General features: G+C 50.7%; 1 protein-coding gene across 1 annotated transcript; it reads right to left on the reverse strand.

Moving 5' to 3' along the window:
• Positions 1 to 12963: 12963 nt before the first annotated feature.
• On the reverse strand, positions 12964 to 41807 carry KIAA1755 (KIAA1755 ortholog). Its single transcript, XM_028118822.1, has 14 exons — positions 41652 to 41807; positions 41180 to 41377; positions 36286 to 37609; positions 35531 to 35719; positions 30077 to 30200; positions 27531 to 27624; positions 26588 to 26674; positions 25184 to 25300; positions 23343 to 23441; positions 22269 to 22417; positions 20076 to 20214; positions 18522 to 18644; positions 17649 to 17858; positions 12964 to 13650 (listed from the first exon to the last, which is right to left on the reverse strand). The coding sequence occupies exons 1-14, from the start codon at positions 41805 to 41807 to the stop codon at positions 12964 to 12966; spliced, it is 3696 nt and encodes a 1231-aa protein (XP_027974623.1).
• Between the last annotated feature and the right edge of the window lie 29268 nt (positions 41808 to 71075).

Raw genomic sequence — 71075 nt, forward strand, 5'->3', positions numbered from 1 at the left:
CACGACAGTGCGGGAGGGTTGGGGGCTGTTACCGACACTCCCATCTTCCAGAGGAGGCAATGGGACTGCCAGGAAAGAGATGGTTGAGAGAGGTGAGCCCCTGAGCCCGGCACCCATGCCCTCAGAGAGAGGAAGTGGCCCACTCGGACCGTGCTGGGCACACTGGCAGTTTCCAGCCCTTGCTCAAGTGTTTGGCGTTTCCTGCCCCAGGGTCATTGGCAACTTGAACTGCCTGCAACCCCAGCCAGATGTGGCTATGTTAACAGGAGTTCCGGGGGGGGGTGGAAGCAGGTGGCCCCTCTAGGCATCCCACTCCCAGCCATCATATCCCGGCTTCCCGGCAATCCGAGCCAGGATAATTGTCCCCATTTTAACAGACAGGCAAACTGAGGCCCAGCGAGACAATCAGGTCACCCCTCTTCTGGATAGTTGGGGGGAGGGGCAAGGAGCTGCAGCTGGATCCTCGCTGACATCCTGCCCACGTGGCTCCTTCCCCAGGGTGAGTAGGATGCCTAGGAATGATGGAAGAGCAGAGGAGTCAGGAGCTCCTTCCCTGCAGACTTCAACGATCAGATGGTCCCCATGACTCATCCCCATATCCCCATGGCCCTGAGGCTGCCCTGGCTTCAGCCTTCCTACCACAGCCTTGTTCCTCAGCAGTGAGGACCAGGCCTGCTCCTCCCCTCCCCGGCTCCTGGAGAAGCATTGTCTTCCAACGAAAGGCACCAGATGGGTAGGGTAACCATGTAATTTACTGTTCAAACCGGAACACTTTGGGGAGCTATTAATAATTATGTGGGGACAGGAAGCATTAACCTAGACTGTCTAAGGCAAACAGGGAGGTCTGATCACTCTGTGGCTGGGCTATTGTTTAGCTCAAAGTATTAAGAGCACAAATGTCCGACACAGAGCACTGGCCACAAACTGGGGCAAAAGAGTTCCTAGGAAGATATATTTTTGAGAATGCCTCAAGTCATATGGCATGCCTGGGCGGGCGGAGCCGGGGCGGGGTGGGGGGGCTCAAATCTATATGCAGAGCTTCAGGGCACACCCTCTGAAAGGAGACTGTCTGGGTTCACAACTTGGTTCTACTTCTTGAGGGCTGTCTGAGCTCAGGTCTGTTACTTAACCTCTCTGACCCTCAGTTTTCTCATCCATAAGACCAACCTACCCCCAGAGGACCATTGTGAAGATGAACTCAGATAACACAGGTAAATCACAACAATTTTGGCACAGATTGAATGCTCAGAAAATAAGAGGCCATTGTTATTTTGTATTAATTTGATTATTATTAATTAATGATGCCAGGCACTGAAAGGGGCAGACCTCAAGGTCTCAGATAGGGCACTGCCCTCAAGTATACACAGTCCTGTGGGAATGAAGGCTTGAAGGACAGACCCAGGGCTATGGAATTCAGAGACGTAGGAGGGGTCAGAGAGTCAGAGACTTTCTGACTTGGATGGGGGCATTGGGGTGGGCTTCCTGGAGTAGGTGGCCCCTGGGCAGGGTCATAGTCCACACTCTTTGGAAGATTAAGGCCATAGTTCCTGTTTCTAAAGAGCGTCTGATGTCCCTTTTTCTCCATATGAGTACCCAAAAAGAAAGTTCACTGAAGGTCTGTTTTTTATCTTCATGACAACTTCCATGCGGTATTTGAGATGTCAAATATCAAACTCTTTTCCCTCAAATTTCCTTTTGGGGTCCTTGGGCTCACATTTCATCTGCCTAATATTTTGCCCCGGTTGCAAGGAGCCCACAAGGCCCTCGAGCTAGCTGGACTGAAGCCCGATAGGAGGAGCTGGGGTGTGCAGGGTGGTGAACAGGGGAAGCAGGTGAGCGGGCACCTGGCCTCAGAGCAGGGCTGGCGTCTGACCCTGGAATCAGGGCCCTCACCGCCTCTGGGCCTCTCGAGTCTGGCTCTGCGCCCGTCAGTTTTAGTCCACCCCCACGGAGGACTACTTTCCTGCGTTCTAGGGACGCGTTGCAACTCAGTGGCCCTCTGCCCTTGACTTAACTTAACATGCTCAGTTCGGAAGCTGCCCAGCATCACCGATTCCCAAATTCAAATCCTGGGGAAAGACTCTTACTGGCGATCTTGGGTCACATGTCTGCTCCTTCTCCAACCAGCATCAGCGGCCCAGGACCCAGGGTCAGCAGGTTGCAAGTCCACTCTCAGAAGAGGAGGAGGCTTTTGCAGGAGGGGGACACAGCTTGGGCTTTGCGTAGAGGACACCGAGTGGCTGAGTTTGTGTCAGCCCCCCTGTGGCTGCTTGAGGGGTGGCTGCTGTAGCCACATCCCTGCGTCTGGGCCCAGTGGCCCAGACGCAGCCCAGACAGGGAAGTAGCCAGTGAATCAGCAACAGAACCAGAGCTCAAAGCTATTTCCTTCTCTCAGTCCAGGCTTGAGGGTCTGGGGTGAAGGCGGGGGGATAGGGGTAGAGGAGCAGGGAGAATGAAATCAAGAAATAACAGGCTTCGCAGGAGCGATAATGACATTTTAACTTGAAAATTGCAAGGAGACAGGGCTCCGGAGGCGGAGGCAAATTTCCATGCAGATGAGATGCAAATGAGCCTGCCTGTCACACCTGGATGTGGCTCGGCGACAAATCCTAACGGGCACTGCGTGGCTATGTGATTGATTATCAAGGCCAGCTGGGATGACAACTGCACTCCCCTCTTGGGAGCTGGGGGAGAGATGAGACTGTTTCTAGAGCGCCCTCTGACGGGGGGACCCTGAGGCATGGCCCTATCTAGTTCAGAGATGGCAAATTTGGGGCACATCTATTACTTTTATCGATGCTGGCATCCGTGGCAGACATCATTAATCAATCATAGAATTTTTCTTACTGAGCCGGCCATGTGCTCTAGGCAGTCCCTACTAATAGATCAAAGTTGGCATTCATTCATTCATTCATTCATCCAACAAATCTTGTCGAGTTTCTTCCCTGTGCCAAGGATATATTGAACAAAGACTTTCTGTTCCTGCTCTTGTGAAACTCACAGTTTAGAAAGGGATATGAGCATTGATAAAATATTACAAAATGGCAATTGGGATAGTGTCTTGATACCTGGTTTCAGTACCGGGGGGTATTGACTTGTCCTCAGTGGCCAGGAAAGGCCCACACTGTTGCTGATATCTGAAGCATATGAAGGGCTTAACTAATTGAAAAAGTAAGGGAAGAACATTCCACGCCCTGAGACAAGAGCTTTTAAGCAGACATTGTCAACACTACACCTACATTCCCTATGATCGCGTTTTGTTTCTTTGCATCCATCCTGTGGCTTTAAAAAAAAAAAAAAAAAGCTTTATTGAGGTATAATTCACATACCATACAATTCACCCAAAGTGTACAATTCAAAAATTTTAGTGTATTCACAGGTGTATATTACCACCTCAGTCAATTTTGGAACATCTTCATGACCTCCAAAAGAAATCCTTAACCCTTTAAGGATTCATACCCTCCCACCCCACACCCCCGGCCCTAAGCAACCACTAAGTTACTTTTTGTCTCTAGAGATTTGCCTGTTCTGGACATTTCATATAAATGGAGTCATGTAACATATAATCTCTCATGACTGGCTTCTTTTACTTAACCTGAAGTTTACGAGGTTCATCCATGTTATAGCATGCATCAGTAGTTTTTCCTTTAAAAATTTTTTATTGTGATAAAATATATATAACATAAAATTTGCCATTTTAACTATTTTTAAGTGTACAGTTCAGTGGCATTTACATTCACAATGTGCAATCATCACCACTATTTCTGTTTGCATCACCCCAAACAGGAACTCTGTACCCATTAAACAATAATTCCCTATTCCCTCCTCCTCCCAGGCCCTGGGAACTTTTTTTTTTTTTTAAGTAGACTCCATGCCCAGCACAGAGCCCAGTGCAGGGCTTGAACTCAGGACCCTGAGATCAAGAACTGAGCTGTTATCAAGAGTCAGATGCTCAACCGACTGAACCACCTGCCCCAGGCCCTGGTAACTTCTAGCTTACCTTATGTTTCTATGAATTTGCTTATGCTAGATATTTCATATAACAGAATCATACAATATTGGTCCTTTTTGTCTGCCTTATTTCACTTAGCGTATTGTTTTCAAGAATCATCCATTTGTAGCAGGCGTCAGAACTTCATTCCTTTTATGGATGGATAATTTTCCATTTTATGTACATACCACATTTTGTTTATCCATTTATCTGTTGGTGGACACTTTGGTTATTTCCACCTTTTAGCTACTGTGAATGGTGCTGCCATGAGCATTGGCACGCGAGTATCTGTTTAAGTCCCTGTTTTAAATTCTTCGGGGTGTACACCTAGGGATGGAATTGCTGGGTCATTTTATGTTGACCTTTTAGAGGAACCCTCAAACTTTTCCACAGTAGCTGCATCATTTTACATTCCCATCAGCAATATAAGGGTTTCAATTTCACTATGCCTTTATCAACATTTGTCATTTTCTGCTTTTTTGATGATAGCCATCCTAGTAGGTATGAGGTGGTATTTTACTATTTTGATTTGCATTTTCCTAATGACTAATTATGTTGAGCATCTTTCCATATGCTTGCTGGCCATTTGTATATCTTTGGAGAAATGTCTGTTCAATTTCTTTACCTATTTTTAAATTGGGTTGTGTGTCTTTTTGTTGTTGACTTGTTTTTTATATATTTTATTATTATTTTTTTTATTTTATTTTTTTTAAAGATTTTATTTATTTATTTGAGAGAGAGAATGGGAGATAGAAAGCACGAGAAGGAAGAGGGTCAGAGGGAGAAGCAGACTCCCCGCCGAGCAGGGAGCCCGATGCGGGACTCGATCCCGGGACTCCAGGATCATGACCTGAGCCGAAGGCAGTCGCTTAACCAACTGAGCCACCCAGGCGCCCTATTATTATTATTTTGAGAGAGAGAGTGTGTGCATAAGCCGGTGGGGTGTGCAGAGGGAGAGGGAGAGAGAGAATCTCAAGCAGGTTCCATGCCCGGCACGAAGCCCGATAAGGGGCTTGATCTCACAACCCTGAGATCATGACCAGAGCTGAAATCAAGAGTTGGTCGCTAACCAGCTGAGCCACCCAGGCGCCCCTGTAGTCTTTTACATATGTTAGATACTAAACCCTTTATATATATATGATTTGCAAATATTTTCTCCCATTCTGTAGGTTGTCTTTTTCACGTTCCTAATAATGTCCTTTGATGCACAAAAGTTTTCATTTTGATAAAGTCAAATTTAGCAATTTTTACTTTTGTTGTTCATGTTTTTGGTATCATATCTAAGAATCCATGGCCAAATCCGAGCTCATAAAGATTTACTCCTAAGTTTTCTTCTAAGAGTTCTATAGTTTTGACTCTTACATCTAGGTTGTTGATCCACTTCAAGTTAATTTTTATATGGCGTGAAGTAGAGGTCCAACTTCCTTCTTTGACATGTGGAAATCTAGCTGTCCCAACACTGTTTGTTGATTGGACTTGTTGAAAAGCAATTGGCTGTAGATATGGGACTATTTCTGGACTCTCAGTTTTATTCCATTTGTCTGGATGTCTGTCTTTATGGCAGTGTCACACTGTTTTGATTACTGTAGGTTTGTAGTAAGTTTTGAAATTGGGAACTGTGAGTCTTCCATCTTTGTCCCTTTTTTTCATGGTGTTTTGGCTGTTTGAGGCCTCTTGAATTCTATGTGAATTTGAGGATTGGTTTTTCCATTTCTGCAAAAAAAGGCTGTTGGAATTTTGATACAGATTACATTGAATCTGTAGATTGCTTTGGGTAGTATTTACATTTTAACAATGTTAAGTCTTCCTAACGATTACCTGAGATGTCTTTCCATGTTTTTAGATCTTCTTTAATTTTTTCAGCAATGTTTTAAAGTTTGCAGTGTATAAGTCTTTCACCTCCTTGGTTAAATTTATTCCTAGGTTTTATCCTTTCAGATCCTATTGTAAATGGAATTGATTTCTTTTTTTTTTTAATATTTATTTACTTATTTGAGAGAGAGAGAGTGGGGGAGGGGCAGAGGGGAGGGAGAGAGAATCCTCAAGTAGACTTCCCAATGAGTGCAGAGTCTGATATGGGGCTCAATCCCAGGACCCTGAGATCATGACCTGAGCCAAAATCAAGAGTCAGCTGCTTAACTGACTAAGTCACCCAAGTGCCCTGTAAATAGAATTGATTTCTTAATTTTCTTTTCAGATTATCCATTGCTAATGTATAAAAACACAACTGATTTTTGTGTGTTGATCTTATATCCTGCAACTGTTAGCTCTAGTAGCTTTCTTGTGGATTACTTGGGATTTTCTATATACAGGATTATGTCATCTGTGAATAGAGACCATTTTACTTTCTTTCCAATATGGATGCCTTTCTTTTTCTTATCTAATTGCTCTGGCAACAACTTCCATTACAATGTTGAATAGCAATGGTGAAAGCAGGCATCCTTGTCTTTTTCCTGATCTTAGGGGGAAAGCTTTCAGTTTCACACCATTGAGTTTGATGTTAGTTGTGGGTTTTTCATAAATGCCATTTAGCGTGTTGAGTAAGTTCTTCTCTCTGCCTAGTTTTATGACTATCTTTTATCATGAAAAAGTGTTGGATTTTGTCAAATGTCTTTCTGCATCAAGATGGTGTCATGTGGGTTTTTAACTTTTCATTCTATTAATATGATATTACATTGATTTATTTTCTTATGCTTAACTACCCTTGCATTCCTCAGATAAATCTCAATTGGTCATACTGTATAATCTTTTTAATATGTTGTTTGGTTTGCTAGTATTTTGTTGAGGATTTTTGTATGTATATTCATAAGGTATATTGGTCTGTAATTTTCTTTTCTTGGGATGTCTTTATCTGGCTCTGGTATTAGGACAATGTTGACTTCATAAGATAAGTTAGGAAGTGACTTCATTCCTTTTTATGGCTAACTAATATCCCATTGTTTGAATATAACACATTTTGTTTACCCATTCATTAGTTGATCAATATATATTTGGGTTGCTTCTACCTTTTGGTTATTATTAATAACTATGCTATAAATATTCATGTGCCAATTTTTGCATGGACACATGTTTTCATTTCTCTTGGGCATATTCCTCACAATGGAATTCCTGGGTCATATGGTATCTTGATGTTTAGCCATTTGAGGACCTGGCAAACTGTTTTCCAAAGTAACTGCGCCATTTTACATTCCCACCAGCAGTGTATGAGGCTTCTAATTTCTCTACATCCTCGCCAACATTTGCTCTTATTTGAATTTTGATTCCACCCCTCCTAGTGAATGTGAAGTGGTACCTCACTGTTGTTTGGATTTGCATTTCCCTGATGGCTAATGATGTTGAGCATCTTTTCATCTGTTTATTGGCATTTTTGTGTATCTTCTTTGGAAAAATGCTTATTCAGATCCATTGCCCATTTTTAAATTGTTTATTATTATTATTATTATTTAGTTGTGAGAGCTCCCTACGTATTCTTTATACTGAATATTATCCTCTATGGGTCTGCACCTGCAAAGATTTCCAAAGACTGCCCTCGGGCTCCTGGATCCTGCTTAGAGCAGCACGCTTTTGCAGAGAGCCCCATGTGCCTTGGAGGTGTAAAATGCCCTGCAGGGTCCCCATGTCACCGAGGCAGAGGCTGACACTTGGTCTGCAATTGTACCTTGGCTTCCTTCCCTTTCTGTCCTGATCGCCTTTTCAACAATTCACCTGCACCTGAGCCTCATCTCCAGGTCTGCTTTTAGGGGAACTTGAGCTCAGACAGAGCTTGGAATGGCTGAGGAACTAAAGGGAAGTCGGTGTTGCCAGAACTCAGAGAGAATATGGAGACTGGGGGATATGGTGAGGCTAGAGCAATAGGCAGAGGCCTGACCACACAGAGCTCTGTGCATCACAGTGAGGCCTGGGTCTTTATCTGGAGAGCTATGGGGTGCCACTGGGCGGTGTTAAGTGGAGCCCAACTTCATTTGACATTTTGTAAAGGTCCCTCTAGGTTCTGTGTGCAAGAGACATGAAAGGGCCCCAAGTGGCTGCAGGGAGCCCATGAAGGAGACACTGTGACAGTGTCCAGGGAAGAGAGCATGGAAGCTGCGATGAGGATGGAGAGTGTGGAGGGAGAGAGAAATGGCAGGTTAGAGATGGGCAGGTGGATTTCAGGGCTATGGGGAAGTTCAAGGACTCCTGGCGGGTTTCCAGCCGGAGCACCTGGAGAGATGCTCAGTGCACAGAGAGGGCGGCGGGATTGGGAGGGCAGAGCGGGGATTCCACATGCAAGACGACACCAGCTTACCATCAGCTGCTGGCCCCATCCCATTTCACAGATGGAGCAAGTGAGGCCTGAGGAGTGCAGGGGTTTACCTGGGGTCCCCCATCATGCTCCAAACAGAAGGGGATGGGACTTCAGGAGTCCTGTTGCCCAGCCAGAGAATTTACTCTCCAGGGGGCCCACTGGCTCCAGCCTCAGAAAGCCAGGTTTTTAGCTGGGAGAGGGTGGGGTTTTGAGGCCGACGGGTTCGTCCCGGGCTGGAGGCCAGTTCACAGCCCCCAGAGAACAAAATATCTCTGTTTTATGAGGGCGGCCTGTGCCCTGACTCTGACCAGCCGCGCTGTCCGGGTCTGGCGGGGGTAACTTGAGGGCGGGAGGGTGTGGGGCACCCATGTCAGAGTGGCCGACAAATTGGACACTTATCTGCACTCCCAGATTTGCCATTGATCAGACCAGGCTCCAGATTCTGACCTTTCCCCTCTTTGCCCTGTGACCCCTTTCTTTGCCACTTGACCTTGGGCAGGGCACCTCCCGCTCTCCAGTCTTCATTCAGTCTTCTCATCTGTAACATGGGGACACCCCAGAGTATGACTTTTGTGCCCTCAGGGTTGTAGTGACTATCAGATGAGAAAAAGAATGGATAAAAATATACTTTGTGAACTGGAAAGTGCCTCAACATCTATTTGGGCTCAGTCTTACCTCTGCCCCAAGCCACTGCCCAGTGGATTTCTAAGGCTTTGCTCCCTGACAAGACAGTCACCCCTCTGGAGAGGAAAAAGGCCTGGTATGGAGCTCAGGGATCCAGAGATCTTATCACCCTGGCCCGGGAGGCTTGATAAACCCACTGGACAGGTGGAGAAAACTGAGAGGCTGTCATCTGCTCAGAGTCGTCAGGCCATTAAGCATAGATTCAAAGGCAGGGTTCTCTGATTCTAAAGATGAGAAAAATCCTTATCTGTTTCATGACCCGACTGGACAGACAGGCCAGAGGGGAAACAACCTGCCTGGGGTCATGCGGGCAGTCAGCACCAGCGTGTAAATGCCACCTGCGGTCCCCGCCTCCCAGGCCATGCCCCTCCTACCACCCCTTGCCCACCAACACCTCAAGCAAGAGAAAAGGGCCCCCACCGCGGTGAGCTAGACATAGTTATGTCACTGGCAGACTTGGGGAAGGAACTTGGGGTTCCTTGACAGCCCATCCTCCACCAGCGCAGAGGGATGCTGCACCTCCGCCTCCTCAGAGCGAGCGGCCTCTTAGGGGCTGAGGCTTTGCTGAAACAAAGCTCTGTCATCACTCATGGGACATCTCCCTGGGGAGACCACACACCACGCCCCACCATGGGCAGGTTAGGGCAGAAGTCAGTTAATCAGAAAACTAAGAAATCCACATGATTCAAAGAGCAAAAAATTCTTTTGGAATCTCTTGGTGGCCTTGGAGAAATTCCTTCCTTGATCTGCTGGATAATGACAGCGGAGGCTGGCTGGGCTGGAGCCAGAGTATGATACCAGATACCATTTCACGAGCACTTACTATGCTCCAGGCACCTTTCTAAGGGCTTTCCACGTAGGAATTCATTTAATACTGACAGCAAGGCTTTGAGATCTGATTATCCTCATTTTATGGATAAGGAAACCAAGGCACAGAAAGGTAGTGCAACTTGGTCAAGGATGCACAGCTTGCGAGCCATAGAGCCCGGGCGGAAATCTGGTCTGCCCAGCTCCGGAGCCACGTGACTGGCCACACTCCCACACTGGCTTGTGGGCTACGGGGGACAGGAGGTACCATGCCCAGAGGACCAAGACCGGCCCAGCCAAGTCCCCTGTGGGGACATAGCAGTGGTCAGGCCCAGCAGGATTTCTGAGAGGACAGAGCCTGTGGCCAACGCAGAAGCAGCAATCAGCCCAGACTGTCCCGAGATGAGTCCAAAGTGTCAGCGTCATACCAAGTCCTGACTCTGCCCCTCGCTGCATGGCACTCCGAGTCTCGGTTTCCTCCTCAGTAAGATGGAGTGAACTTGGTATTGGCCTCATAGGATTGTTGTGAAAGATCCAGTGAGCCCCAGAAAGCTTCTAAAGTGCTTAGCACCAGAGCGCCTGGGTGGCTCCGTTGGTTAAGCAACTGCCTTCGGCTCAGGTCATGATCCCGGAGTCCCGGGATCGAGTCCCACGTCGGGCTCCCGGCTCGGCGGGGAGCCTGCTTCTCCCTCTGACCCTTTCCCCTCTCATGCTGTTTCTCTCTCTCTCTCAAATAAATAAATAAAATCTTTAAAAAAAAAAAATAAAGTGCTTAGCACCGAGCTAGGCACAAAGAAAATGCAGACTAAATGTTAGCTATTGATATTATGTATTATTTTTTTATATTATTCTTCGTCATTAGATTTCATTTATGCATCCCCTTCTCCCAGGGGTTGCTGTGAGTAGACAGTGTTGGGGTTTGGCTCTTTTTAGAGACAGAAGGATGCCCAAGATGGCTTTGGGGAGCCCTCCCTTCCAAGGATTCCGGGACCATCCGCCCCCCTCTGCAGGCCCCCCCTCCTCCCTCGCAGTGTCTGTACTCTCTCTCTCAAGTTAGTTTCCATCCTGGCACCCCAGGTGCCCTGGCTCTCTGCCTGTGGTCCCCACTGGTTGGATGCTGTTGCTATGACAACAGCATTTTAAGAGCCTTCGGCCCCCCTCTGAGGCGACAGGCATGGATGGAGGTGGGCTTATCAACCGCCTCCTGCATCCGCAGGCCAGTCTGGCCCGGGAGGCTGGAACGCAAGAAATGAGAGCTGGCCTGGGCTGGGGGGCTCATGACGACAGCCCACCTCACCGTGTCACAGGAGAAACACCTGAGTAGTTGATTACAAAGGCAGATTCCAGCCATGTCCTAGCTCCCAGGGCCTGATTTTAATTGTCTGGGTGGGAACCCCTAAGAAGCTGCCTTTGATCAGCTCTGCTCATGGCTCTGAGGCAGGCAGGCAGGCCACAGACCACACTTAAAGAAATCTTGAGTCCCAGAAGATTCCTGAAGCCATCTTGGGCATTGAGGTTTGTGTCGCTTTCTCTACTGAGCTGTCTCCCAAAAACCTAGCCTCGTACTCCTAGGCACTCTCCAGTCCCACCTCCCTCTCTTTCCAGAGTTAAGCTGAGTGCCCCACCCTCTGCCTGGAGCCAGGAAAAATTCCAGGGCCAGGCTGCCAGAGGCTACCTGGTTAATGCATCCTAGGCAGAGACAGGGACTCACACTTTCCCAGCATAATGACCATCAGGGGAGGCGCTAGCCAGCGTCACTCTGGGTGATGGGAAAGGCTGGCTATCTTGTAGATACTCTAGAAGGAACAGGTACAGAGAGATAGGCAGGGAGCTACGTGATCAGGCTCACAGAAATCCCAGAAATGCTAAGGCCTAACAAAACCAGAAATAAGGGGAAAAAACCAGACTACCCTGCCCCGGGCGTCAGAAGTGGGGAATCTTTTTATGACAGTCACATTGTGACCAACAAAGAATAACCAGACCCCAAAGAAGCCATTGAAGATGTTATCACCAGTCCTTACGCAAATCAAGACATCACAAGAATGATAAGGCCGCAGGCTTTATCTAGGCCGCTGGCTAAAACACTGTCAGTGGAGGCCCACGTTGGCAACCCTGTCGGCACCCCTTTCGCTCCTGAGAGCTTTTTCTGTATCCTTGCTTCATAAAACTCTATCGTTTTCCTCACTCGCACTTGTCCACAAGATTCATTCTTCGGCTCTGTGAGACAAGAACCTCGCTCTCCTGCTTCACTCTGAGATCAGAGGTGTCAAGGCCGTCCCAGCCCGTCCGCCCGCTGGATGGGGATGTGGCTCCCCACTCCCACCCAACCCTAACCACCAGCAGAACCCTAAGACGCTGGGCACCAGAAGCTATGCCTAAAGAGAGGTGGGGACCTGGGGTGGAGGGAGGAAGTTCACAGAGTCTGAGATGTGCAGGGAGAGAAGAAGACAGAATAGCAGAGGGGCAGAGCGTTCTCTCTGGAGTGCCCGGAGGGGACGGGACCCCATGGGGTTCCTGGAGTATGAGACTGATTGCCTTGTCCGTGGGAGGAGCCATTGAGAGAGAGTGTATTGCCTGCCCTTACTCCTTCAGGGTGCTCCAACTGCCTTCCAGCAGATGACTCTCTTTGCCCGAGGCAGGCCCAGAGAATAAACAGCATGCGTTGATTTACTTGACCACACACCCTTTATTCCCTTCCCACACTCACCTCCCTGCTCCTCCGCGAGTGGTTCCTGAAATCATGGCCAAATAAACAGGAACCGGAATCCTTGTCACAGGTAAGAAGCCACTCCCGAATCCCCCCACTCATGGCAACTATGCCCCGTGGGCCCCAAGGGGAAGCTTAGGCACCCCTGGACTCCAGGTGGGAGTCTGGCTTGTCTAAGACTGAGCCCTCTGGAAGGGTCTGTCCCAACAACTCTCTCCACGATGGGACACAGGGGCTGTGGAGTCAGTCCCAGGCTCCACCGTATCCTGCCTTGCCCTCCGCACTCACTCTTCTGATTGTGAGTCAGGTCTTCCTAGAGTTTTCGGGAGCTGGGAGCAGGTTCAGGTTCTTGCTTTCTCCTACATGGGCCAAACATACAGTGAGTGCTCAGGAGCCAAGTCCAGATGAGATTAGCCAGGGCTCCCCAGCTCCCTCCTGTTGCTGGGCCCCTCCCCAGCCAACCCCTGGAGCCCGGTGCCATTGGTGGGGCTAGAGGGATGCAGGGGGACTTATCTGGGGTGAGTCCTCCAGAGACGTCTGTGAGTCTGAGGAGAAGCTGCCCCCAGTGGGATGGGGGGTCTGACTCGGGAGTCCCTGCCAGGAGAAGAGGGGGTCAAGGAAGCACTCAGGGGCTGGAAAGGGAAATGGCTCATGGGGGCCTTTGCCTTCATCAGCCTCTATGGCCTGGCCAGCTTCCGGGGGCAGAAGGCCTGCCTGCAAATTTCTGTTCTGCCCCTCTCTGGGGGCACGAGGCCAACAGGGATTTGGCGAACGATCCAGGCCCCGTGAGTCCTGGAGGGGCAGGCCCCGCCTTTCTTTGGAAGTGACATCTCCATTCAGACCCTGGCCCCTGGCAGCTACCCTTTTTAGCTCCGGGGCTGCTGAGCGGGCTGTGGGCCCCGCTGGGCATGGGCAGTGGGCCAGGGCCTTCTTTAGGAAGGTCTGGATCTCCTTGTGTCTCAGCTGGGCCTCCTCCCACAGGTCCTGGCCCAGGCCTTCCTGGCTCAGCGAGGCCACCTGTAGCCCCATGGCAGTGAGCTTCTCTGCAGGGAACTCAGACGCCAGTCGCTGCAGGTAGCGGTGGAGGCGACGCTGGTCCCCAGGGCTGGCCCTCTGGGCCTTGCCCAGCCTGAGCTGCCTCATCAGGTCCTGACAGTCCATGTGAAACCAGGTCATCTGGGGGCGACAAGACAGGGAGGTGGGGCTCAGGCTAGGAGCGGGACCGTGGCGCTCTGTGAGGACAGGGATGCGCCTCTCCAAGCAGAGAGTGAGCATTGCTGGGTTGAATTCATAAGAAGCGCCCAGTCGATGTCCTGGCCTCCTCCAGTGAAGGACAGTGGTCCCCTCTCTTCCCTCAGGTAAACACACCTGCCATCAGCAACGGTCCCCAGCACCCTTCGGATCCTCAGGCTTGGTCCCCTAGACCTGGGGGCCAGCAAAGACTTAACCCTTCGCTGGGGCTCAGTTTTTCCTTCTCAAAAAGGTGAGGATGTACTAGATGATCATTCGGGTTCTTGGATTGTGGTGACAATTGTCTTCACCCCTTATGAGTGGCATGGAGGGAGGCGTCTAAGAGACGTTTATTGAGCACCGACTGTTTGCCAGGCTCTGTGCATCTCATGTATGATCACACTGAACAGTACCAGCAGCCCATTTTACAGAGGAGGAAACCAAGGCTGAGACACATGAAATCACTTGCCCCAGGTCACGCGGCAAGTGGCGGGGGGGGGGTGGGGGGAGCTGGGATTTGAACTCAGGTGTGTCTAGCCTTTGAGCGAGAATCTTCTAAGCACCTCCTCGCACAGGAGAAACTGGTCCAGCCGGGGCGGTGCACACACAGTCCCCAGGGAGACCACCAGCTGACCCAGGCCTGGGGGCCCCCTCACTCAGCTGGGCCTCTGCCCCATTTTGGGATTCTGCCTGTCTTCTTCACCCACAAAATGTCTGCAGGCTGCAAAGGAGCCAACTCGTTCCCAGCAGCTCGTGAAAAACATAATCTTTCTCTCCATTAATTTAGAAGCCGATGGTGAGCTGTTAGCTGTGGGGATTGGAGAACCGTTTTCTCCAAGGAAACCATCTTTCCGCGGATTAAGGGAACTTGTCTTTAGATAAATGGCTTCATATTCGCGGAAGCACACAGAGCTCATGGCTGAGAAAGGGCTCCATAAATCTCGGTTAGTGGCACAATTGTTTTATTATTATTTAGTGCCCAAGCTGCCAGACGCACGCTCTCGGGCCTGGGGCTGAGCCCAGCCCAGGGCTGTCCTGTCTGTCTGTCCGTCTGTCTGGGACTCCATCTTCTAGGCTGAGCTGGATAGGGATGGGTAGCACCTCAACCATCATCCTACCCAACCCTAGGTTGTGTGGATTAAGATTCAGGGCTTGGAGAGGGGTGGGGGCCTGCCCAGGTCAAATAGCGAGATGACCCTAGTGGGATTCCAGGTGAGGCTCCCACCTCCTCCCACCTCCCCCTGTAGGATCTCCAGGCCTGCGGGACGGCGGGAGCTCTATCTTCCCACATGCCGCCCCCCCCGCCCCCGCCCCCCGCCCAGGCTTCCTTCCTCCGCCTCACACCCCACTGTCCCTCCAGCTACTTGGCTGCTATGGGGGCCGACTCTGCACCCGGCACCGGGGAGGGATGAGGACACAGTCCCGGGGCTCGCCTCCCGGGTGACTGACAGCAGGTGATGAAGCCACAGGATAATTTCAGATCACAATGAGCACCATGAAGTGAGACAAACAGGGTGACCAGAGGGGTGGGGGGCCAGGCGGCCAGGCGGGGACACGTGAGCTGAGCACGGAAGACAAGAAACCAGCCGGTCTCGAGGAAGGGCCTTCCCAACTGAGGGACCAGCAAGTGCGAAGGCGCAGAGCCGCAGTGAGTTTGCTTTACAGGGCCGAAATGGGCTAAAATTAGTAAGCAAGGGAGAGAAGCTGCCAGATGCCCTTAACCCATGAGGCACTACCACCGCTCCTGCCGCTCCTAATGATGATCACATTGGTGTCGATAATAATAACACCAACTTTGAGTAAAGCCCCGGGGTGGGGGTGGGGGGTTACTTACATTTCAGTTCCTACTCTCACTACCCAGCAAGGCTGGCACCAAAGCAAGAGGGACCTGGGTTTGAATCTCAGCTCCTGGATGAGTTCCTTGACCTCTCTGTGTTTCCTCGTACATAAAATGGGCATAATAATAGCACCTGCCTCAGAGGGCTGGTGTGTCAATAAAATGACATGTGAATGATGAACGGGGCTTGCCACATAATAAGAACTACAGAAGCACTGGTTATGATTACTATTATGATCGCTATTACTGACGAGGAGCTGAGGCCCGGAGCAGTGAAGACCGTCACTGAGGGCACACGGCCTGAGCAGACAGGAGCTACCCCTGGCTCTAAGCCTCAGATTCTGCCATTGCCCGGCTCTCTACTGTCAGCTGGGAGTGGGGGCCCCTCCGCTGCCACTGTCCACATCCCTTGCCAGCTGCCCCGCAGAGACAGAGAGTGGCCTGTCCTCCCGGCGCCCCAGGCAGGCCTTGACCAGAGTCCCTCTTGCTGCCCTCCAAAGCATCCTGTGTTCTCCCTCTCCTGTGTGCTGAGGCAGCCTGACAGCTGGGAGGCTGGGGTCAGGTCCTTCCCACACTCTGGCCTTGGCGGCGAGTGCGAGGGGGTGAGTCAGGGCACTGGGCCTGGGCCACAGCTGGGGTTCTTGTCCCATCTGGGGTACAGCTTGTCCGCGCGGCTCCTTGTCCTCCTAAGCCTCATTCCCTATCAGAAAAATGAGAGATTTGACTAAATGGATTTGGGGGAGGGGGGTCTTAAGTCAAATCCTGCTTGGCCACCGGCCCTCTGGGGAACCATGAGCGAGACCGTTCCCTCTTTGGGCCTCCGTTTACTCATCCACAGAATGGAAACAGTGTTGGCACCCCTCCCTCATAAAGATGTGGTGAAATTAGGGGCACCTCGCTGGCTCAGTCAGTAGAGCGCGTGACCTGATCTCCAGGTTGTGGGTTCGAACCCCACATTGGGCATAGAGCCTACTTAAAAAAAAAATAAATTAAAAAAAAAAAGAGATGATGAGATCAAGTCAAAAAAGTTTGTGAAGCACTTATAGGAGTGTCTGGCATGGAGTCCACAATCACTAATGTGGGCTCATCTCATAATAATCATATCATCATCATCATCATCACCACCACACCTGATTGAACAGGGGAATCTGTTACCACCTGCTCTCCCAGGTTTGGAGAAGAACACAGAGCATCATGAATGCATCTGTGTTCAAATTCCAGCTCTTCTTTTCTGCAGCTGTGTGGCCTTGGGCAAGGCCCTTTCCCTCTTATGGCCTCAGTTTGCTCATCTGGCAAGTGGGACCACTCAACCTTGCTACACTGGATTGCCAAGAGATGATGGATACAAAGCAAAGGAGTTCGTCTTGCCTCCTACCCCAGCACTGCCCCACTCCCATGCCCCAGGGGAGCCCTACCCTCTCTTCTCTGCTCTTGGCCAAACTCTGGGTTCCTGGCAAGGACCGGGGCCTCTGCTCTGAGGGTGCTCAGAGAAGCCTCTGGGCCCACCTCCTCCAACTACCCCCCCTTCCCCAGCTCCTGCCATCTGTGCAGGGCAAGGTGAGGCATGGGAAAGAGCACTAGAATGGTGCCATGGGCTTGCTGTGTGACGCTGGCTAAATGGCAGCCCTTCCCTGATCCTGTTTTCCCAGCTCTGCGTCAGTGGAGGGGTAGGACAAGATCGACCTTCTTAGCCTGGTCTGACTACCTGAAGTTGTCGGCAGTGAGCTACCCGTGGACACAGAGCCTATGGCTTCGACTGGATCCTTGGAACTACCTGGCCCCCTTCCCCTAATCCCAGCGTTTAAGAAGCCGGTGATTTCTGAGTGTCCTTTGAGAGCTGATGTTCAGGTCGCTGGGGGGCTGCCAGGTATAGGGGGACAAGCTGGGGTCAGAGATCAGCCAGGACTGCTTTAGGGGGGTAACCTATCCTCTCAAACCTTGCTTCTCTCCTAGAAAATGCAGGTAATGCTTTCCTCCCACCCTGCAGGACTACAGAATGAATCACGCAAAGAGCCTAGTGCTGTGTGTGGGCTGATTCCTGCCCCCCCACCCCACATCCCAACTGGAGCGGGTAGGGAGGGGTCTGTCAGGGGGCACCAGGGCTCACCTTCTTGCAGAAGTGGTGCAGGTGGAGTAGTGTCTCCAGATCTGTGCGCTGCCGCTCAGCCGCCATGTAGAAGTGGGTCAGCTTAGCCTGGAAGGCCCGCTGGGTGGAGGCGAAGGCTGCCAGTTCCCGGGACTCTGCTCCTCCTGCCTCGCTGGTCCCTCCCAGCTGAGCGGCCTGCTTGGACAGCTCCAGGCCGCGGCGGTACTGGGCCTGAGCGGGGAGAGCAGGGGGCACTGCTCAGCTCCCATCCTAGCCGAGGCCCCGTCCAGAGGTCAGGAACCTCCGCTGCCCCACTGCTTAGCTGTGAGACTTGCCAGACCTCTGTTGCCTCATCTACAGAATGGGGGCCAGGCCTCTGCCTCAGCAGCTCACTTGCCTCACTGGAACTCTGCTTAGGGTCACCTGACCAGGGGTCTGGGTTAGGGGCTCCTGCTGTGTGCCCCCACATGTCTCCTCTTCTGTTTGTCTCCCTGTTTGTCTGCCACCCCCAGCCCCCACTGGCCTGGGAGCTCCCTGAGGACTGAAAGGGGCTGAATCACCCATGTTCTAGGGTCCAGTACATCAAGGATACAAATTCGTTGCCCCTGACCTCTGAGGCTGACTGAATGGTCTCGGGTGGGACCCAGGAATCTGCATTTTATGAAATCTTCCACGGATTCTGAGATAGGCCTTTTTTGGACATGGTGGTCCAGGAAGGCTTCCTGGAGGAGACAGCATCTAAGCTGAACCCTTTGTGATCTCAGCTGGTCTTCTCACTGTCTCTGGAAGTTTCCTTGCACTCTCCTACCTCCACACCTTTGCCCCAGCCATGCCCCCCTCTTCCACTGCCTTCTCCATGTGCCCCGGTCCTGCTCCTCAGTCTTAGGAACGCACTGCAGCCTGAACGAAGAAGTCCTCAAAGTCCGCATGGGCCTTCTCCACAGTCTCCAAGCTTCTGTCTTTGAGGCTCAGCACTTGCAGGCACAAGCTCCCCTCCTGCTCCATCCAGTTGCTGACCTAGGGCAGGGGAGGAAGGTTTGGACATGAGGGGTGTCTGGGGGGATGTCTCTTAGCCGGTTCCCCAACTCCCTTGGAGGTGGGGATCTTCTCCTCCTCAGTTACTCAGTGGCTGGGCTGTGCCCATTGGCCTAGACTGAGACTTTCCCAGTTCTGGGGAGGAGGGACAGCTTGGGGAGGGTGGGTGCATTGTCATGTTCTTCAAAAACCTGAAGGGGAGGGGCACCTGGCTGGCTCAGTCGGGTAAGCGTCTACCTTCGGCTCAGGTCATGATCCCAGAGTCCTGGGATCGAGCCCCATATCGGGCTCCCTGCTCGGTGGGGAACCTGCTTCTCCCTCTTCTGCCCCTCCCCCTCCTCCTTCTCTTTCTCTCTCTCACTCTCTCTCTCTCTCTCTCTCTAATAAATTAAATAAAAACAAATACCTGAACGGGAGAGGACTCCCCAAGAGGGACCCCAGGGGGCATCTGGCCTGGCCAGTACCATGAACGAAGTAGGCCTTCTGTGCACACTTGTCTGAACAGGGTGGCAAATTTCAGCTTACTCTAACCACTTGCTGCCACCAATCATAAAAGAGGCAGCCTTGAGAGTAATGAGCTCCCCATCCCCAGGGGTGTGCAAACAGTGCTGGAGGAAAAGCTGTCTTCTATAGGGTAAGGTGCATGGGTGCTATGAAGTGAGGTGCTATGAACTCACTGTGTCAACTGGGCAAGTCACTGCCCCTTTCTGGGCCTCAACTTATTCAGGAGCAAAATGGGGGTAGACATGAGGAAGCGCAAGGGACAGAGGGGTTACAACGGCTCTCGAACCCATGAACAGAAGTCCTCTTATTCTGGGATGCCTTCAAGAGTATGTATCTACTCACTTTATCCTCAAAAAGCCCAGCGTGGCAGGCACTAATATTATTCCCCACTGAACAGATGGGGAAACTGAGGCAGTGAACAGTGAAATAACCTGCGTAGGGTCACAGTCAGTGCTGGAGCCAGGATTAGAGCCCACGCTGTCTGTGCGCTCCACGGCCCCGGCCTGGAGGGACGCACCGGCTTGAGGCACCGGCAGTCCGAGGAACGATGCCAGGTGGGGGTTCCAGGATCCCCAGGTGCGTGACCACAGGCAGGTGATGTCATGTCTCCCCGCCTCAGTGTCCTCATCGATGAGTGGGAGAAATCCCGGCATCTTCCCACATCACTGGCAAGTGATAAGTTGGAAAATCATGGTAGATGCAGAGGCTCTGGCCCAGGGCTTGGCGGGGTGAGTAGGGCTTCACCCGTTCAGCACCTGTGGAACGCCATGTCACGTGCCATGTCACGGGATGCCTGCCTGGCCCTTGGAGAATGGCCAGCCTTGTGTCCTTACACCAGAGCGGAGTGCCTGGCTGCGGCTGGGCCTGGCGCGGGGCCTTCCCTGCAGAGAGGCCAGCCTCCCCCTTCACCTGGTGGATGCCAGCTTCCAGGCGGCCCAGGCGGATGCGGAGCTCTAACCTCCCCAGGAGGTGGTTAGATGCAGTGACCAGGACATGCAGCTGCTCATCCACGAGGCCGTACAAGGCGACAGCTTCGGCCAGATGGCTCCTGGGAGATGGAAGAGGGGGAAAGAGGGCCCCAGATATTCCTCCCCCCCCAGTACTGCTGCCCAGCATAGCCACACCGCCCCCCGCCCCCGGAGTCCCCACCAATTCTGTCCGGCCTGGGGATTCCAGCTGCTGACTTGCTGTGTGACCTTGGGCAGGTCCCTATACCTCTCTGGACCTCAGACTGGCCCTCCAGGGGACTGGGAAGACCAGAGGACACAGCAGGAAACCAAATGACCCTCCCCTTCCCTGGAAGTGAGTTGGACAGATCTGGGTTCAAATCTCCACGCCCACCCTAAGCCAACTGAGTCAGACTCTGAGGGCAGCCTGGACATCAGTGCTTTCTAAAGCTTCTTAGTTCCAGGGGGCAGCAAGGGCTGAGCCCCAGCTCTCACAGACTCAAAACTCTTAACGCAGTGCCCAGCACAGTGTTTGTTAGCACTTATTATTTCTATTGTAATGATGGATGGTGAGTGGCTGTAACACACCCTTGTACCCCAAACCTCCATTTTATAGAAGGGAAAACTGAGGTCCAGAGAGAGGAACTGACTCTCATGCACGGCATTCTGAACTGAAACCTGGGGTACAGCTGCTTGCATATAATTTTTTAAAATTGTCAAAGCCAGGAAGACATAAGTGAAGGGGCGCAGATGGGATTCAGGCATGGTAACACTGCAGCGGAGGCAGGAACACCCCCCAAATCCCACCCCACCGTCCTCTGCCCTACGGGGTCTTAACTTCGGAAGGAAAAGGGAAAAAATGCGATGGAAGGAAAGCCTGCTTTCCTTGTTCTGGGCCTCCTCATCTGACTGCAGCTTCCCACAGATCACTGCCCTTCCAGGAAGGGGTGAGGGCCCAGGGCCGATGGTGCTCGGGATGGAAAATGCCAGCCTGCCTGGGGGGACAGAGGGAGGAAGGGGTGGGCAGGCGGCAGCTGCGGGGTCCTACTGGCAGAACCAACAGGCACATAGGCTCATGTGGGACCACAGCGCCCCCTGGTGGAGCTGCTGGGGGACAACAGTCTGGAGAGGCCCGAGGTGGACAGAGGAGCCGAGGGGCCAGCCAGGGAGGCCGGGTCAGGCTGGGAAAGACAGTGCCAGCCCCCCCAGGCCCTGTGAGGGGCATGGAGACGGCTCCACGCCCAGCACCAGGCCCTGCATCAGCGTGAATCTCTCTGTGCTGCAGCTCAGGGGGACGTGTTCAAGATTCTGGGCCAGGCTGCCTCGGTTCAAGTCTTGACCCCACCACAGCTCAGCTGTGTGATCCTGGGAAAGTCACTCAACCTCCCTGGGCCTCAGGCCCCTCTGTTGTAAAATGAGGATAATGCTAGACTCCACCTTGTGGGAATTAAACAAATTAATATTTGCAGAGCCCTTAGAACTAGGCTGTGGTCATACCAAGTGCTATTTAGGTGTTGGTTAAATAAACAAATTATTCTTGGAAGCTTGTGTAAACTTTGTTAATTGTGTTTGTTCTAATGGAGATAAAATATCTCCAATAACTGATTTAATTACTGATCTGCACCCCCCACCCCTAAATTTAAGCAAACCGATCCTTTCCAGGAATACGTATTTGTTGTTTTGTGGCTCTGAGGCCACTGACACAGCATAAGGTTCCCTCCCCCAGGCTGAGGAGCCCACCAGGGAAGGCGGAGTGGTGCAGGGCTTGCTGCTTGGACGTCTTGGCTTTTAGAGCATTTCCCTGAGCTTCAGTCACCCATCGGCCAAATGAGGACGATGTGGCCCTCACAAGGTTCTTTTGAGGAATAAATGAGGTGCGCCCTTGAAGAGACTCAGCCCAGTGTCTTAGAAAGTCAGAGAAAGTGCTTGAGGGTGACCAGACACGAGCAGGGGCTGTTCTCAGATACCTACCTTGGGCTGAAGATGGCCAGGGCTGAAGGAGGAGCAGCAGAGAAGGGACGGGGACCTTACCAAAGCCTCAGCCCAGGATAGGGGCCCTGCAAATGCCATCCTAGACCCACCTTGTGGGTCCCCAGCTCCAAGCCCCCAGGGCCAGGGAACAAAGGTGGGGAAGGAAAAGCCTGACCATTCCTACCTGACGTCGGGGTTGAAGTCCAGCCTACCAGCTTCCTGCTGCAGCCTGGCCAGAGTGGCTCCCCCTTCCCGCTGGAGGCCCAGCAGGCCTGGGTCCCTCAGCACGGCCTCCATCAGCTCCTTGGACTTGCTGAGACACCTGGAGGCCTCCTGTCAGTGCAGGGAGGTGGCCTGAGGCTCAATCCCCACTCTGGGTCTACAGCCTTCCAGGGCTCCCCACACCCAGATCATGCCTGATTCCCCCAGTTTGGCATTCAAGGTCCTGCAGAAAGTCTCTCCTTTCTATCTCTGAAACACCTCAAGCCACGCTTCCTCTTGTCGCCATGGCAACCTCACTGGTCCAAGCGCCATCATTCTCCAGGACCCTCAGCCCAGCCTGTTCACGGTTCTCCCTGCTGCTCTCTGGCTCCCCCTGCAGTCTGTTCTCCGCATGGCAGCTGGAAGTGTCAACGTGCCAAGGTGTTCATCCCGCTGCTCAAAACTCTCCCGGGGCTTCCCTGCCACTTTAGAGTCCAATCCCAGCCCAACTCCTTGATCCAGCCTCCGCGGGATTAGAAGATCCTCCAGTCGTTCTCTTCTTCTCCTACCCCACTCCCACCACTCTGTTCTACGTCGGCCTCCCTGCTCTTGAACATACCAGAGCAATCCCACCTCAGCACCTTGGCACGTATTTGCCCTCCACCCAGAGCAGTCCCCCTCCTATTCCCATCGTCGGCTCCTCCCCATCGTCATCCTCAGTCAACTTAAATACTCATCTCTTTAGGGAGCCCGTCCCTCTTTCCCTATTGTTCTCGATCTGACTTTTGTGGCATTTGGCGTAATTTGTAGCTACATATCCATTTCTTTGTTTACTTTTTAAAGGACTGCCTCTACCACTGCACCCACTAAACCCTCCGAGGGTGGGGACGAGTCGGTTTGCCCCAGGCTGGGGTCTCCAGGGCGTGACACATAGTGAGTGACGTACAGATACTAGTCCAATGAACGAAGACCCACCCTGGCTGTCCCCTTCACTGAGCCCTTGGTCCATGGAATTCCGGGGTGCAGTAGGCTTCCCCACCCCATGCACCTGGCTCACCTGCACCCCTCCAGGGGGGTCGCTCTTCTCAAATTGCCTGATGGAAGACTTTAGAAAGGAGGAGGCCCGGCGGAGGTCAGCAAGGAAAGGGTCCAACTTCTGCATGATGGAAGACCAGAGTGGGGGTGTCAGCCTGGGCCAGCGAGGAGAGGGCCTGCCCACGCCAGGAGGACCCAGGGTGGGCATCAGGCAGTGTTTCTCAAACTTGAGCTGCATCAGAATCACCTAGAGTGCTGGTTAAAATCCAGACTGCTGAGCCCCACTCCTGAGTTCCTGGTTTAATTCTTTTGGGGTGGGGCCTGAGAATGTGCGTCTCTAACAAGTTCCCAGGTGTTGCCGATGCAGTTCACACTTTGAGAACCACTGATGCTGGGAATGAGAGAAGGAGAGAAAAGTAGACCCAAGGTATCCCCTGGGGAAGGGGAAGGAGCAGATGTGGGAGGGCGGAGCTAGGGGACATCCTCTGCTGGGTCCCACTTCAGCCCAACTCCACCACTGACTAGCTGTGAGACCCTGGGCAAGTTGCCTAACCTCTCTGCGCCTCCGCTTCCTCCTCCATAAAATGGGATCACAGTAGTTCCTACCTTATAGGCTTGCAGGAGGATGAAATGGGTTCACGTGCACGAGGCACTTAGTGTATTAGCCACCATCATCATTAGTTTTATATTCTGGGTCTATAGGGTTAGATTTCGCTTCAAGGGATGGTTTTAAAGTGAAAATATAGTTCAAAGGCCACGAGATTCATCAGAGAGGAATTGGGGGCCTGTGGGATGAATAGGAAAGGAGATCGCTCTCTCTCTCTCTATATATATATACACCCTTTAGTAGCCTTTTAATTTTTTAACACACTGCCTCTTCACAAACAGGCACAGGTTCAATAGGAGAGCACCCAGTCACCAAACAAATAAGCAAACCACCCGCTGCGTTAGACTGTTAGTGGAGGCCCGTGGTTCTCACTGAGGGGTGATTCTGTCCCCCAGGGGACATTAAGCAATGTCTGGAGATGTTTTTGGTTGCCATAATTGGTGAGGTGCTCCTGTCAGAGTGGGTAGTGGCCAGGGATGGTGCCAATCATGCTACAATGCACAAGAGAGCCCCCCACCCCAAAAGAATTATCCAGTCCCAAAGGTGAACAGTGCCGAGGATGAGCAGCCCTGGTCTAGGGAAAGTCGAGGGCAGCATTTATGGGCACTGGTTTCTGTGCCATTTAAGCTGGAATCTTCTGTGTGCTGTTGTGCAAGTACCCCCCGCCCCCCGCCGTCCTGTGTCCTCATATGTTAAACTGGGCATGAAATGCCCCCTCTGGAGTCGTGCTGAGGAGAGGCTGAGATCACGCGGGGAAGGAGCCCAGCACGGGCGGTTTCCTGATCTCCTTCTTCTCTCGGGAGGGAACGCGTCTGCTGCCCCGCCAGCCCCCGAGCTCCTGAGTTGTGTGGGCCCACAGAACAAATGTCGGTCCATTTCTTTTCGGTTGACCCAGACACAGCTCTTGGCATGCGCCAGCCACTCTTCTAAGCTCTTTGCCCACATTAACTCAATTAATCCTCACAACCGCCCCCTCAGGAAGTACTATCATTACCACCCCCCCCATTTTGTATTCAAGGAAAAGGGCTCAGAGAGGATAGGTAACTTACCCAAGGTCACACAGCAGAGCGGGCTTTGGAACCCAGGCAGTCTGGGCCCAGAGCCTGAGCTCTTACGAACCGTACCCTGCACCCTCATTATAAATGCTTGTTGAATGTCTGCTTTTGAACCTGACAGGGTTGCTGGATCCCTGAGGCAGGAGCGTGAAGGGAGGAAGAGGAGTCAGGGTGTGGGGTAGAGGCTGTGACGGCGGGCACCTGAAAGAATTGCACCCACTCGCTGTGGCAGTAGGGGAGGAGGCCTTCCAGGGCGGGGGGCAGCTGGCTGGGGTCCACGTGGTGGCTGAGAGCCTTCAGTGAGGTCACCACCTCTACCTGCAGAGGAAAGAAGCCAGTCAGGAGGACCAGGGGACTCGGGGTGGGGACATATGTTTGAGAAGGGCCTTGCCAGATCCCTGCCCCACCACCACTCCCCCTGCCACACGGAAGGCTGGCCCTGGCTTTAAGAGTTGCTTTCTGGGCCGAGGATCTTCTCTGGAAAGTCTGACAAATCAACATTCAGAATGAGACCCTGGCTAAGGAATGGCAAATAACAGCACTCATCATGCCCCCCCCCCTTAGCCTGTGCCCAAGGCAGACATCACTATCAATCCCAGCATTGGCTCCCTCTAAGCCAGGCTCTTTCCTGGCACAACTCTCCAGGCAATCACACAAACTGAGTGAAGCCCACCCTTTCCCTGTAACTTCTTTGTAATCTTTGTACTGTCCTCTGAGGACCCCCCAAGGTGCTGTCTCCTTCTCGGGGCTGATGAAAAAGGTCACTCAATCCTGACAGTATCCTCTAAGATATGGAGGAGGGATGAAGCGGCTGCTTCTCCTGGGTGGTGAAGTTGGAAGTTTATGCCAGGCCCAGCTCCAGATACCTAAGCTAGGGATCGGGGTGGATTCGATTTTTTTGGACCCATCTGTTCTCCTTGGTACTCAAAGTGTGGTCCAAGGACCAGCAGCCTCAGCACCGCCTAGGAGCTTTTTAGAGGTGCCAAATCCCAGGCCCCATCCAGAAGTGCTTCATTAGAACCTGCACTTTGACAAGGTCCTCAAGGGATTCACTGGTACATAAAAGCACGAAATGCACATCTCTGGCTCACAATGTGCCCCTTTACCAACGAGGAGGAGGAGGAAGGAGTCCTTTAAAATCACTTCCTGAAGCAGGGCAGAAGGCAGGGTGCCCACACTCCTGATTGTAATACATGGCGCTAATTAAAGAAAACGGCAGGGTTCTTTCCTGCAAAGCCCCAAATCATCTCGGTATCTGAGCCCGAGATGCTGAGAGACCCAAGGGAGGGGAAGGCAGGAAGATCGAGGCCGCGCTATGCCTCTAGCTTGCCACGTGGTCTTGGGCCTCAGTTTCCCCATCTGAAAAGAGGGAGGGAGGGGTCGAGGAGATGAAGCTTTTTAAATAGGTTTCAGGCCATTGCAACTCTCAGTCATGTGCCAGGAGCATCACCAGAGATAGAGAACTGTGCTGTTTGAGAGCACCTGCCACAGAGGCAGGGGAGCTGCAGCACCCGGCCTTGAACTTGTTGACCCCCACTAGGTTATTTCAGGGTGGCCCCTAGCTGCTGGATTCTGCACCCCAGCTCAGCTCAGCCTCCCCCTCACCTGGATGTCAGGTAGTGTCTCCAGCGGGAGAGCGGCCTCCTTGTCCCCCAGGTAGAGCACAGCACGGATGGAGGCTGGGGCCAGAGCCTGTCAGAGAGAACCACTTCAGAGGTGCTCTGCCTGGACCTTTACCGAGCCCCCTGCTAAGATTCAGGCAAACTGGGGGGGGGGGGCGCGGCTGGGGACACATAGGTGGTATGTTTGGAGGGTGAATCATTGACAGTCAATAAAGCAGCGGGTCCAAACTTCCTCGATGACCCGTCCCCACTGGGCCTCAGTTTCCCCATTATAAAGTGAGGAGGAGAAGGAAGAGGAGGAGATCAGACCATAAGGTAAGCATACGCCAGCCTTCCACTTCCTGTGCTGCCTAACCCAGCTACTTAGGCACCTCTTCCTCCGGCATTCTGGGCTCGTGAGGCTCAGGGGATCCAAGTCTAAGCCGATCAGTGTGCGCATTCCCCTGGCCACAGAATTGGTTGGGGGATGGACACCTGAGCGAAGGAGACAAAAGGAGAGTCCCTGGGATCTCTGGGCAGAGAATCTCTCACTCTTACCTACTGGACTTAAATTAAAGACCATGGGAAGTGAGAGCTGTTGGGAGCCAGACCACCACCAAGGCAGGAAGTCTGGCTGAAAATAGTGCCCTCCTAGGAGAACCCGGCCAGAAATGGAGAGACAGGAACTAGGTCTTGGTGATATTTGAGCCGTTGAATCAAGCCGTACTTGAAGTTGGATTTAATTTCCAAATTGTCAAGTCAAATGAACCAATGAACTCCCTCTCTCTTCAGGTCTCTTTGGGCTGGGATTTCTGTACCTGTAATTAAGAGTGTGCCTGCCTGGGGTTCCTGGTCCCAGCTCTGAGCCCCCCGGGGCTCCATGAGCAGCACAAGTACCCTGGAGCTCCCAAGACTCGCTAGGCTGAGGCTGTCCACCTCCCACTCACCTGGGTGGCCTGCAGGGCACTGACCAGACCAGGGTGTGGGGGCTGTTTCCTGGCATCAATCACAACCGCCAGTCCCTTGGTTTTATCTTCAGGCCTGTGGGTGGTAAACAGAGTTGGCAGTCTTGCTGGATGGACCGGGCTTTCTAGGGGGAAGGACCGAGGGGAAGGGGAGGTAAACTGGCTGCCAGAAGCCTTGATTTATTGGTGAACTCTTCATCCTACAAGACCAATTGCCAATGCCCACCCCACTCCAGGAAGCCCTCCATGATCTCTCTCCAGGCAGAGTCCATTGCTTCCTCTTTGGTGTTCCCACAGTACCTCACACAGCCCTCTCTCACACCCTAAAAGCCACTGTCCCAGCTGCCGTGGGTGAGTCGTCCAGCATTCAAACCATCCCTTCCCTGTGGGCAGAAATCTCTCGTGTTTTCAGGAATCCCATGCCCTCCGTCTAACAAGCCCCCAGGGGCTGGTCTCTGATTGGCTGAGGCCAACAGCCGCGAGCCAATTCCTCTGGCCAGTGATTGCTTTAAGAGGGGTCACATGACATATTTCTGTCCAATGAGAAGTGAGGGGGCGTGTGCTGGGGGACTTCTGGGTAAGACAGGCTCTGTTTTACGAGATTCTTCCTAAGAGCTGGAAAGCAGAGACCAAGAAAGATGGATTTCCTTATCAGTTAAGACATCTTGAACTGGAATTTGTTACTCACAGCCGGAACACCCTCACCGGTTCGTGCTGTACTTTTCAGTGATCACCTTAGGACTTCCCAGACTGGCCCAGTTGTCAGGACTTGCTAAAATAATCGGTTCCTCACCCCCAGCCCTGCCCCATCCCCTGAGCAGGTACAGGGTCAGGCAGGGAGTCTGTGTGGTTCCAAGTGCCCTTGGCCATCCTGATGATCAGGCAGGTTAGGCAAATAACCCCCCCAACCCCAGGCCTTCAAGCCTTAAGCCCAGCCAGTTCATAGGGAAAACGGAGGCGGCCAGTGTGGAGGCGGAGTTGTGGTATAGTATCTGGGTACCTGGGCAAGTTGTTTCATCTTGCAGCTGTAAATGGGGATAATAACAGTGCTGGCCCCATGGGACTGGCTGTGGTGAGGACTGACAAATTCATTAGTGTAAGGCACTCAGTGACTGTGCAGGGCAAGAGGAATGTAAATGTCTGCTTTTGTCATGACTCTAGAAAGGGAAACTGAGGCACAGAACAGCGACATGGCAGACAGTGAGAAGAGGCTCTTGGAGGTGATGCCATGTCTCAGACCTCATGACCCACACCTCACCAGCCTCTGGCTGTTCATCCTGGGAGAGCGGTTTGCTTCCACACCGGCCTGGCCACCAGCCTGGAGGCCCCTGGAGGGCAGGCCCCCATGTGAGGAGCGTCTGAGTCTCTAACATGGCCTAGTGTGAAGCTGGGGCCAGGACTCCACGGTTTACAGTGGTTATCAGAGTCCACTTGGTCGTCCCTTTTTTTCAAGTGAGACTCAGAGGGGGAGGTTACTGCCCCGACATCACACAGCAAGTTGGTGGGATTCCAGGACTCAGTCTACCACACTGGCCACTTCTCAGAAAAGGGGGTCCCATCTCCCCCTCAGGCCGGAAAAGCCACACCACCTTGGAGATGAGGAAGAAGAATCTCAATGGCCCCAAGTGGCAGTGATGGCTCCCATGGGGTAGAGCACAAGGGGAAGGTTCCAAAGGGTTCCATCAGTCCCTCCACTCCCTACCCCTAGCCACACAACCTCTAGGATGGGTTGGGGTCTATAGCCACAGTCCTGAGCAGATACCATCTCTGAGACCCTCCTGGCTGGGGGCCAGAACTCTGAGGAAAGGTACCTTTCCCCAGCCAGTCCAACATGACGTCACACAGGTGGGGGAGTGGAGGTGTTAGAAATCAGCCTGGATCACCCATTACTCACAGGCTAATTCTTCCTTTCACTCTCTTACTCATCCATTCATTTGTTCACTCATTTCCCCTTCATTTATTCAACAAATATTTATAATTCAAATGCCAGCTCAATTATCACCTCCTCCGGGATGCCTTCCCTGATTTCCCAATTGAAATCAGTCCCCCACCCTTCCCACTCCACAACAGTGGTTCTCACAATGTGTCCCTAGCCCAGCAGCATCGTTGTCACCAGAACACTTGTGAGAAATGTAAATTCTTAGGCCCAAAATCTACCAAATGAGAAACTTGCGGTGGGGCCCAGTGATCTGCTTTAACAGCTCTCCAGGTGATTCTGATGTACGCTCGAGTTGTGAACCACTGGTCTACGTCATCCCCCTGTTTTCTTCACCATCCTCATGCTCCTGAGAGTTGCTTGTGCATGCTTCGCTCCTTACACACCATCCATCACCCCCCCCAATCTGGGAACCCCCTGATGGCAGGGACTAAGTCTGTCCTGCTTTCCCCCCAGCATTTGGCTTCGGACTGGCTCCGGGAACAGACGACTGGGTGGAAGGACACGGTGTCTCTCCATTCAGCGCCTGGACCTGGGCTCTGGGCCAAGAAGTCGAAGGGGGACAGAGTGGCCAACTGGCCCAGCCCCTTACCTGGGGACAGTGCACAGGCAGGACAGCAGCTTGGTGACCTCTGATGCTGTGCACCACGGTGCCTCCCAGGCCCCCTCGGTGGTTGACACCAGGAGCAGGGGCCTCCCTGCCCTGTCCCGACCCCCTGGAGGAGAGAGGACACATGTGAGCAGTGAGAACTTCGGTGGAGCCCTCTCTCCGGGAACCTCCTCTGTGGCCTCCAGGTCCCTCCACCTCGGATGCCCTTTTTCTCCTCCCCTGTGAACCCTGAATTGAGTCAGCCCTGAAGACCCAGCTCAAAAGCCACTTCCTCAGAAGGCCGTCCCTGAATTCGTCCTCCCTGGAGAGGCATCCTCACCTCCCTCCAGACTCCCCTCTGCACCGGACACTCTGGGAGGCACAGCTCAGGGACTAGACTTTGGAGGCACGGAGATGGGTTCAAGTGTCGGCTCGGCACCCGCTCACTATGTGTCCTTGGGCTAGTCAGTGTGCCTCTGAGCCTGCTTCCTCATCTGTTAAATGGGGAGAATAAAATGCGGAGCTTCTTAGGTCATTTCGAGGACTAAATGAGAAGCTCCTGAGAAACACACCGAGCCACGGGCTCGGTGACAGCCATTGTTACACGGATCATCACCTCTGTCCTTGGCTCTGTCCTCGGCTCTGCCCCTGGCCCAGGGCCACCAGCTCGCACTTTATTCTTGCCGACTTTTACCCGTGGGTTCTCCACACACTGTTTCCTGTTCCAGGAATCAGGGCGGTGTGGCCCACTGTCCCCACAGGGGTTGAGAGTCTGAGGCCCAGGGAGTCAGCACAGCCCGACTGCACTGTGTCGAGGGGAAAGGACGCAGCGGGGGAAAGAGGCTCAGGCCTCTGGGAACTGGACCTGTCTCACACCCTGGGCTCGGAGCCCTGCCCTCCAGAGTCACCTCACGCAGCACCATCCTGCAGTGGGCACGCCCCTCTACAGTGTGTAAGTGCGTAAGACCCTTCACGGCTCAGGAAGTCTTGGAGACTAACTTAACTACCTTCACAGGGGCTGTCTTACACAGGGGTGCAGACCTCTGGACCATTCTTTCTTTCACACAGGTTTGCAAATTTGACATAATTTAAAAATTTAAAAAGATGTCTATCTGTGTGTATATATCTAACTCTATATCCTCTTGATACCATGGGTTTGATTTTTTTTTTCCTTGAAAATTTCAAAAGGAAAAGCATTTTGTTGGGGACAGTATGGGAAAACTTGAATATGAACTGGGTGTTGAAAAGTAGTAGAAATTATATTTAGTTTTGTTAGATGGGCTAACGGTATTGCAGTTATTAGGGAAAATATCCTTAGAGCTGAGAGAGGCATGCTGAAGTATTTAGGGGCAAAATATGAAGATCTTTCATTTACGCCAAAATGTTAAAACTTATTAAATCTGAATAATGGGTATGTGGGTGTTCATTATACTACAGTCTCTGCTTTTTTGTATGTTAGAAATTTTTTATAAGAGAAAGTCAAAAAACGTGAAATGATTAAATGTGAGAAAATGACATAACCTGCAAAGTCGGAGATGTCTGTCCATGTCTCCCTGAAATCCTCTCACAGCCACTGGGGCCATCCGGTCAGGCAAGGCTGCATCATGTCCCCGGGCCCATTTTATTGATAAGGAAACTGAGGCCCCGCGAGGGGAAGCGGCTTTCCAGTCTCGCATAGCGCCAGGTCCCTAACCTGCCCGCCACGGAGGGGGCAGTGCTTGATCTGGCCCTTGACCATACGGAAAGATGAGCTCCCGTCCCTGTAGACCCATGACTGGAGCTCAGCAGAGGCTCTGGGGGCGCTACTCCCCTATTCTAAATACTCCATGGCTCCCCATGGCCTCCAGGAAAAAGTGCAAGCTTCTCGACTTGGCACTCAGGTCTCCCCAGAGGCTGCACACTCTTCCGGGCTCATTTCATTCACTTTGTGCCATGAGTTGTATTATGCCTTCCCCACACCTCCCACCCCCCTTTCATTTGTTGAAGTCCTAATTCCCGAGAACTCAGAATGTAACTGTATTTAGAGATAGGGTCTTCAAAGAGGTGATTCAATTAAAATGAGGTCACTGGGGTGGACTCTAATCCAATACGACGTGTGTCCCTGTGAGAAGAGGAAACGTGGACACAGACACACAGAGAGAAGACCACGTGAAGATCAGATGACCATCTACAACTAATATACTATGTCACCCTTTGTCACCTATGGCCCAGCCAGGATGGGTCATCTGTCGTTGCCTAAACTAGCCTGACCCTTCCTCACCTCCCCACGTTTGTTCATGCTGCTTCTTCTGCCAGGGATTCCCTCCCCTCCTGTCTTTGTCTGGCAAAACCCTCCTCATCTTTCCAAGCCCAGTTTGGATGCCACATCCGCCAAGAAGACCTCCTCCCTGCCCTCCTTAGAAGCCCTTCTCCCACCCCAGCCCCCTACAGCAAATGTAGGCCTTTATTCGATCCTGCAAGACTGAGGGTACACAGGCTCAAACTCATTGTATCCCAACACTCAGCGCAGAATTGGAACAGGTAATCAATGTCTTGACTGATGAACTCATGGATTATTATAGTCGTGCCTCTCAAACTTCCATGCTCCTGAGGATCCTGCTAGAATGCAGATTCTGATGCTAATCAAGCCTGAGAGTCCGCATCTCTCCCTAGCCCCAAGGTGATACCAATAGAGTTGGTCCCCAGACCACACTCCGAGTAGCAGAGGGTCCCGGTACTCAGAACATTCCACAGTGGAACATGGCTATCGGTTCGTGTGTCTGGTTCCGCACCCAGCACCGCCTGGAACAGGGCTTGCACACAACCAGAGTTAGCTGGCTGAGTCCACTGGAGCGATGGCCAGCTGTCCACCTGATTTGCCTTCTGCTGGGAGGCCCTTCTGCCCCAGATGCCTCCCTCATCTGACAGCTGGAGCCAGGAATACATTAGTGCCTCGGAGCCCTGGCTCAGAGCTGCACTGTGTGCACTGGGTTCTGAGTCTCCGGTGGAAATAGGGACAGCCAGTCAGGAGGTCGTGAGTACCAAAAGCCACCAAAAACCTGTCGCACCTTCCTGCAGCATTATTTACTCCCAGTATGGGGGGGGGGGGGAAGGTAAGCGATGTAACTGGCAAGGCATTGAGAGCATTTTTTCTTATATTGAAACAAATATGACTGTATTCTTAAGTAGAATACAAAATGGATAGAAATTTTAAAGACAAAAAGCATTTCAAAGATATGTGCAGAGCAATCGAGAGCTCGGGGTGAGGTCTCAACCCCTGGGGCCCTGTTCATTTTCTTCTGCGTTCGGGATTTCTCCATGCAAAGTCTGAGAAGCCCTCTCTGAGGGCTTGGTGCCTGCAGCAAGCAGAGTTATGGCTCCAAAGATGCCCACGTCCCCTAATTGAGAGCCTATGCTGATGCCGGCTTACCTGGCAAAGGGACTTTGCCCATGTGATTAAAGCAGGACCTCTAGTTGGAAGATTAGCCTGGATTATGCAGGTGGCCTAATCTAATCTAATCTTGTGATCCTTAAAAGCCGAACACCTTTCCTAGCTTCAGGCAGTCAGAAAAAGTTGTGAAAACCGATGGGCAAGATGCCAGCATGTCTTAGGCCAGTGGGAATGGTCCAAGAGAGAGGAGAATCTTGCTGGAGGGATGTCTGAATAGGTGAGCAGGAGCGGAGCTGGGAAGAAGTGAGGACATGATGAAGGGTGGGGAGGGATGAAGAGAAGGTGGTTGGACCAATAGGTTCAGTGTCTAGGGGACCGAAAGATTATTAAAGTTGGGCTGGTGGGTGAGCAGGGAAGAGGGGCAGGGTAATGTGATCCTGGGGGTGGCCGTGGTGGGAGAAGCCATGGGAGATGAGGACAAGATCACGGAAGACAAGGTGGTCAAGGGAAGAAATGGAAGGAGCCCCTACATGGAGAATATTCATTCATTCAAAAAAATGCTTTTTGAGCACCTACTATGCACCAGACACACTGCTCCAGGCACCCGGGACCCACCAGCATATGTTGCAAGTCCACAAATCACAACAAGAGTATTGTGAGCCAAGTCCTACCTGCTTCCTTTCCTCTTACACAAGGCTCTGAGAGGGCAAGTGACTCCCCTGAGGTCACACAGGAAGCCAAGAACACTGAAATTAGAATGATCTCCTGCCTCCCAGAACAGGGCCCTTTGATGGACAAAATCTGAGCGCTTGGAACATGACAGCCCTGAAAGGATTGTGAGGCCCTTTGTGTACAATTAATATGGGCAAAAACAGCATGAGTTTCAACAAAGATGACCCGGAGGAGGTCGGACAATGCCCCCTAGGAGTTACAAAAAGACAGAGCACTGTCCAGGGTCCTGCAGAGATGCCAAAGTCTGTGAAGTAAAACAGAATTTCAAGACAGTAGGTCGCAGAAAGCCCTGTGGTCTCTCTTGCCTCTAGACATTTGCACATCCTGTTCCCTCTGTCGGGAACACTGTTCCCCAACCCCTTCACCTGGATAACACCTAGTCATGCTCTAGGACTGAGCTTTCTATTGCTTCCTCCTTCCTCCCTGACCTCTCCTCCAGCCCAAGCCTGGGCCAGGGTTCTGTCCTCCACAGTTGCAACTTGTTTACCCTGGATTGTAATAACCTGTTGAATTTTCTCTACCACGAGAATATGGACTTTTTGAGAGCAGAGCACACATCAGACTTGTTCCTCACTGAATCCTCAGGGCTAAGCCCAGGGGCTGGCTGTACGAAGCAGATATTAAAGAAATATTTATTGCAAAGATGAATAAATATTCAACAGAAGAAGTAACACCCTCTCTGTTGGATGCTGGTAACACCCCACTCAGATCACTTTGGGCTAGAACACCCATCCCCCAGAGGCTGTTGACTGTTGGCTGTATTGGCTCACAGATGTCCCTTTCTCTGGAGAATTGTCCTCAACTGACCCGGATCACAGGCTCACCTTGCATCCCCATCCCTAGGTTGATGACCAACAGACCCAAGCATGCAAAAGACCAACCCCCTACATCTTAAAATGGAACCAGCTCTGTGGTGTAATTCATGCTCCAGACCCTCATGGGGTCAGGCCATGTCCTTGCTCAGCTCCTCCCCTGCCCTGCCCTGCTTCCCTCGCTCCCCTTCTCCTGAGAGCAGCCTTCAACAAATCACTTTCCCAAGGATCCCTGTCTTAGGCGCTGCTTCTAGGGAACTGACCTAAGACACCCACCCTGCATGCCTCACTGAAAGTAGGGTGGATGGATGGATGGATGGATGGATGGATATCTAGAATTGCTTTCATATTATCCAACTTCTTCACTGGAAAGATGAAGAGCCTGAATCCCAGGGAGTCTTGGTCCAGAATACAAGCCTCCGGGACCTTCCCTGTCTCCTCCACACCCACCAGCATCAGGATGCTCAGAGACCCTCCCCCCATTCCTGCCCCCACCCCAACACCCTCCCCTCCACCTCCAGCTGCCCTGTGATCCCCGAGGACCTGGCAGGCATGCTATCCTTGACTGGAAGATCTCCACATTCAGAGCCCCAATCCTGGGCTCAGGCCCTGGGGATTCCTCATCCAGAGTGGTGCCTCTTTCTGGAGGGCCTTCTGAGAAGCCATGCTTTTCCCCGGTCAGTGGGCCTGAGTCAGCGGCTGGGCCAGATGTTTTGGTCTGAGTTGTTCCAGCTGGGGAAGAGCAACAAAGAAAAGGGTATTAAGGAGAATATGGGTTTCCCCAGAGGAAATGCCTTCTCTGGCACCTTCTGACTGATAATAACAGTTTACAGCTATTGATCTCCTACCACGTGGCAGGTGTTATGCTAAGCTCCTTACTTTTTTTTTTTTAAGTTTATTTATTTGGTAATCTCTACACCCAATGTGGGGCTCAAACTCACAACCCTGAGATCAAGAGTCACACACTCTTCCAACTGAGCCAGCCAGGTGCCCCTAAGCTCCTTACTTCTGGTGTGTCTTTGAACCTCAAAACAACTGTGTGGGGCAGGTGGGACCTACACTGCACCGAGGAGTCCTTGACCAAGGTCAGCCAGCCGGTGTGGGGCCGAGCTGGGTGTGGACTCGGGCTGGCTCAATACAGCTCAGTTCCAGATCCCTGAGACTTCAAGCCTCTTGAATGCTACCTGTGCACTGAGCCAGTTCAGGAGGTTGACTGTCCCTGGTAACCTGCGCCTCCTTGTCACATGGTCATGTCCAGAGAACAGTCCCCTGTCCAGCTGAGCAAGTGGGCAACTTACCTTTCCCCAAGCACTTGGCTCGGTGAGGTTTGGGAGAGTAGAGTGAACACAAGACTTTCCAGGGCCCGTCCTGCTGGAGTGAGGCTTTCTCTGGAGGCCCCGGGGCTTGCCTTTGCCCTTTCAAGAAGGAGAATCTGAGCCCAGGAGTGGGGGATCTGGAAGAGGAGGTATTCTGACTGGGGCCAGTCCCAGGTTTGGGAGGTCTCCCATGGCCCTGTTTGGTCCTCTCTTCCATCTTGGCTTCAGCAGGAGGGGAAGCTGGGCACAGGTGCAGGGAGGATGCTTGCTTTGGTTCAGGCATGGGCTGCACCATATCTTCTGGGTTTTCCAGAGGTCCCTGCATCTTGGAGGAAGATGAACCACCTGCCTCGAGGCCAGAGGCACAGGGCAGTGGTTTCTCAAGGACGTTGAGGTAGGGCTCCTGGGGCTGGTGTTCTGAGGCATGGGTGGGTGAGTCAACTTTATGGCTGACCTTTCTCCTCAAGCCCAAAATGCAGGGCTCCTCTTCTGAGCTTGCTGGCTTCTCACAAGCCCATTTTTTCAAGGAAGGTCCCCTATTGGTCCCTGAGAGGGGTGGCGTTCTTTGAGAGAAAGGGATTTCCTTAGTTTTGGAGAGTTCCTCCAGTGCCCCCAAAGGACACTCACTGGATGTCTCCACTTCCCCACTGGGAGACCCTCCTCTGCTCTCCAGGAGGACCACATAGTCTCCCTCCAAGTCCTGGCTGACCACATGGTCCATCCTAAAGGCCACGTCCCCAGGCCTGGCTGGCTCCACCTTGATGAGTCCTGGGTACTTGTTTCCATATGTCCTGCCCTTGCCCTTGGCCAAGCTCCGGGCAAGCAGCACCTGGCTGCCTGGGGAACTGGGCTGGTGCAGCTCTGGAGGGCGGCTCAAATCGAGGGCCTCTAACTGAAGAGACCCCCAGGCCAGGGAGAGGACATTCACTGCTTGGGGCCTGTCATCCACAAACTCCGGGCTGGTTATCTTGGTCCAGGGCACAGGGGCAACTCCATCTTCTGAAGCGACAAGGCAGTTGTGTAGGGGACTTCCCTCAAAGTCACTGTTGATGGCCTCCAGCCACGTCTGGGTGAAAAGTATAGGGTAGGACGACACAGGAACGGGTTTTGCATCCACTGTGCGGAGGTCCAAGGAGAGGCACTTGATCATGATGCAGACAGACTGTTCCTCCTGGGGCTCGACTTGGAGATAGAAGTCCCCTTGGCGCAGTAAGAGGGGGTTGAGGGGGGCCAGGTGCACCACGACCTCACCCCGCAGACACAGAGGCCAGCCTTCATGCAGGAAGAGGCAGTGTGAATACGGGGCCTGCGGACAGAAGGGTGAGGGTGATGTCAGAGAATCCTGCCCTGAAAGGCCCTGCCCGTCGGTCTGCTTCCTTCCCTCTCCCAGATGGAATCTGGAGCGGGGCGGGGAGGGGGCGGGGAGGCAAGAGAGGTGCCTAGGATGCAGCAATAGGGACCCCATCTCAGGGTCTTGCAAGACGCACAACCCTTAGAGCAAATGCCTCTCCTGCCTCACCCTAGTCCTGAACCTGACCTTAAAAACACTTGCTAGCCTACTGGCCCAAGGGAGAAAAGCTCTGAGAGGCAGGCGCTAATTAGCAGGTGCCTTTCCCAGGAGGATCATCTTGCTCGGGTCACAGTCCCTCCTCCCCATCCATGTGAAACTTCTCTCAACCCAGGTCAAGTCTGAGCCCTTTGTTTTAGAGTCAGGAAGAGGTGGATCCCAAGGTCTGAATCGCTGATTTGTGCAGATTACATAACGTCTTCAAGCCTTATTTTTCCTATCTGCAAATAGGAATGACCATACGTATAATATGATTGGGTTGGTACGCGGATTAAGTGAGATTTTATATATATGTAAAAAAAAAACCCACAGCACAATGCCTGGCATACATTAAGTGGGTGTTCAATAAATAATAATTTCCTTTCCCTTTGACATTTACCCTTTGAAAAAATGTGGGAATTTTCCATTAAAAAATAAGAGAGTCCGTTACTACATTTATACCATTCTCTAATTTTTAAGCAGAGACATTACAGAATGAGGTCGAAACAATACTGAATGAAAAGCCAGGAAATCTGACCCCACCACTACCTTGCTGGATGACCTTGAAAAAAAAATGATTCCACTATTCTGGGCTTGAATGTTTATTATTTATTTGTTTATGATTTACTTATTTATTTATTTTCTTTTTCTAAGTAACGACGTGGCAGGTGAGGCAAAACCTAAATTTTTTTTTTAAACAGGAGGTGCCAGCAATTCTCTGTATAGGTGGACAGAGCAGGGCATCCTGGAGCGGGTTGGACAGTGATCTCTCTTGATGGAGCCGCTCCACAGGGCTGGGTGGGACCCATGTCCCACAGCGACACCATGTGGCAACAACAGCCTCAGCAAGCAACAGCCTCACCGGTCTGACAAACAGGTCTCTCTCTCTCTATCTGGCTTTCCGAAAAGAGTCCTTTGGATTGAGTAACACCGGGATAATCTTATATAATTTGGATGTGTATGTGGGAGAGCTCCAGAGAATGACACTGCAGTTCCCATTAATGAAGCAGGTGCTTCCCAGGTTGAATAATTGGGGCAAGAACTGACCACCCTTGTACCCCGAGTGGGGGTAAACCAGTTCCCTCCCGTCAGTGACACTGTAGATTTGGCTGCCGCAGGGAACCTTCGTATCCATAAACCCCTCGAGTCTGCAAGTTCCTCCACTACTTCCACGGAGCTTTCTGCGGTTTACAACCTGCTTTCCCTCGCCTTCTCATTGAACAAGGCAGAACAACCCAGCAGTATTGAGCAAACAGCAATGCACCATAGAGGTGGCAGTTATGATCAACTTATTTGAACCTCACAGTCACTCGGTGGGGCAGGGTGTTTAGGCTTTGTTGTCCCCACTTTACAGATAAGGACAACTGAGGCTCAGGGGGGTGAAAGAATCGGCTCATGGTCACACAGCTGAGAGCAGCATAAACAGGACTTGTGCCTAGGTCTTCACATTTGGAGTCATCTTTGTCTGTCCCTGATCCCCCACTGGACTTCATCTGAGGGTGCTGGCTGCCTCCGGGTGCTGGCGTTTACTAGGGCCGACTTTGAAGCTGGCACATTCTTATTTCCAAGAGAGAAAGGAGGAAGTGGGATAGTAACAGCCAACGGCTACGAAGCACCTACTGCACGCCAGGCTCTGTGCCAGGCTGTGTATCATCTCTGGGACGTAGGTACCGTGTTATCAACATTCCCACTTTCCCACTAAGGAAACTGAAGCTCAGAGGGTGATTCTCCAGCTCCACAGTGACAGAGACTGGCTTTGAACCTGGGGCACCTCACTCCTGCCGCCATACTATTAATCCCGTCCCTGGCTTGGAGGTGATATGAATTCACCTATAATTATAATTAAAATCGCCCATAATTAAAAATAGAGAAATTAAAAGGTTGTGACCCTTGTTCCTGGAAGAAATGGAGAAGGAGACCATGCAAATGCCGTTTTAACGGCCAAAAAAAAGGGAAGTGCGGAGTTGTAGAGCTTGTCACGGGGAACGAGTTGGGAGGCGCAGGATATACATAAAATAGTGTCAGGGTGGATAAGTGGGAGCTGGCAGCAGGTGTTCAGTGAGAATCTTCCTTCTCCTGCAATAACAATGACTGTGTATGCCACTGTTTCTGCGTGCCAGGAGCCGCCCTGAGCACATGAAATGAAGCATCTCAGTCTCCTTCCAGTTCCAACCATCTCTAGTTTTGGCTCCCAAACCTGAGCCTCTAGCTGCCATATTCAATTCCTTGCTACCACTGAAATGATGTGCACAGTCCCCACTCTTATTTTTTGCTCCTGGTGTATCATGTCCCTGATACACGGGAGCCAGTGGGACCGATGAACCTCTTAGTGATGCTCAAGGCTGGGGCAGCGGGGGGATGGGCATTAACAGCAGAGCAGGGCACAGTTGGCAACCCCGTGAAGGGTGTGGGCAAGTTCCTGCAACAGGCGTCTGAGGGTTTGGTCTCCAAAGGCCTGTCCCCACCCTTAAAACAGTCATCACCTCTGACCAGAGACGTAGGCGTATGATGCAAGCCGGCCAACCCCCCTATCCCATTTCTCTGGCTGCAGTGATTGGTCCAGGGGTGGACATCCAACCCAAACCTGGCCAATCAGGATCCTTCCTGGCAACTTTACTATCTGCTGCTGATGGGGAAGAGTTCTTTCTCCTCTCCAGGATGGGAGTTGATCACAGTCTTGGGGGGACATCTAGCCTGTAAGAATGATGTTGGCAAGCAACAGGAAACAGACAAAAGACAGAAACCCCTAGGGGTTTGATTGGTGTATCACCTTGGGGCTGAGGCCAGATCAACCTTGAGTAAAGATCTGTCATTTGCAGCCACTGAGACCTACCTAAAACACTTTTCTTTCCACTTTGCCTTAGAGAGGCCTCCCTGAGATCTGGGTTCAAAGAGGTCTCCTGGGACAAAAGTGAGTCCTGAGGCCTCAAGGGCTCCAGGAAAGATCTGGAACATTCTCTGCTATTTCCACTGTAGCTGACCTACTTCAGCCAAGGCAGCCTGGTGATGCCCACAATGCCAACCCCAGGGCAGGCTCCCAGGGGTCACCCCACAAGGACGCCTTTTATCCAGGATTTACTCCCTGCTAGTGAAAGAATAAACGTGATTGACTCCTAGATATCAGAGAGCAAAGGGCCAAGCGAGCTTCCTGCTCCCCTGGGGGGCTGACATCTCCGTTTGGGCAAGCAATGGTACCGGGAGAACCATCCCATGTCCTCAGTACTTGCTCTGAGACAAGACACGCACCAGCCCACTTCCTTCTCTGCTCACCTCCAGCCCCCTGGTTCTGGGAGTGCGTGTCCCCCAGCCCCGCCATCCCTTCCAACTTACACAGGCTGCTTCACGCACTTGCTCACACAGGCGCTTGGCAGGAATTAGGAAATCCAGGAGGAAGCTCAGCCCGTCCCCCTGGAAGTCAGAATCCAGGAGACGGAACACCTGCCCCAGGATGGTGGGCGCCGTGGCCTCAAAAGGGGGATAGAGGCCTGCCAGGGCATGCTGGATGGCTGTGTCCAGGGATGGGGGGTCCTGCAGGGGATAGAAGAAGAGTAGGAAAAGTGATCGTAGCAGTAATAATAAGGGTAGTGGCCACTTCCCATGACTTTCCAGGCCCCATATCACTAAGGCTACTGCTAACTCGCTGACCTCCTCTGCTCCCCCTACCCCTCCTCAGCCCCTCCAGCCATAGTGGCCTTCTTTCCTGTTCCTCAAACACACTGGGCATGATCCCACCTCAGGGCCTTTGCACTGGCGTCTCCCTCTGTCTAGAATACGCTTCCTCAAGACATCCTCATTCCCTCACCTCTGGCAGTCTTTGCTCAGTGCCATCCACTGGTCCAAGGTGGAGTGGAGGGATGGTGGGGGCATTCAGGTCAGGGCCAGCGGGGACGGGGAGGTCAGCATCCCCAAATCCCACCATCTGACAGCCCTGCAGACCTGCAGGTTGAAGCTGAGCCATCAGTGAAGCCCAACCTGTAGTCAACGTGCAGGTGCATCAACATGCAGGTGCGTGAACGATAATAAATAATTGCTGTTTTTTAACACCAAGTTTTGGGGTGGTTACACAGCAATAACTGATTGATATAAATTAATATAATTGATACATGAGCTCACAAATCCAGACTCACATAACGAGCTGCCTCTTGGAGACCTTCCCTAGATGTCCACCAGGCACAGATCATCATACACGTCAAACCCAACTCACTACATCCCTAAACCCGCCCCTCCCCCATGTCCCTACCTCCGTGATGGTCCCACAGTCCAGTCAGACTCCCAGGCCAGAAATCTGCTCATCACCCTGCCCTTCCTCTTGCCTCCTCTGCTCACACACAACCCTCAGCCACGTCCTCTACTCTTCCCACAGCCAGCAGCTCACCCACCAGCTCTGGCTCTGCTCCCCTGTCCCTGCCCTGACCCAGGCCTGACCCCTGTGTCTTCCACTGACTCCCCTCCCCATTGCCACCCAACCTCAGGCTGCCTCACTTCCAACTATTCTGGACCAGGCACCCACGGTGATCTTTCTCAAATGCAAACCTGACCACGGAAGTATCCCCACTGCCTTCAGGAAAGTAACAGCCTCTGGGTATTCAGGTCCCCTGTGATCTTGGCATTGGTCTCACCTCCGCTCCCCCAGCCCGTCTGCCTCTCTCATGCATCAGCCACAGTGCTGCATGCATTCTATTGCTGACCTTCAGTCCTCTGCACACGCCGTTCCTTCCTCCCAGGATACCTTCCACTCCCACTCCCTCTTCACCTGGCTAACTCCTTCTCATTCTTCAGGAGTTGGGTCAGCCCTCAACCGTTCCAGGGGATTTCCCCTGACTTCCCTCCCCCACACCCCCGGGCCAGGTGTCCCCTCTCCTGGGCCCCATCATAGAGGTTCCCATGCTAATTGCCGTCTCCCTCAAAGACTCTGGGCTCCTTGAGGACAGGGCTGGTAAGCAGAATACTGGCCCCCAAAGATGCCCGTGTCCTAATCTCCGGCACCCGTCAGTCTGTTTCCCCATAAGGCAATGATGGAAGAAGCATGGCGAATCAGCCGGCCTTAAGATAGGGAGAGTATCCTGGATTATCCAGTGGGCCCCATGCAATCACAAGGGGTCTCCAAAGTGCGCGAGAGTGCCTAAGAGGCGAGAATCAGGGGCGGGAAATGTGACGTTGGAAGAAGGATCAGAGAGATGCCATGTTGCTGGCTGTGAAAATGGAGGAAGAGCCTAGGAACGCGGGCTGCTCCTAGCTGCTGGAAAAGGCAAGCAGATTCTCCTCTAGAGTCTCCCGAAAAGAGTGCAGCCTGCCAACACCTTGATTTGAGCCCAGTGAGACCGGTGTTGGACTTCCAATCTATAAAACTGCAAGATAGTAACTGGATGCTGCGTTAAGCTACAAAGTCTGGGACCATGTGTTTCAGCAGCACAGGAAACTGCTACAGCCGGGGGGCACCGGCTCCTCTTCCTCCGGAGTCTCCTGTTCCTGGCACAGGGCCTGGGCCAAAACAGGTGCTCAGTAAATGCCGAGAAGGACAAACAAAACGTCCCTCTCTGAACCACAGGTTTTTCCATCTGTAAAACAGTTTGGACAAGACCAGAGATTTCCAGTCTGGTGTAGTAATAGAACCCATGGGTTATGATTTTCAACTCTTAAAATGCCTAATGGAAGCCATTCTGGTTGGCCCAGACTGCTCTGGGTCCGTCTGTCACTGAGGGACGTAAAGCAAGATGAGAATAAACTAGAATCCAGTGTGAACGGAGCTTATTTGGGGCAGAAAAATCATTTTTACAAATGAGGCCCCTTCAGACAGGGAGATAAAACACGGGCTTTGAGGAGGAGGAATATGGCACTTCTCCATCCCAGCAAGAGTCCAGTGCCAGGAGGCTGTAACCCAGGGGACCCTAGCCCAGGACCATTGGACCAATGTCAGGGTCACCACTCTGCCCCCGGCACCCACACAGCACTGGGCACAGGGTAGGGCCCCCATTACCATTTGTGGAAGGAATGTATGTCTACAACCCCCATTCTGAAGGAAGGAGGGTCTCACCACTGTCATGGCATAAACATGGTAGGGATGATGTACCACAAGTTCTTGATGTCAAAAGTGTGCATGCCCAGGAAGGGCTACTTTCACAGTGAGGTGCCAGGCAAGGTCAGGGACAGGGAGAGGGGCATCTTCAAGTTGGCAGAACAGGGAAAGGCTCATCTGGCCTGACAACCTCTTCTAATGCTCTTCCCCTCCAAACCCTGAGAGTTCCCCCCCCCCACGCAATCTTGAGGACAGCAGTGGGAATGGAAACCCAGAGTGAGAGGACCCCAACTGACACCTGTGAACACACAGACACACTAAATCAAGGAAGCCAGCACTCCTTCCCAGCCCTCCCCACTCCACCCAGCCTCTCCTGGGGCACTTGCTTTCCCGGGTTCCACATCACTGTGCCACCTTGAGTAGGTGCCTTCCATCTCTGGGCCTTTCCTTGTGTGCACGTTGAGTTGGGCTAGGTTTGTTCCGTTTTGTTTTTTGGAAATTTAATCATTCACTGGCATCTTCATGAATTTTAGCATATCCAAGTACCATCTGTACTATTAGCACTTACTGCTTTTTTTCCCCCCAAATCACTCACCAAAAATACTTACATAATTGCATTTTAAACGGAGACTCTATGCCACCATACTGGTTATGAGAATGCAGCCAGACTGCCTGAATTCAAATCCCTGCTCTTACCAAATGGTAAGAGCTTATGTGATCTGGCAAGTTGCTTAGCTCTCTCTGCCTCAATTTCCTTACTTGGAAAACTGGAGCTGGTAGTTGTACGTACCTTAAACAGTTGAGCAAGACCGAATGAGACAAGACACAGAGGGTCTCTGCACAGGACTAGCACTTAGTAGGTGCTCAATTCAGCAACAGCTATCACTGCTATCCTTGTGGCCATTACTATGGTTATTATTATGTCATCGCTTTATGGGGAAAATCAGCATCAACTGGTGCAAATGGAATGGAACTTCAGAGATAAACCAATGATGCATTGGGCAGTTTTTGTATTATTTTATTTATATAAATATATTTATATTTATCATATGCATTTATTATTATAGCTACAGGATAGACCTTACATTAGTATATATTTCTATAAATAATGCAATATATAACTATATGCTAAACACACTTATTATATAAAATATATTTCATTCTTACTGTTTTAGTTCTGTAAGTAAGCAATGAGAACAAATACATAAGTTCTAGGACATCTGGTCACCTCCTGAAGGCTCGTCAAGTTTCTCTTTCTGTCTTCCAAAGCAAGCTTGCCATGCATTAGAAAGGTGGTGAAGACATCTTATCGTGAGAGGGGGGTTTTCTCTGGGGGTCCCCAGAATATCAGAGGGAAGTGCAAAGGGCCTGAGTCACCCACCACACGACTCTGTGTTATTTAGCTCTAGCCTGTGACAGCCTGTGTCCTGACTGTGGTTTGCATGCCAACCTTGGGGCATCTCTGCCTTGATGTGCCTCAGTTTCCCCATCTGTAAACAGGGAATCTAGAACCTATCCTATCTTGCTCAGATGATTCTTTTGCAGATGCAGGGAGATGATGCATGCGGGGGTCCTGAGAAAAGGGAAAGGTTCTGCTGCCTTTTTTATGATTTTTTTGTTTTTGTTTTTACTCTTCCTGTCCGACAAAGCTAGAGTCTGCACCTCTGTGTGAAGCCATGTGCCCCTCCTGACCCCCCTTCCTGAACCCACTGCTGTCACCCCAAGAATAACAACAGCTTCCAGGCACCTGTTGTGCACCAGGCCCTGTGCTCACTCACATTCTCTTGCTTAGCCACACAATGGTCCTGGGGTAGAGAAGGAACATCCCGCCCTACAGATAAAGAAGCTGAAGCTCATCTTGTCCAAGATTGCCAAGAGGAGGAGAAAGATGGAGCCATGATCCAACCCAATCTTGGCCAGTCAGGCCCACCCTCTTCCCCTGCCCCCTGCTGCCTTGCCCGCCTTGGGGCCAGCAGCAGCCACCAGCCTTCAGGGTGGCCTTCCCAGCCGCCTGGCCTGCAGCGTTTCAAGCTGTTTACTTCTTGCAGACTAAAGCTCACAGATGGGATGACTTCGGCTTTCACAAATGGGCTCACTGGCTGCACACTATAACGATTTAAGGGGCAGCCAGTAAAAAACAAGAATGTTCCAAGTTAATGGGACTCCAAGCTCTTGGCCAGAGCATTACCTGCTACGAGCCTGAACCCCAGGGGTTCACAAGCTGTCCAAGTATGGAGGTAAGCACACAGTGTGGGAGCCCAGGAGGCTGCAGGAAGGAAAGCTGGCCCCTCTCCACTCAAAACCAATCGGGCAGCCCAGCCTGGACCCTCAGGAACCCAAACACCACTGGCCAGACACGGGCCCCTCAAAATGATTTCCGTGAAACTTAATCAACGTGTTTCCATTCCTCCCCAGTGAGCACAGCCAGGCTGAGTCTTTAACCGTTCCTCGGCAGGAGCCAGCGCAAAGCTGGAAAGGGAGAAGGCGAGACCAGCCCAAGCTGGTCTGTAGCCCTCCCCCAGCAGCAGAGAAGGAGCCCCCAAGGGGGACCCCTACAGACCCCACTGCCGGGCTGGAGCCTGGACGATGCTCACGGGCCTTCTGGGTGGACCTGAGGAAACTGCTGTGGTGTTGACAGAAAAGTGTCTGTCCCCAGCGGTTCCCTTTGGGGGCGGGAGGTTTCTGTACTTCTGTGTCAACGTTTTGCACTGAGCTTCCATTATTATTTTACAAAGTAAAATACACAAGGTTGATGTGGTTTTTACCTATGTTGCCTATCCCTGTGACCACTGCCCAGATCAACGTACAAGATTTCCACCACCCCGGAAAGAGGCTCCCCACCAAGCAACTCCCTCACCCCAAAGGGAACAACTCTTCTGACTATTGGAAGTTTCTAAAAGAAAAAATTCCCAGACAGTGTGATCTCCACTGCGCAAAAATGTGCATAAGCTAAGAGGTCTTGGAAGAAAGTGTTAACTGCCTTCCCCCCCTGAGCGCCGTGAGGGGCAGGGGCCTCATAAGTCACCGTTTTCATTTTCTTCATAGTTTGTTGGATTTTCAGACCATTCTGTAACCAGCCTGTGTAGCTTTTATAATCAAGGGGGAAAATAAAAGTGCGATTGTGTGTGTTTTTAAGGCCTGTTCCCTTTTTTGTATGGGCTCACCAGATGTTGTTAGCTGGGCTTTCTGAGATGTGTGCCGAACTCTTCTTAAAGGCCCAGATTTATCCATTTGCTCCACCAGACAAAGATTTGAGCATCACTTAGCATCAGCACCTCCTAGCTTGGGAAGAGAGAGGGCTTCGAGAAACTGAGGTAGGCAGTGTCCCGGGGCTGCTGTCATCCCCTGCTCTCCTCCGTGGTAGGGACGCTTAGGGAAGGTGAGATTCCACCCTTGACTCACAAGGTGACCATGGCCTCAATTTCCCCATCTGTAAAATGGGGGTGTTGGGCTTATCTATCTATCTCTAAGGGTGTTTCCAGCAAGGCCATTCTAGAATTCAAGGTATAATCAGGGGGAGGAAGGTTTGGAGCTGGGACATGGTTTCTAAATGGGATCAGTTAATCCTCAATTGAAGGGAAAGTTTAAAAAGATCTGTTTCATCCATCTCTCTACTCAGCCCAGGAAGAATCTACACCACCAGCCACAGACACAAATGCCCACAGGGGACTGAAAGGTGACATGGAATACAGAAGTGTGAGAAAATAACCCCTCTAGCCCCTTGGTGACCTCAGCCTCAGTGTCGGGGAAGCAATAGGGAGTAGTGGAGCCTGGGGCACATGTCCCACCTCATCGGCTCCAGCCCAGTGTTGCCTTCGCCCAGCATTGCTGGATCTGCTGATATTTTAGTAAAGCCTCCCCATGTTCTAAAGGTTAGCCAAACCAAACACATCTGAGAGCCAGATGTAGCCCAATGGATATCAGCTTGTGACCGCCAGGTTCAGCTACCTGGGACCTTCCTCTTGAACTTCTCCAGGCTGGAAATTCTAAAAGTAGTATTCTGTTGCCCTGGCGGCCAGGAAGTTGTTGCTTGTGTCCAACTAAAACTTCTTCTGCTTTAAATCCTTTTTATTTTTGTGTGGGTGGAGGCATGAGTGAGAATTGGCTCCTTATTAAAAAAAAAAAAAAGAACCTTTCAGAAACTGGAAAAACAGCCCAGATGCAGTGAACTGAAAAGCAAGTGGGTGTTAGAAGACCCACATTCAAGTCCAGCTCAGTCATGTGTCATCTGTGTGACCTTGAGCAAGTCACTTCACCTGTCCAGGGCTTAGTTTTGTGTTTGTTCTTTTCTCTCCCTGCCCCTTTTGCCCTTGCCCTGGGGCTCACCATCACCCACCCAAAACACATAATGATAATAATAACAATTATAACTAGAGCTTCTTATTGAGCAAGCTTCTGTATCAGGCTTTATCCTAAGTGCTTTTCATTATTTTATTAACATTATTTTATTTCATCTTCCCAACAATTCTATGGGATGGGTATTTTTATTCCCATTTTACAGGTTAAGAAACTGAGCCCAAGACTTTACCACCAGTAAATGGTAGGGCTGTGGTATGAACGTGGCCCATCACCACCAGCTCTTCTGCCCCCTCCCCAGGCCTGGCTCTCCTCGGGCCACCACAATGGCCTTTTAACACGCAGATGCGACTGTGACCCTCCACTGCTCAACAACCTTGAGTGGCTCTCCACTGCCTTAGCACTTCAGCCTGCTCCTAGTCAGCGTACCTGTCCTGCATCTTCTAACACACTTGACACTCTAGCCCAGGGCTTGCCAATCATCCATGTGCCACACGCGTGAGTTTTTCTTGCTGTTCATACCTCCTAATTTATTTTACTCGATATTGATTATTATTTACTTCACATTTGTCTTCTTGTCAATTCATTTCCAACTTAAATCCATGGATTTTTACTTATCATCATGTGCTTGTGCTGCCTAAATCACTTCCTACCACTCACTAAGATGAAAAACTGTAAATAAAAATATTCATCTAAAGTCTCCCTACCCAGGACCCATGGCGGGTGCCCCACTTTGAGAAGCACTGCCTGAGCTCGTGTTACGCCCCCTCCCTGGACTGGGCGAGCTCCTTCCCACCCTTCAGAGTCCCGCTCAACCCACATCTCTTCGCTTTTCACAACACATATGCTTCCAGGCAGAAAGAGGGACTCCCATCGCCCATCACCCAGCCTGGAAATGCAGTGAGTAGGCACGAGAAGCGCCCAGGGTAGGGACCAGGGCTTATTCTTCTCACACTCAGGTCCTTACACGGGGCCGGGCACATAGTAGGTGCCTTGGGGGAGTACCACGAAGTAGGTACTTTGGCAATGTTGAATAAATTGGATTCAACCAGCTTTTCTCAAAGCTTGGGTGACCCACAAGATGAGTTGGGGAGGACATGAACTTGATGTGAGATCACAGAAAGTTACCCCAACTCTTGTTTGGTCCTCTTGAGAACACCAAAGAGAAAGTCTCACTTCAGTGCCAGGATATCTTTTTTTTTTTTAAAGATTTTATTTATTTATTTGAGAGAGAGAGAATGAGAGATAGAGAGCACGAGAGGGAAGAGGGTCAGAGGGAGAAGCAGATTCCCCATTGAGCAGGGAGCCCGATGCGGGACTCGATCCCGGGACTCCAGGATCATGACCTGAGCCAAAGGCAGTCGCCTAACCGACTGAGCCACCCAGGCGCCCCAGTGCCAGGATATCTTAAAACACCTCTCAGACACTCAGTGATTACTCCTTTTAACAAAAAGAAAGCAGTCCTCCGTCTTGGAATCATCCAGAGCCAACCTCATCGAGCCAGAATTTACTAATACAAATTTGCCTTCGTTGTATACATTTTTACAGTTACCTTGTGTTTACGACAATGGATACTGATTTTTCGTGATCGTGATATAAACTGTTTTATTTAAATATATCTTTTTTTAAGATTTTATTTATTTGAGAGAGAGAGAATGAGAGACAGAGAGCATGAGAGGGAAGAGGGTCAGAGGGAGAAGCAGACTCTCCGCTGAGCGGGGAGCCCGATGTGGGACTCGATCCCAGGACTCCAGGATCATGACCTGAGCCAAAGGCAGTCGCTTAACCAACTGAGCCACCCAGGCGCCTTATTTAAATATATCTTTAAGTGTATAAGGTAAGTTGATTAAAAGAAAAATATTAAGCAAATAGTAATTTTGATTTTGTTCTTTCTTCCTAATACCTTATCCAGTAAGTGAATATGCAAAGATTGTTAGGATACAACTAAAAGTTCGAGAATGTGAAACCGGATAAGCCCAAAGCCCCTTTGTCATAAGATGCTCTGACACTGGGCTGCCCCAGAGCACGAGGTACCCTTAAATCAAATCATCCCGGGAAAAGAACAACTGTGATGGAGCCATGAAGGAAAGATACATGGCATGCTAGAGTGGGAGCCAGGGAAACTGGGAAAGGCTTTCTTGAGGATGTAATTTCCGCTTGGGCGGAGATTTACAGGATGGATAGGAATTCTTCAGGTGAAGGGTTGCCACCCAGCAGGAATAGCATATGCAAAGGCCCTGTGGTAGGAGGGAACATGAAAGATAAGAGGCTCTGAACCAAGGTCAGAGTGGCTGAAGTACCGAAGTGGAGCCAGAGAGGTGGGCAGGTGACAAAAGTGGGAGAAAATCTGTCCATCATGCCTATTTAGGAAAGAGTTGCTCAACCTTTTCGGGAGCCACCCAGGGCCTGACTCTTGATCTGAGGGCCTGGTGTTCAGCAAGGAGTTTCTGGATTCTGAAAGTAATAACTGAGTTAGGTCCAAAACTGATGAAGGTTTAGCAAACACTACTTGGTGCAGGTGTGGTTCGGGGGTGGCCAGGACAGCTGAAAGCTGTTCAGAATTCAGTCTGTCCTATTTCCCACTTCCTGGTCGGGTGACCTTGGGCAGCCACTGAAGCTCCCAGAGCCTCAGGTCCCCATCTGTGGGGTGCAGATACCAGCAGGTCTGTTTTTAGGGCTGGTGTGAGTTACACGAGCTCCTGCATGTAAATCGCCAGGCACAGAACCTTGCCTGTGACTGAGAGGTGAAGAACCACAAGCTTACGAAGACTTCTGTCAAACAGCTTGGGCAGCAATGTGTGCTGTATATACCTGTCCTGCTGGTGTATGGATCTAGCAGCCTGGTTTTGCAATATGTCTGTGGTGTGGATGCAGGTGGATGCCCATATTTTAGCAGTAGGGACAGCAGGTGGGTAAGCCGTGTGTGTGTCAGAGGACACGTGTGTTCAGCCATGTGAGTCAATGGGAACACCCTTTGGTGTGCTGTGCATGGGTGTATACCCATCTAAATAGAATTCTTCTGCACCGAGTGAAAACCCACACAAATTCAACATGGCCCATCAGTCAAGGGTTAAAGCCTCGGCCTGTCTTGACAGCACTTTTCCAAATCCCCACTGCTCCCGGGAATCTGCCTGGGTCTCCTGGGCCTGTTGGGAGCTGGGCTGCGATTCACTGAAAACAGACTTTTCTTTCATTCCCTGTTCCCCGATACTGGCATGTACACACATACACCTCTCCCAGAGCATCTCAACCTTATCAAGGGAGCAGCCAAGGAAGCCACAGTATGGAGTTATCGCCCTCCTTCTTCCCCCTCTCTTAGGCCTACCTCCCCCTACCCCATTCCCATGAGACCACCTCATGTCAGGACTAAGTACACATCTGACTTTTCTGCCCTGAGTCTAAAGTGGCAAAACCACCCCAAGTTTTGGTGAGCAACTCCCTCCTCTCCACTGGGCCCTGGGAGGGGCCTTGAACCCTCCCATCTCCATCCACACCCTGTGTGGGGCCAGTGGACGTAACTGACCCTCAGCCCTGAGTCCAAAACGCAACACCACCCCGCGTTTTATGTAAGGCCCAAGGGCTAGGGTTCCAGCTCTGATCTGTGCCTGGGATGGGGCGACATCAAAGTTCACAAGTCATCCAATCTTACCCATCCACTTCGCGCCCAGAAAGGAGAGAGGACATGGCCAGAGGGGGATCCCGGCACCCCCACCCCCATCTCCCCACCCCCATCCTGGTGGGAGGCAGTTAACACAGACCCGTGGCGAGGTACTGAGGGGTCATAGCATAAAAGGTCGGTGTCCACCCTGGACGCCCCCACCAAAAGGGGACAGAGCCAGGAGATCAAAGCCTTGGCAGGCGTTACCATGGTGACGGGCTGCTCCTCTCCGGGGCTCGGGATCAGTCCGTCCGCAGGTCGGTCTGTGGGGCGCGGCCCCCTCCAAGCACAGGAGCGAGCAGAGGAGCAGAGCGGGCTGGCCGGGGAGGGGAGGCCGGGGACACAGGGAGAGAGCCCGACAGAGCCGGCGAGACGAGACTGGAGGCAGGGCGAGGCGAGAGGGGGGCCGCGGGCGGCCGCAGGGGCGGGTCGGAGCGCTGCTCCCCGCGCGGGATGGGGCGGCGCGACGGCGGCCCCTTTGTGGAGGCGCCTGGCCCGCGCCCCGCCCGCCGCGCGGGAGGACAAGCAGGCGCCCCGCTCCCGGCCCGGGGCCGCGCCGCCGCCCAGAGCAGCTGGGCCGCCCGCCGCCTTTCCGCCAGCTGCCCTCCGCCACGCCGCCAGGCCGCCCCGGCCGCACCGACGGCCGGGCCAGGCCCCCGCCCCCGCGCCGCACCCACGGCTAGGTGCGCACCGCTTCGGCCTCAGCCCGGGGTGGGGTTCGAGTCTCCGTCTCGTCCACTTGCCAGTTGTGTGATCCGGCAAGGCACAGAGTGTCTTAAGCCTCAGTTTCCTCATCTGTAAAATGGGGATGATGTTACTGATGCTGCTGCTGAAGCTAGTACCTGCTTCTTAGACTCGGTGGCGAAGAGTAGGCATCTGTCCCAACGTCCTGCCCCTGTGAAGCCTACACCACCCACCGTCAGGATGGACCTCTTCAAGACTTAGAGATGATGGGGCTGGGGCTGTTCACGAGTTCTGGTCTGTTCTCGCAGATAATGACGAGCTTTGTGGCCTTGGTCAAGCCATTGTTCCTCAGCTTTGGAGGGAGACTAGAAACTAGATGATTTCTGGCTGGATGACTCTGGGGTTCATCCATTTATTGACCAAACATTGTGCCAAGGACTGAGCCAGAAGAAGTCGGAGGCTCTGCCCTCAGGTAATGTATAATCTCGTGGGGAAGAGAGGCAAAAAACAGATAAACAGAAACAAATAATGGTTGAGTGTGCTAGCTGCTAAGGCAACAGACAAATGTGGACATTGAGAATTGTAGGGGGACCAACTTGGAGCTGGTGGTCTAGGAAGGGACAGAGAAGCCTAGATCTGAAAAGGGGGAAGGGATTAGGTGAAGAGTGGGGGAAGGGTGGTGGGGGAAGAAACAGAGTTGCAGGCAGAAGGAACAGCATATGCAAAGGCCCTGAGGTACCATTAACCTTAAAGAAACTGGGAATCAGTGAAGACCTGACAAAGGACAAGTGTAGTACTGAGGGTTCGAATTCAAAGCCTAAGCCTTATTTATAGCCCACCTCCCACCCCACATAGGTTAATCAGTATTTTAGCAGAGAAAAACCTGAGCTAAGAACCACCCCATCTTGCTGTGTAACTTTTAACAAGTTCCTTCATATCCTTGGTCCTCCCATTTGCTCATTGTTAATTTGGGACTAATAATCCCGAATAGTTTCACCATGCCACACAGCCCAGAGACTCCCTCCACAGCATGTATTAAGCAAGCAAATCAGTGTCGCCAACCTGCAGGGGCAGTCTTTTTTGGCATCACTACTCCAGACATAAATTTGAGCAAGAACAGATTTGTTGTTGATGTCAGGTAAAGAATTCCATTGGGAATTGGGGGGATCCCAGCTTGGAGGCTGCAGAGTCCCAGTTTTGCAGTGAGACAGAATTGACATGACATCCAGGGTTCTGGGGTTGCGGATAACAGGGACTGACTCTGAGTCAGTTTAGCAGAGAAATAATGGGTTAGCAGAGTATCGGGAGCTCGCAGAGTCAACAAGAAGACTGGGGGCCCATCCTCTGGAAAGCACAGACACCAAATGAGATGCTCCAGGGGTCTCCTTGTGGGAATGAAAGGTAAACCCTTGGAAGACTGATGGAAATACATCAAGACAGAAAAACACACCAAAGTAGAACTTTCTATGTACAGCTACTTCTCTAAGTGTGTAAGGTTATGAGGTAGTTTCTATGATTGTCCTTATTTTGTAGATGAAAAAAATGAGGCACAGAGAGGTTATGTAGCTTGCCCAATGTGGGATAGGTACTGATTGTGGAGCCTGAAATTGCACAAGGCTATCCATTTCCAGAAATTATGTTATTAGCCACCTTCCTGTGCTACCTGAATGAATCCCAAGCTATGTGTCACTCTTTTCTAAGATTCAAAGACTTAAATGAGAGATTCTAGTTGGGTCATGTGCCCAAGGTCCCATAACACTGAACATATTGGGACTAGTTGGTCATCTAAAGTGTGGGAATGGATCTGAAGTAGCTTATAAACAATGGTGCTCACTACAGTCCATCCCTTGGGCCTCTCAACATCCTTTGTATCTTTATTCCCATGCATGCTCTTCCAAAAATAATCTCTACCGACATGGTACTACTCCACATACAGCCAAAAATGTACATACACATACCTACACCCTTGTATGGTTTGGCTCCATAGTGTGTGTGACCTCAAGGAATTTCACATTTCTGAACCTCAAATCCGTCGTTTGTAAGACAGCATATGACTTATTTCCTCATGGGACTGTGGTGGGGATTAAATAAATGAATGAATGTAAAATGCTTTGCACTGTGTCTGGTACACAGTCGAATTAATATATGACACATAAAATGGTGTTGTTTATGTAAGGGGCCAATAGTTGTGAAATCGGTCTCCAACTATACAGGCTTAACTATTGGACTGGATTTGGTTCATCTCTCAGGGACTTTCCAGAGGATTTTCCAAGGACTGTTCAATGTATTTCCTCTCTCTTTAAAGGGCAAATGATTAACTGAATGAATCATGCTCCACTTGCTACACAAGATTTGGAGAAATGATGAAACCCATCGCTGGTCTTACATATGGTGGAGTGGAGAAAGTGGGGAAGCATGGTGGAAATGGGTCTCTGCTACTGACCTGCTGGGTCACCTTGCACAGATCCCTCCTCTTTTGGGACCACAATTTCCTCAGCATAAATTGGAGGCTCTAATTCTCTCCTCATGAGACTTTTGTGAGAATCCAATGAGGTGATGATTGAAAGAGCCTAACTCAGTGCCTGGCATGTAAGAGGTCCCCAGCAAATGGCAGTTGTCCCTATGACTCTGAGATTCCCAGGGTCAGGTGCCAGGACATCTCCCCCCAGAGACAGTCTCACTTGGGGGGAAGAGAGTTGCCTAATTCAAACAGAATGTCATGCGATTCCAAATTCATTCATTCAATATTTATTTCTTCCTACTATAAGGATAGCAAATACTTGGTACACATATGCACACTCACTGCTTTCCTACCCATGCTAGGCATCAGGAATCAATCAAGAACCTTCCTGCAGAACTTAGAAGCAGCCTCAGAATCCTCCTCAACACAGAGCCCAGGCAGCCGCTACCATTCAATAGGAGTTGGCGTTAAGACAATATTTATCTAATATTTGTGGTCCCTAATGTATAAGGAAAATTAGCATTGAAAAAGGCACAGACTCTGGAGGCAGAAGGCTTGGCTTTGAATCTTGCCTTAAAATTTCCTACGGACTGTTACTAGAATGAGTAGGTACTGAGGCGCTGGATCAGCCATGGAGTGTGCCACTTAGATCTCCCTTCAAGAGGGATTCCATAGCTGGAAGTTCAGGAGTTGTGGATTCCTCCAGGATACAGCTTTTGACCTGAGGCCACATGCTTCTGGAAGAGCCCCCAGCTGAGCACAGTATGCACAAGGAGTCACCATCTCTGCCTGACATGGGCCTCTTCTGTGAACAATCTCTGTGTCAGGGCTCCCCACTGGGCTGAGACTTTCTCAGTGCTGTACCACAGTCTGCAATTCTTTCTACCCCATCCCCCTTTCTTCCATTCTTCCTTTCATGGATGTCAGACCTGTGGCGTGGTCTGAAGCCTCTCCCGTGCTCTTTCTGCCTGTCTCCCCTTCACCCTCATGGGCATCACTCCCAGTAAGTTTCTTGCATTTCCAACTCTGACTTTGGCATCTGTTGCAGAGGATGCAACTCACACCACACTGAGCTGTGTAAGTCTGGGTTGGAAGAGAGTATGCTCCTGTCTGGGTTGCTGAGACTAAGGGGAGACACAGAGATTATTTTCAAGTTTGGGGGCAAAGACCCAGAACAGGGAGGCTGAAGAGCACAGTAACATAACCTATGGCCTGCCCTAGATGGAATTGACCTTACCCATCAAGGACTCTTGATTGTGTCAGAGTTTCAATCCTAGCACCACAACATTTTTACCCTACATCTATATACTAATCCTGAGGAAGAGACCTTGATTGGCCTTGCTTGGGTCCCAAGTCTATTCCTTAGCCAGTTACTGTGGTCAGGGTAATGAGGATATTCTGATTGGTCAGAATAGACTCTATGCCCACCGCTGGACGGGCGCATATGATGGTAGCTCTACCAGGACTGCAAGGAGTGGGGGAGAAGTTCTTCAAAGAAACCAGAAGGAGAGGGATGGAAACACAGGCTAAACCAACAAAAGCTTTGGGGATCGTTGCCCAGTTCATGAACAGTGGGAAGAGAAAAGATGGAAAAGACTTGGTGTTGTCCCTCAAGGACCTTCTCTTCTTGCAGGTGAAAATGTGATGTTTAGATGAGTTTCCTGAGACCAGGTCTTGGGATGGGAGTGGAGGAGAGCTGGGGACACACGGACACCTCAGACACTGTCCCAGCCTCTCCTAGGATGCCCACAGTCTGGTCCACAGGGACAGAGATGGAAACAACCTATGAGAATAAAAGCCCCTGACACTTAAAATGTACCTTGTTTGTCTGTCCTGATTTATAGCACGGAGGTCCACCCACAGAGGGCTGACTCACACAGTGTCATGCTGCCCAGCCAGGACACCTACCTGTCATGTTTGCACTGTCCCTAAAATTGTTTCCTAGTGGAGGAGCTCATGATACTCAGGAGCAGGGCCCTGAGTTCAAGTCCCTGACTGCCCACTAACACCCTGGGGGCTCATGATGGTTTACTTAAATTCTCCAAATCTCAGTTTTTTCAGCTGTACAATGGAACCAATAATCTCTGCTTTGCCTCCTCCCCCCTGCCTGCTGTGAGGCAATAGCTACGAGCATTGGTCATGTCCTGCAAGAGACACAGATGCATTTATTGATCACCCACTGTATGCCAGGGACAGTGTGTTGAGTCCTGGGAGTAGCAGGGTGAACATGACAGACAGGCCTTGCCCTTGTATAGTTCACAGTGTTGTAGGGGATCAGATCTTAATAATGAAGCATCATACAAATCATGGTATGGTTGTTCAAGAGGGGAAAAGCACATACCAAAGGAATCCAGTAGATTTTAAGGGTCTGGGAGGGCTCCCCTGAAGGCTTAACCTGAGTTCTGAAGAAAGAGAAAGGATGAGCTGGTGAAAGAAGTCAGGGAAAAGCATTACAGTCAGAAGGAAGAGTATACGCAGAAGTCCTGTTGCAGGAGAAGAGTTGGAAGCACAAAAGAGGCACAGTGAGAGGGACGGGGACACAAGAAGGGGTGGAGGAGGTTTTTGCGTTAGAGCCCTGAAAAGCCATGGGCAGGAACTAAGAGGAGAGTAATGTAATCAGACTTATTTTTCCCAAAATATTCCTCTAGCTGCTGGATGAGCAGACGGTAGAAGGAGGGTAGAGGCTGCAAGGACACCCACCAGCAAGGGGGCTGCCACAAGGGCTAGAGAAGGGTCAAGCTCTAAGGACAGTGGAAACCAAGAGCCAAGGCCCCATGGCAGAGGCCACTGAGGGTCATCCCACTCTCCCCAGCTACTTGGAGCTCCTCGGGGTCTGTGGAGTTTGCCCCTCACCATCTGGGCAGGCAGCCAAGAGCCCCTCCAGTTGGGGGCGGGGGAGTCTAAGAAGGGAGGAGCCGGGACTCTGCTCACTCAGGCACCACCCATGCTTCCCTGCCTCTGTGATTTTGCTCATCTTCTTCCTCCTGCCAAGGGGCCCCCCTAACTGCAAGTCCTGTTCATTCCCCCAGGACCACCTCCTCCGGGAAGCCCTGCCCCACGTCCCAAGGCGATTGTTCCCTTCTGCTCAACAACTCCTGTCTTTTCATTCACTCCCTCAGGAGCTCACCTCTTCGTGAGGGAGACAAGGGAGTGCAAAGATGGAGCTGGGGACATAGATAAGGTAGCAGCCTACAGGAGGAAGCCAGCAGCAGCCCCCAGGATAGGGGTCAGAGGAGGTTTCCCAGAGGGAGAGACATTTGCACCTGGGTTGTGAAGGAGGAATAGAAGTTCACTCTGGGAGGAAAGAGGAGAAGGCATTCCAGGCCAAGGAAGCAGTATGTGCAGGGGGTGATGGCTAATCATTTCTGGGATGTGTGAAAGGGGCCTTGCGCATTTTTTAATGAATGAGTGTTTGGGGAGTACAATGAGAAATTCACTATAGCTGCATCAGTTTGCAAACTGGTGATGTATGTGCCAAACCTGGCAAACACAGGGTTTAAAAAAACAACAAAACTGAATCCATTGTCAACGTCTAACAACAGTGAGGCTTCACATAAATTTCTGGGCAGCGGCCTCTCCCATCGTCCACTTTAAGCATGTGGTACCCAGATCACCAGAGTCTCCACCTGAGTCACTTTGCTCATTTGCACTTCCTGGGTCACTTTCTGGACCCTGTGGGCATTTGAGTTCGCATCCCTGATCTAGATATGCTTCCCAAGGCTCTGAACTGTATGAGGTGCTAAGAGGGTCAGGCGCACAGCAGGTGCTCAATAAATGTTGGCTGGGTGATTCTAGAACATGTCCACAAATACTTAGCACTCCTGCCTTTCCAAGGTGGAGCCCTCTTCAGTGTGGACTGGACGGACACACTCACCTTTAAAAGAATCAACTGTGGAGGAAGTGATGGTATGTGACTATTGTGACAAGGTCATAAAAGACATGTGGCTTCCACCTTGCTGTCTCCTGGATCGCTCACTGTGGTGGAAGCCAGCTACCATGTTGTTAGGACACTCAAGTGACTCTATGGAAACAGCCAGGGCAAGGAACGGAAGCCTCCTGCCAGCATCAGCACCAACTTGCTGGCCATGTGAACAAGCCTTTTGGAAGTGGACCCTCCAACCCAGTCCAGCCTTTGGATGGTTATAGCCCCAGCTGACAGCTTGACGGCTGCCTCATGAGAGACCTGGAGCTGAACCCACCCAACTAAGTTGCTTCTGGATGCCTAATCCACAGAGAGTGTGCAACAGTAAATGTTTATTGCTGTTTCAGATGCTGAGTGCTGAGGTAATGTGTTATGTATCAACAGATAAATTAACACAAATGGATGGATGGATGGATGGATAGAGGGAATGGATGGCTAAAGGGTGTGTTATGTAAGAAGAGAGATTCTATTCGGAAAGCAAGGGAGCGGTCAGATCCCAGCTGAGTTTTGTCATCCTGGAAACCCAAAAAGGGTTTGTAATCCAGTAGTGCCACAGTCATATCTAAGTTTTAGGTGGGTCACTCAGGCAGACAGGTAGGGGATGACGGATAATGAGCCTTCGGGCTGAGAGGTAAGCAAGAGGCTGTGTCCATCATCCTGGGGAGACAGGCTGCCTTGTGTCTCCAGACACAGCTTCCTCTAGGAGCAGTCCCACTCTGTCCTTTATACCCCATGGTCCTGGCTCTGTCATTCCTCGGCCCTGACTGGCCCTCTGGGCTGTGTAGGAGGTCAAGACTTGAGCATTTCTCAGAGACCAAGTCATCCTCCTCACTCAGAGTCTTCTTTGTGTCGAGGAAGCAGTTGCTCCTTTGGCTGGTGGGGGCTCGGAGTAGGGTCGTGGCCTTCAGGAACCAGAGAGGGGGGACCAAGGAGCTCAATTCTCTGTGCGGACCCCACTGGCCCCTAGGCATGATGGGGAGCCTCAGCTACCAATCACCCATGGGTTAGCTCAACCCTGAGATCCAGTCCATTGAGATTGCTTGAAATGGCCCAGCACATGTCCCAGGGAAACGTATTTGCAAACGAGTCTGACACATATGAGAAGCTTTAATGCAAATCAAACTGCATTGAAATGCCATCTCTCATCTATTAAATTGGCAAAAGTTCAAAAGCTTGACAACACATGTTAGTGAGGCTTTGAGCAAATAGGCACTCTCACTTTCCACATAAGAAAAACTTTTTGAAAACCATTTATTTATGTTTGTACTTACTTACTTATGAAAAATTTTATCCAGGAAGGATAAATCGAAAACTTACTGAAAATGGTCACTCACGGGGCACCTGGGTGGCTCAGGCAGAAGGTTAATCATCTGCCTTCTGCTCGGGTGGTGATCTCCAGGTCCTGGATCAAGCCCCATGTCCGGCTTCTGGCTCGGCGGGAGGTCTGGTTCTCCCTCTCCCTCTGCCTCTCCCCCCTGCTCGTGCTCTCTCTCTCTCCCCCTCTCAAATGAATGAATACAATCTTTAAAAAAAAAAAAGGTCACTCATAAGGAGTTGGACACAATGCAATGGAGAAGAAAGAGATGGCAGCGAAATTTCTCTGGATATGTTTGTATACAGTTTTGACTTTTTAACTACAAAAACACTGTACATTTTCAAAAATAAAATTAAAGATATGAAAACCTAAACCCTAAACTTGAAAACGAAGAGAAAAAATGAACTTAACTGTACTTCAAGTAAATAGTATAACCACACACAAAAAATAATTAATTCAAGTAACTTTGGCCACAAGATTCTGAGTCCTGACCCCTTAGCGGGATACACTTCATGGATAAAGAGAATGGCAAAGAAATCCTGAGCTTTACTTAGTAGTAGTTGGCAGAAGCGTGGTATTATAATTCTGAAGCTACCATCTGTGTTGTGTGATTGAAGAAATGAGCAAATATATTGATGACTTGCGAACCCAGATCTTCAGTATGGGAAAAGGAAGTTAAAAATATGGAATGGAGAAAAGATCCTTGCAAATCTGAGTTTTAACTGGAGACATCAGTAGGAGCTCATGCTCTAAAAGACATGCGCGCACGCAAGCACATGCACGCACATGCGCGCACGCGCACACATACTCCCTAGCTCTGCCCACTTACGGGGCCAGGGAACTACAATACCGTCCTAGCAATTAGCGCACCCAGTGCCCAGATCTTGGTTCCTAAATACCAGTCTCCACTAAGTAAAACCCACATCCTTAGAGAAGAGACTGACTCCAGGATTGGGTAGGGAAAGTGCCTGAACTGGAAATATCTCGTGTCGAAAAGCAAGGAAGCACTCAAGACTGGTGAGGCCGAGTGAAAGGAACCAACTTAAAGGGGCTTCCACTTACCAAAGTCCAGACAGTTTGATCATCAAAGGAAGAATGATGTGGTTTCTCACTGCTGGAGTGAGAGTTTATAGACAAGCAGGAAGTAGAATGATCTCTGCAGTAATGGGTCAGAGCCAGAGACAGTATGAATTCACGCTTAGTTTAATCTCGATATAGATGAAGATTGGTAGATTGATAGATACAGATACATATAGAAACTTTTAAAGATACGTGTGTACACAGAAGTCAGTATATACACATATATTGCCTTGGTCCATCAGCTGAAGGAGCTTACAAGCAATCATATCCCAGCAGCAATGAGCACACCTTAGCACCCACATCTTCTAACACTGTTCTCCAATAAAAGAAATCAGAGGGGGCAAATAGCTGACTCTAGGACCAGGGTAGGAAATACACAAGATGAGCCTGGAGAAAGTAAGGAAGTGCCAAACAACTAACAGACAAAACCCACAATGATGGAAGTAGGTCAAAGAGACACAGGAACTCACTGAAAGAGCTTCTAATGATGAAAGGTGCAACAATTTGAGCAAGAAAAAAATGGAAGTGTTACACTGATACAAATATGAGTGAATAACTAAGTGGGAGAGAACAAATTTCCCATGCAGAAGAATTCCATAAATAATTTATGCAGATACTTCGCCTTTGAGGAGGTGGAGCATAACTCCCCAGTCTTAAAGTGAACTTCCTTCCAAAGAGCACAGTATGGAAAGGAGGGAAAATCAATTTTACAGTGTCTAACCCTGACAAACACTACTTCAGCCCAGTGATCAAGGTCAACATCAAGACTCATAAGTCACGTTGATAGTAGATACTCTTGCTATGCTTTGCAAGGACAGGATAATTAAGTGAGACTGTCTTAGACGTCCTCCATTCTGACCCTACCTGCCTTGCAAAGATGCCCAGAGAGGGCAAGAGTCTTCTCCGAGGCCACACAGCATGTCCATGGCAGAGTCAGGATTAGAGCCCATCATCCTGACCCCCAGCCCAGGGATCTACCCCAAAATCTGAGCACTGGGAGTGGCAGGGACTGGACAGGCCCCTTTATAACACCATCAGAGCTGCCACAGCGAAGGCAGGGGGTTTCTGAGGATGAGTGGAATGTCCCCACATCACCTTGGAGTGACAGAGCTGCCAAAAAATAGGAAGCGGGACTCCCCAAGCCACCCTGCCCCCAAGGCCACAGCATAGCCTGAGTTATGTTTCCTTCCCCAAAATACTTGTTCTCTCTCCCTCCTTTCTCAAGGTGACGGCCCCTTCCCTCTGTGGCCCCACTTCAGGGATCCAGGGCCACCAGAGTACACCCTGGGCCTCTACCTAGGGTGATGGGGTCTGGGCAGGGTGAAAAACCTGAACAGATGGCGCTGTGGGGGCGGCAACAGGGAGGGGGCAGGGTTGTGGGGAGGAGAACTTGGCCATGAAAGAGCTCAGTTGTCCTGTGCAGCTGTGCTTGTCTTTCTCCCCCTTTCAGTCTACAGCCCTGATTGGAAAGGGGGCGGCTGCCTTCTCTGTGCCTGTCCCACCCACACCCCCAGCCCTCCAGGGGCCATCAAGTGCCACTTTCCCCTTCTGGTTTCTTGTCAAAACAGAATCTCAGGTCTGCAGAGCAAGAAGGGGTCTGGGAGCCATGGTGTCTCACTGCTGCCACATCAGAATGGCCCGTGGGGTGCATTTCATGCAGACATCCCCTCTTCCCCAGGATCAGAACCCCCAGGGCTGGGACCAGAAATTGTATTTTTAATAAACACAGCTGGTTGGTGAGACACCTGGTTATACCGAGGAGAAAAACTGGGGACTCCCTGTCTGGAGAGGGACGTGGACTTTCTCAGGGTCACAGAGTGAGTTTTATGGCTAGACCCGAGCTGACTCATCGTTCATTTGTTTATTCATTCATTCATTCATTCATTCATTCATTCATTCATAAAAACATTCACTCAGCACTGACAATCCCAGCCTACATGCTAAGGATTCAGCAGAGAAAAGGTTTGCTCCCAAGGGGCTCACAACACGCAAGCAAGCAAAGAAACAATGAATATGTCCTTCAAAAACACAATGATAGGTACTGCAATTGACTTGTCCAAGGTACTGCACGAGCCCACCTGGAAAGAGTACTTACTCCAGGCAAAGGGGGGCAGTGATCAGTGAAGGCTGCCTGGAGGAGGTGATAACCCAAGCAGAACCTTCAAGGAGTCGTAGGAAATATTTATGCCAAGAAGGAAGGGCCTCCACACAGGTGGGTCAGCATGAGCAAAGGCTTGGAGGCAAGAAACAGCATAGTGTGTGTGGGCAGCCAATAGCAGTTCAGTGTTGCTGGAGCCCAAAACATAAAGCAAGAAGTTCATTCACTGATTACATCTGTTGAGTGCTTACTGCATGCCAGACCCTATTCAGGCACTGGGTTTGGGCACACTGAACAAAGCAGACAAAATTTTTGCTCTCATGGACCTTCCATTTTATTGGGAGAGAGAGAAAAAGACAAACCAATAAGCAAATAAATGCATAACATGCATAAAGTGACAAGTGCAGAGGAGGAATATAAATCAGGGCAAGGGGTTGGGGGTTCCTATTCTGTGAAGGGCAAACAGGGAAGACATCTTGGAGAAAATAGCCATTAGTAGAGACTTAAATGAAGCAAGGTAGGGAGTCATGAATAACTGAGTGAAGCAAATTCTAGGAAGAGGAAACAGCAAGTGCAAAGGTCCTGAGGCTGGAGCAACTTACAGCAAGAGGAACTTAGGTGACATGCTGAGACTTTTCTTTCTCCTTCTTTTTGTAAAGTGTAGGGAGCAGGTTTTAAGCAGAGGAGTGAGCACAGCCAAATTTAGATTTTAAAATTCCTTCTGACTGTGGAGAATAATTTGTGGAGAACGGAAGTAGATGGCAGCAGGAAGAGCAGTGAGGAGGCTGCTACAGTGGTCCAGGTGGCAGGAGATGGTGGCCTGGGCTGCCGTGGGAGGGTGGGGGAGGGGTGAAAAGAAGACAAGAAATACTAAATGAATTAACCAGGAGGCAAAATCCACAGGGCTGGCATGGTTGCTATTATTGGGGGAAAATGAGACCCAGGATGGCAACAAGTTCTTGGTTGGGATGCCACCTCTTAGATGGAGCAAGACTGGGGAGAAGATACATTCAGTTTGCAACTCTGAGCCTGAGGCTCCTGGGGGCTGTTCCTGTCCAGGGGATGACAAACGGGGGCTCTAGAGAGATCTGAGCTGGGGAGGGGTTTGGGGAGCTGGCAGCATAATGAGGGGTGGGAGAGCTTTGACCCACTGGTCATTTGAGTTGACTCATGATTGTTGAGTGGAAAGGGAAGGGAGCCCAGGATGGAACCCCAGGAAACCCCAGGGCTTAAGGAGTGGAAGAGAAGCCCACCAAGGAGCCAGAGAAGGAGTTGTCTAGGCCCCCAGGAGAGCGAGGAATAAGTTGGAGGAAGCCATGGATGCTTCGAGGGGAGAAAGACAGGCAGTGGTAAGTCTGCTCAGAGACCCATTCAATCAAGGGCTAAAATATGTGCATGGGAACTTAGCCAGGCACTAAACCGACTGACAGTGCTCTCAGCACACGCACATGGAGCTGTCTTCCAGGTTATGCTCCTTATACATTGCTGGGTAACCGATGATTCCACAACTCAGCGGCTTACAGCAACAAGGAACATTGATTGTTGCTCGGTTTCCGTGGGTCAGGAATTCAGGAACGGCAGGGTTGCACCATTCTGGCTCAGAGCCTCTTGTGAGGTCGCAGTCAGGGTGTTGACCGGGGCTACAGTCACCTGAAGGCTTGACTGAGGTTGACAGATCCGCATCCAAGACCTCTTGCTTAAGCAGCTGATGAATGGCGCTGGCTGTTGGAAGGAGGCCTCAGTTCCCCATCCTGTGGGCCCCTTCCCGGGGCTGCCTGAGCGGCCTCACAACATGGCGGCTGGCTTCACCCAGAGCCAGTGACCCGAGAGTGTGGAAGCTGCAACATCTTATGGCCTAACCTGGGAAGTCACACACTGTTATTTTCTCCCTATCCGATCATAGTCCTATTCCGTGTGGGAGGAGACTCCACATGGAGGCTGGGGTCCCTGGGGATCACCTTGGAGGCCGGCTTCTGCAAGGTGAAGAAAGTAAGAACATAAGTGCCCAGGGTATGTTTGGTTTGTGGAAGTCTTTGAAAGGTCACCCATCTACCCGAGCACATGGTGCATCTTTCACGGAACATCTCTGAGAGGATATGCTTTCCACCATCTATCCGTTTGTAGCTTACATGTTTCTCCTCATCTAAGGAATATATTTAAAACAAATAATTATCAAGTGGCCAAAAGGAGCACCCACAGAGTTTGGAAAAAGTTCTTTCATTCCTTCAAACAACAAATATTTTGACTGAGTTCCTACTGCGCGCCAGGCATTGTTCTTGGCACTGGAAACGGTGGCGTGAGCAGAGCAAAGTTCCTGCTGTCATCAGCGAGATGAGTCTGTAGGGCTGCCATAACCAAGGACTAGAGACTGGAGAACTGAAACAACAACAATTTATTTTCTTACAGTTCTGGAAGCTAAGAGTCTGAAATCAAGGTGTCAACCTGGTTGGTTCCTCCTGAGGGAGGAGAGGGAATAGTCTATTCTAGACCATTGGCTTGTGGTTGGCCATCTTCATGTTCACATGGCATTCTCCTGTGTATATGTGTGTCCAAATTTCCCCACTTCATGAGGACACCAGTCATACTGGATTAGGGCCCACTGTAATGATCTCATTTTAACTGCTTTACCTCTATAAATACCATATCTCAAAATAAGGACACGTTCTGTGGTCTTAGGACCACAACATATGAGTTTGGCAGCAGGGGTAGGGGTGGACAGACACACAGTTCAGCAGGTAACACTGGCCTTATAATCTAGTGAGAGAGACAGACAAGAAGCAGGTAAGTACGTAATACCTCCAGGGGTGAGGAGTGTTACGGAAGGAGAGAAAGCAGGGCACAGGGATGGGTAGGCCAAGGGAAAGGTGTTGCTCTTATCTATGGGGTAGGAGGTTCCAGGGGCTGAGGGGGGGCGGGTGGCCCGAGGGCAGGAAGTGGGAGTCTGACCCTTGGAGACAAATGGGGCTTTGAGGAGGTTTGGCTGAAGAGGGGAGGAAGGGCAGTAGCTGGAGGGAAGCGTGGGATCAAAGAGAAGGTTTATCTGATCTTCTGATGGAGAATTTTGTGAGCTGAGAAGACCAAAAAGTTCAGAAAAGGGAAGGACCAGGCCTCTTCTGGGTGCTGAGAGGAAGGGGGGTAGGGAGAGGGGGAAGAGAACTGTGTGTATGCCTGAGCACCGGGAGGGAGGGAAAGGAGGAAGAGGCCACTTGCTGAATGCTGAGGTACAGGGGGTGGGAGCAGGTGAGGAGCGAGCAGCCTGAGGGCTTGGCTGAGGGACACAGGAAGCTCGAGGGTGGGGGCCTGCCCGCTCAGTTCCCAGGCCTCCCTCCCAACCACCACCAACCCCTGCAAGCCTCTGGCCTTCCCGTTTCCTCCCCATCTCCCCCAGGACCCCGTGATGACTGGCTGTGGGGTTCTCCCTCCCCACCCGATGTCCACTCTGATCAATGGATGCTGTGTTCTCCCTGGCTCTCCTCCATGTGTCCCCGGTCACGGAGATCGCGGGGCCCATGGCCAAGGCAGCCACCATCTGGCCAAAGGGAAACTCTGCCTCCACATCTCTGACAATATCTGAGATTCTTAAGAAGCTGTGTTTTGTCTTTTCACATCCACTGGACCCTGCCCCACCTTTTGAAAACAGTGAACCCATTGCTCACAGAACAGAATCCAAACCCTTCAGATAGCCTCCAAGGCTCTGCATGGTTTGGCTTCTGTAGTACTTTAAAAAAAATTTTTTTTTACTTGGAAATAATTTTAGGTTTTGCAAAAGAGTTGCAAAGACGATCTAAAGAATTCCAATAAATGCTTCACCTCAGTTCCCCCAATGATAGCGTCTTACACAATCATAGCACATTTATCAAAACTAAGAGGTTAATGTTGGTATGATAATGTGTTGCTTTTACAGTAAATAAAAATGATTACGGATTTTTTTTTTCATTTTTATTGTGGAATGTACCACAGATACAAAGGCATGTATGTGCAGTTTGAAAAGTAATGATAAATATTTCATCTTTTATGGAATTTCTGTTCATGTTTTTTTGTTCATTTTCTATTCTTAGTCTCTTTGATTCATAAGTATTTTTGTATATTCTGGATGCTACTCTGGTTAGTTATGTGTGTTGCAAATACCTTCCTGCAGATTGTGACTAGTCTTTTCATTCTTTTTTTTTAAGATTTATTTATTTATTTATTTGAGACAGAGAGAGAGAGAGAGAGAGAGAGAGAGAGTGCATGCACATGCGCATGAGTGAGGGGAGGGGCAGAGGCAGAGAAACTTTCCAGCAGACTCCCCACTGTCCTGGGAGCCCAACACAGGGCTCAATCCCAAGACCCATGAGATCATGACCTGAGCTCAAACCAAGAGTCAGATGCTTAACCGACTGAGCCACCCAGGCACCCCTGGGTTTTTCATTCTTGTTGGGGTTTTTTGATGAGAGGAAGTTTTCAATTTTAATATAGTCAAACTTACCAAATATTTCCTTTATGGCTTAAATTTTTTGTATGATATGTTTAAAAGGTTTCATTAAGGCTCTTTCTGTAAGGAGGCTGTCCCATATTTTATTCTAAAGTTGTAGGTTTTACCATTTACATTTAAATCTTTAATCCATCTGGTATAGATTTTTAGTGTATGGTGTGAGGTAGGGAATCATTTCCATTTTCTCCCATATGAATGGCCAATTATTCCAGTCTTGTTTACTACATAGACCATCTTTTCCTCCTGAATTGGCAATGCAGGTTGTGCTGAATATCAGCTTTCCATATATGCATAAGAAAAAAAAATTTTAAGGAAAAAGTAAAATGCAACATGTCAGCAAGTCCACGTCTAGGAATTTATCCTAAGGTAATAACGGTAAATGCGAAAAAATACTTAGTTCTAGGATGTTGTTTATAAGAACCAAAAAATAAAAACAATCTACTTGTATACCCAACAAGAGGGGATGGTTTAAACACATTTTTGTATATCCATACAATGGATCATTGTGTTGTAATCCAAAAAGATGTGGTAGATTTTAACATGATAACATGGAAATACTGAAAAAAGCAGATTATATATGTAGCATATGGTAGTATATGTAGTGTAATCCCCTCCATATGATCTAGAGGATGTACGTACATACATTACAAAGAAGGAAGGATTTATAGTAAGCTGTTAGTTGTTTATTATTTGAGTTGCTATGACAATATCAAAAAACACAAATAAAATGCATTTCCTTTTCTTACGTAGTCCAAAAAAAATGTCGCATATGCTTAGGCTCATACCATAGGATCCAGCAATCCTGCCCCAAGGAGTTCCCACAAGAGAAATAAAAGCATAAGTTCACACAAAAGCCTGTCCATGAATGTTTATAGCAGCTGTCATCATAATCACCAAAAGCTGGAAGCAAGCCAGATTCCTTCAACTGGTGAATGGATAAACAAACTGTGGTACATCCATACGGTGGATTATTACTCAGCTATAAAAAGAAACACCGCTGACAGATGCAGCTCCTGGTTAACCTCAATGCACTGTGTAAAGTGAAAGAAGCCAGACTCAGAGGCTGCATACTCTATGGTCCCTTTTATATGACGTTCCAGAGATGGCAAATTTATAGGAAAATTAAACATCAGTGGTTGCCCGGCACTGGGGTGTTGGGAGGGGCCAACTCCAAATAGGTACAGGGAACTTGTTTGGGATGAACTGTTCTAGACATTGATTATGGTGGTGATTACACAGCTGCAAGTCTCTCAAAATTCAGATGTAAACACCAGAAAAGGTGCTTTTTACTTTATGCAAATTATATCTCAATCACAAAACACAAATTGCAAGAGGTGCAGTGTATAATACCCTTGTAAATTAAATTAAACCAGCAATGTGAGAGCTAAAGAAAAATGCATCGTGCGAGAACATCTAATGAGATGGAATAACATTCGCCCTATTGTCCAATGAATGCTCATGTTCTACAACTGTAAAATGAGCCTCTGTGTGTGTGTGTGTGTGTGTGTGTGTGTGTTGCGTACACACCTGCACACATGGTAGAAAGACAAACTGCCAGATAAGCATCATAAATGGCGTCCAGGAGTCTCTCTGAGTGGAGGACTTCCAGCTCATCTGTATTTTCTTTTTCTCCTGTGTTTGCTAATTTTCCCACGATGATCACACTTTGTCCTGGTTCCTTGGAACCACTGGAGTCCAGCGCTGGCTTGAGGAAGCGGGGAGGAGGCAGCCACTTCACAGCTGGGAAAGCAGCAGCCCCCAGATGAACCCTGAGTCTCGTCCTGTCAATGTTTATTTTTCCTCCCTGGGCCGACAAGGCAGGAGACTGAACGGAGGGACAGAAATTCAGACTCAGAAGCCCCGTTCAGGGTAGCCTGCCCCTCAGAGCCCGCTCGCCCCTCCTCTGCTGCCTGGGCTTTTGTAGAGGAGTGTAAGGCCCACCAGAGGGCCATTTCATCACTTACTGACTGTGTGTCCCTAGGCCAGTTACTCAACCTCTCTGTGCCTCCATGTCTTCCTCTGTAACATGGGGATAAAGATGGTGCCTACGTCATCAGGATGTTGTCTGTGTATATGTGCATGTATGCACATACAAAGAGCCTAGAACATACCTGGCATCATTTAAGTGCTCAGTAATGTTTAGAAAGATTGTTGTAAAAATCCAGCTGATGGATGTTTGAGCCTACTGGTCCCACTGCATGGCATGTGGAAGTCACAGGCTCACACACCCAACATGCCCCAAATAATTTTAAAACACCTCAAGTTCTTCACTGTGATTTAGAGCATCCTGAAGGGAATATGCAGTCTACAAAACACTGTCTAATATTTCTCTTCAGCCAGCCACTTCCCTTGCCTCCATCACTACCAGCTCTCTGGGGCTTCTCCTTCTTTAAACTCCCTTCGTCCAACCAACAGGCATTTACTGAACACCTACTTTATGCCAGGAGCCATCTTGGAATAAATCAGGGAACAAAATAGGTAAGAATCCCCATTGTTCACATGCAGATTACAGATCTGTCCCCCAGAGCTAGCCCTAGGACCTTGGTCTTTCCCCACCCTCTTCTTCCTCATTCTGCCATCCAGAACCCAAGAAAACCCTGCAGCCCCCTCCTCAGATGGCAGGAGACGGAAGAAGCAGAGTTGGCAAAGCCAGACTCGAGCAGATAGGGCTTGAGCAGAGACTGAGCATTCCCAGTCATCAACAGCTGTGCCCCCTGAAGAGTGCAGAGAGCCAGCCCTGGCCCAGCACACAGTAGGAGCTCAGCAAGGGCGACCCCATTTTACAGTGGTCATCTCATTCCCAGGGGCATTGCCAGCAAGTTCCAGGCAGAAGTCCCGTGGTGTTCACCCCTTGGGGAATGTACAGCACAGGACAAGGTGCACAGTAGGCTCCTGACGGCCGGCCGGCTCTCTAGGAGCCTCCTGGACTCATCTCTTTCGGAGGCCAAGGATGGCCCAAGTCAGAATCCGCTGATGTGCTGGGAAGCACGGCGGGGTGGTGTGTGGCCAGGGTTTTCTCCGGGCCTTTAGACATCGTCACAAAGCTCTGTCAGCCCCCACATGGCTATCTCCCAGCCGCTTAGTCCTCAGGCCACCTGTGGGAGCTTCCAGCAGCAGGAAGTGGGCTCTTTGGGAGGAGGCCACGGTTTGGACTTCACCTCAGCTCCACCGGTTAGTAGCTCTGAGGCCTACAGACCTTCCTGACCCTCAGTGTCTTAGCTG

Source organism: Eumetopias jubatus, unplaced genomic scaffold (genome assembly GCF_037043125.1).
Source record: "Eumetopias jubatus isolate StellerSeaLion01/CBP00866 unplaced genomic scaffold, mEumJub1_p1.0 scaffold_9, whole genome shotgun sequence".
Lineage (NCBI taxonomy): Eukaryota > Metazoa > Chordata > Mammalia > Carnivora > Otariidae > Eumetopias > Eumetopias jubatus.

Bases quoted from the DNA above. Each gene is read 5' to 3' on its own strand.
- KIAA1755 (XM_028118822.1), bottom strand. From the start codon at position 41,807: ATGGCTCAGCTTCAACCTGCAGGTCTGCAGGGCTGTCAGATGGTGGGA. The intron at 37,610-41,179 runs GTAAGTTGGAAG...TTCTGTCCGCAG, and splicing joins AAGTGCGTGAAGCAGCCTGT to GCCCCGTATTCACACTGCCT. The intron at 13,651-17,648 runs GTGAGCCCTGGT...TGTCGCCCCCAG, and splicing joins TGCACCACTTCTGCAAGAAG to ATGACCTGGTTTCACATGGA.